Here is a 72089-nt window from a genome sequence, read left to right as displayed (position 1 = left end):
CATCATCTTCTCTCTAAACATATCCTCTCTTTGCATTTCATCTTTTTTTCTCTCAACTTTCTTCATCATCTTTTTCGATTGAACTTTCTTACTAGCGGTGGCGGTTTGCGTTTTTGTGGGGTGATGGTGGTCGGACCTGAAACGCTAACGGCTATAGTTGCATTTTTCGGCGATGGATTCTTTGACAGTGTTCATTCGCGGTGGCTGGCAATGATTATTCTGAAACAGAATATGTTTCAAAATAAAATTCTTCCAATTTGCTCTGTTAATATGTTTGGTATTTGATGAATTTAGAGACTTTCCATCAAGTATTTTTCAGGAGGAGTAAAACCCATGCCAACAATGGCCTTTTCTTCTTAGCAGAAGATAGTTCATTCAAGTATTTTTCATGTTTTTTATCTGTATGTTTTGAATTAAAATTTGAAAAGTTTTCAATTTTCATGTGTATATTTTGTTGCAGAAAACAATTGGGGATATTTCTAAAACATCTAAATCGTCTTCATCAGACATGGAGATTGAGATACACGAGCTTCTATACAGTTTGATGACTTCCAACAACCGTGAGTCTTCATCGCAAAAGCTTGAAGCAACTATCAACCACAACACCTTTATTGATGCAGGTGGGTTTGAATTTTTGGAGATGTTCTATTTATTATTTATTTATGCGTGTTTAGACTTTTGGGGTTATTGGTATGATCAATGAGACTGTTGATTCTATCAAATCTCTTCAGATCTGTCACTCAGGGTGTTTGTCTTGGTTTATTCTCTTTCTCTATTCTTCAAATTTTACTAATATATTGTGAAATCCATGAGAAGCTATGGGTATGATCGGTGAGACTGTGGATTATATCAAATATATTCAGGTCCTCACTCGGGGTGTTAGTTTTGGTGCATTCTCCTTCTCTATAAAAATTGTGTTTTTTTACTTATTTAACTTTAATTTGGGAGCTACATTTATGTGGGTTGATTATAAAAACGTATAATTTTGATGTTTCAGATGTAAAATCTTCATTTTAGGGTTAATTTTTTATGAAAAATAAGCCATGATTTTGTTTAAGATTTTAGTTTTTTGAAATCCTCACAACCAAGGTGTGACCAAGACATCTTTTTGAAACTCTTGCAAAAGATGTGCAAGGTTTGGTAGTGTTAAAGAGATTTACTCAACTTTTCAAACTTTCGATGTGTATCTTTACCTTTGTGACGTGTATTCATTGAGTCTTTATACCATCATTTCTATGACATAAGTGTTTATATGTGAGCAAAAATTATATATCAGGGCCTAGTTAAATCAATACATAAACACGGGTGATTATGAGGTGGATGGAAGTGAGAGTGAGAGAGGAGGTTTAATGGGGCATCCTATGTGTGAATTTTGCAAAACCCCATTTTATGGAGCCAATAAACTTTACACACACATGTCCACGGACATTATACTTGCCATATATGGCAAAGGTAACAATTGAGCTAATCAATCATATGAATGTGCTCAACAGAGTGTTTTTTTATTTATTTTGGGCTGAACTGTTGGAAGTGTAATCTTATTATAACGAGGATATGAAGTTACTCATCAAAATATTGAATAATAACGAGAATAAATTTATTATTGATTTAAATATTTTTGTAAATAATGCAAAAAAAAAAAATTGTATGCGAAAAAATATATCGTTAGATTCGAATATTTTTAAATATGGAAAAATTATAGACATCAAATTACTATCTCTTTTAAAATTAATAAACTTTTTTAGTTAAACAATTTTATCTTTCTTTCATTTTATTTTTACTACATTTTGAAAATAGTTGCATGTACTATACTAGTATCCGTGCGTAGGCCCGTGTGACAAATGCGTTGTTGATCCAAATGTTTTTATAAATATTATAAAAACAATAATAATATTTATATATGGGGAAAAATACATAGTTGATTCAAATATTTTTATATACGGGAACAACTTTTCTATTGATTCAAATATTTATATAAATAATGTCAAAACAAAAATAATATTCATATACGGGAAAAAATATATTCTTGATTAAAATATTTTTATATACGGAAAAAACATATTATTGTCATAAACGAAGACCACTTTACTACTGATCCAAATATTGAATAATAGAAATTTATGGATCATTTTTTTCAAATATGTGATAAAGATTAAGGGAGATTATTAAAAAAGATTGAGTATATATTTTAAAATTGTATTTTATCTTATAAAATAATTATTTGATTTGTAAAAAACTAAAACGAATGATTTATCTAATACAAGTTTCAATAGTTTTTTTAATCAAATTATTCATAATATTGTTGTTTACATTTCATCTTTTACATGTATTACTATTTCAACTTAAGTTACTATTATTCTGAAGTTTTTTCATCTTTCAACTTCCTATTTTTATGATCGTCTGGAAATAAATGCGCATCCAAAATTATATTCCACCCAAAAACGTACCCCGAGACTACTCATGAGTTTTTTACTAGTTTGTTATAAAATTAAATTTGTTATATATAAGTTAAATGAATAATAATATTCTATTAGAGAAAAACTCAGCATAGAAGACTAAAGAAACAAAAGTAAAAAGATAATAAAGACAATCAATTTTTATTGACATAGTTCTGTTGATAATGCATATCTCTACGACAATAGAACAATTATATATATGTTTTATTTATGTAATAAATTTGTGTTACAAGCAAAATATATATATATATATATATATATATATATATATATATATATATATATATATATATATATAATACTAGGACTTAACTTATAATAATACCTCTGAACTGTAACGTAAGAGCTAACGCCTCTGCATCCTAAGTCCCACAACAAACAATTGGGCTTAAGATACATTTAAAGTTTGCACATATTGTGTTCCTCTTTATCTTAATATAAGTTATACTCAACAATCTCTACCTTGGAGAATATCAAACCCCTATGAAGACTTCCTACATGATGAACACATTCTAGCATCTAGGAGATAAACCTCCTACTTAACACTGAGAAACATGTAACAAATCCAAGTAATGTTTGAATGTGTCATTAATGACTAGCTTGGTCAACATATCAATTATATTCTCCGAATTATGGACATTTCCCAGTAATATATATTTAGATGTAAGTAACTCTCTAATATTGTAAAAACTCACATAAATATGCATGATCCTGACATGATACACTTGGTTGTTTGCCAAAGAAATGACACTCTAACCATCACAATTCAACCAAAGTTCACCTTGCTTAACACTCAACTCTATTAACAATCCAGTAAGTCATAAGGCTTCATTGGCAGTTTCACCTGCTGTCATACACACTACTTTAGTTATCGACATGCCAATTATGGTTTGACTCATTGATTTCCAACAAATAGGCCATTCTGCTAAAGTAAAAACATACCCTGTTGTAGACCTTATATCATCCATATCATCAACATAGTATGGATAAACATATTCTATAATTGAAAGATCACCTTGTTCATTGCTAAAAATGATACCATGATCTGTTCTACCCTTTAAATTCTTGAAAATTCACTTGACAACTTCCCAATGACGCTTTCCCGGTTTGGATATAAACTTAAAACTTAGCTTACAACTTGTGCTAAATACATTCTGATGCAAACCAAAACATACATTAAACAACCAACATCACTAGCATAAGTAACATTTGACTTACTCTCAAACTCTGCATCTGTCTCGGGACACTATCCAATGAGAGCTTAAAGTGATTCGAGAATGGAGTACTCACAACTTTTGAATTACTCATGTCAAACTTGTCCAGCACCTTTTAACATAACTTTGTGAGAGAGCCATAATTTTCTAGCACTCATATCCCTATGAATTTCCATACCAAAAATCTTCTTAGAAGCACATAATTATTTCATGTAAGAATCCTTTCCCAACATGATTTTCAGTTCATTTACGTCATATAAACGATTAACACAATCAACATATCATTAACAAGAAAATAAAATAGTCATCATCAAGGCTCCTAACATAAAAACAAAAATCATACTCATAACTTTTATAGCTAATCTTAATCATGTATGAATAAATGTGTTTGTACCATTTGTTGATAGACTAATTTAACCCATACAAAGACCTCTTGAATTTACAAACTAGTCTTCCATGTTCAGCGTCACAAAACCCCTCTGATTGCTCCATGTAAATTTTCTCAACTAGATTAGTGTAAATAAATGATATATTCATATCCATCTACTTTAAATGTGTGCTTCGATTGGCTACCAAGGCTAATCTCTTTCTATTATGATTACCCCTTTGATACATGAAGAGCCTTGAGAAACCACTTACATATGATGGCCTTTTCCCCTTAGAAAGATGAACAAGCTCCCATATCTATTTTTTTTCAAGGATTCCATCTCCTCCATTATTGCACCATTCATTTATGTTTCTCTTGGCTAGCTATAGCCTCTCAAAAGATGGAACGGTCTCCAAAACTAGTAAGAAGTGCATAGGCTGTCAAGTCTTCATGCCCATATCTTTTCGGTTTCTTGGTTGAGCATTGCTCTCTATCACATACTAGAATAGAATCTTTTACTCCACCTGAAATTTCACGTCTATGGTCAATTTCAGTATTAGAATCTGGTCCCTCTTGTGGTTCAAGCACTACTTGCATATTAATTAATGTTTGCGCATCAACATCCACCTGAATCACATATTTGCAAGAAGTTTCTCTATTTGATGTAATAAGTGCCAAATTTATTGATTTTACAAAATTGAAACATCTTGAAAAACTATTCAAGGCCCTAATTTTACCAGAAAATCAAAGACAATAATAGAGAAATAAAGAGGGAATATTGAAGGCGAAAACATTTTCCGAGAAATCAATGTAGATGTTATTCCAATTCTTTCTTTTAGATACTTATTGTACAACTACTATGAGTAAGAGTAGCTAATTTCTCTTTTGTTGGGGTTAGATATAGTCGCTAAAATATTCAGGTGTCGTTCTTGATCATGGTGTTTTATGTAATTCAAATTATGCTTTAATATTGATGATCATCTTCATGTTTAGTTCTTATTTTAGAGAAGCTAAATAGAATATGTTTTCATTTTAAGTTCAGATTGTGCCTAAGAGGGGGTGAATTAGGTACTTTAAAAAAAATTGGTTTTAGCGATGAAGGTAATTATTTTTCTGGCTTATGGTGATGTAATGAAAGTAAAGAGTGCAGAAAAATAAGGAACGCAAGGATGTATCCTGGTTTCACTCACAATCCGATGGTAACTTGAAATGAGGTAACTGATTACTCTGAAGCGTTGCCTAAAAATTTCAAAAAATATGCACAGGTAACCGATTACTTTGTATGAGGTAACTGGTTACTTTATCCAAAATAAGCCAAAAACATGCAAACAGAGACACTGCAAGTTTCAAGTAACCGATTACTTGGCTTCATGTAACCGCGCGGTTACTCAGAAGCAAAATGTGAAAAATGCTTGTGCAAATTACTTGAAACCATTGGCACTAAGAGTTTTTTATGGTAATGCATATGTATGAAAATATAGGTGTTTTTTTAGCACTAAATTATACCAAGGTTTAAATTTTAACTTGTACCAATTTGAGTTTGAAGATCAATCAATCAAAACTAATCTTCATCAAAGTTCCAATCTTGATCCATAACCATTTGTTCCTTTTGCTCAAAATTTCTTGATACAAATGCATATTAGTTGTCTTCTTCAAAACATATACTTAGAGAGTCTTGACTTCACATTCATGGTTTTGAATAAATATTGAGAAATAATTTTCTTCACTAGATCAAAGATTTTCATCTTCTAGATACTAAAATCTAGACATAGATTTATGTTTAGCATCCACAAATACTAATGAATCTTAATGGTATCTTATTCGTTAGTAGGCTGACTGATTGTCTACTATTCAATACAATTGATATTACATTGTTGATTTAGACATAAACAATGAACAATGATCAAAGAATAATAAATGGTAATGTTAATTACTTATCAGAGATACATATTATTGATCACGATAATACATGAAAATAAGATGATAAAATTTAACCACATCAAGCCTTCTCATATGTTAAAACACCAAATTCATTTACCATTATTTTATCATTAAATCTTACACAAATAAATTTCTACACAAACTTTTCTTAAAATCGTAGAAACCATTGAAAACTTTTGAAATCACATCAGTTCCTATGGAGTCGATAATCTTAAATAATTACTTTTGTTTGTTGCACTAACAAGATGCTGTCAAATTTGTTGCTACTGACTGCTTCATTACTAACTGATCATCAAAATTAAACATATTTGTTGATTATAATCTTGTTTTTAATTAGATTCCATTACTTTAATCAATTCACACCTTGCGTGTAACGAAAAAGACACGCTACTTCTACTTTGTATCAAGTTTGGATCGATCTTCACATGATACATGCATAAAAGTTGGATACCCGAAAATTCTTAAATTGTCAAGATCGATAGGATTACATGTTCATAATTTATCGCCAGCCTTCCCATGTAAAGAAGCTCGTGGAAACCTATTGATAAGATAAAACACCATGTTAATTACCTATGCCCAAAAACCTTTTGATAGTTTGACATTTAATAAGAGACATATTCATTTTCTCTGCTATGCCTTTTTTTTTGGTGTCTTACAAATTGAGAAATTCCTTTGAATATCGTGTTCTTCATATAACCTATTGAAATTTGAATCAGTGTACTATGTTCCATTATCTGACTATAAATACTTGATTTTTTTTGCTTGTTTGATTCTCTATCTTTGCCTTCTATAACTTGAATTTCGTAAAGACTTCAAATTTATGCTTCAAGAATTAAACCCAAACCTTGCAAGAAAAACCATAAATGAAAGTCACAAAAATACTTGGGACCACCCATGGAAACTTCTTTTGTAGGCCTCAACACATCAGAATGCTCATAGTTTAAAATTCTCTATGTTTTGTGCTTTTTGATCTTAAACTGAACACGATATTATTTCCCAAGTATGCAATATATGTACAAATCCATCTTTCAACTATAAACACCCTTTTATAGATTTCTCTTAAGAAGTTCTATCATCCCACGCTCATTGAGATTACATGACGCATATCCCAAAGTTTGGCTGCATCATTATAAGACTCAACTTATGCAACATCACCTACAATAATGTCCCCCCAATAGTATGTAGATGTTATCGGCAGTTCTCCTTGCTCTCATCACAAGAAAAACACCCTTTCTGACCTTCATAATGTCCTTTTCTTCATCAGACTTGTAGGAGAAACCATATTTCTGTAGACTACCTAGGGAAATCAAGTTCTTCCTCAATTTTGGATTATATCTAACATCATTCAATGTTCGCACGCCATCATCGTCCATGAAAATTTTAATTTATCCCATTCTAATGATAGTATTTACTTTATCATCACTTAGATTAACAAATCCAAAACTACATGACTTGAATGTAGTGAATCAATTGTGATGCAACGTCATATGGTAAGAATAACTAGTGTCAAGAAATCACGCATTTATGCAATTGTTGGATGAAACACACAATATATTTGATTTACCACCAGAATCATCGGTTTGAATCACATTTGCAGCAGAACTGGATGAGTTATGCTTTCTATTTGAACAATCCATCTTCCAATGCCTAGTATGGTTCCAACTACAACACTTTGCTATTTTTTATTCTTGAATTTAAACGTATTCTTTTCAGAACCTATTTTACCCTTGTTTTGCCCATAATATTGATCCATCATTACATAGTGACTGTCACCTCGAGTTTTTTTCTCTATACTTTGTCTCCTTTAATAATGAGATAAAAGTGTAGTAGTAATCACATCAAGGCCGAAAAGGCGAAAATTTGTGCAAACAGAATTCCAAAGCTGCATCAAGGCTCCAATCACACTGCTAAACAACATTCAAAAGCCCTCAATCCTAACACTTTGTAAGTTTTGAAATTTTTAGATCTATTATTCAAATGCATGTTATTTAGGGTTTTAATTGCATAAATGATATATGGTTAGGTTGTTAGTAGTATTTAGGTTGTTTAGAAGCATTTTGATTTGGTTTGAAGTTTGGTTTAGAGGTCTGCCATGGAAGTTGCAGAAAACTCCATCGCAGGGGTGTTTCGGAAGTTCATTTCCGAAAACACCTCCATCCCAGTTTTCGGAAATGAACTTCCGAAATGTATCAGAAGTTCAAATTTTTTTGTTTTTTATTTTGTCTCACATATTAATCGATTTCAATTGTTTACAGGAACATGTCAGACAATCAACCAGCACGCAGGACTGCGTCTTCTAGAGAGGGTAGGGAGTGTCCGTTTTAATTTGCAAGTACTTTATTTTTAACGCCTTTGTTTATTGTGCCTGTTTCTTTGAAGTTTGTGTCCCTTTCTTCTTTTATAAAAGGAGGTCTCATGGACCTTTCTTTCTTCATTTTTACGCAGGAATGGGTGGCGCTAAGGGAAGAAAGGGTTCTTCAAAGAAGGAGGTGAAGGAGGTGAAGGAGGTGAAGGAGGTGAAGGAGAAGAAGAAGGTTTTGACTGGTTCTGCTTCTCGTCCCCTGGGGGTCCATGGCTCGGACGTGCAGACTCAGTCTTCAGGCGTGATCAACGCTGATGGTTCTGATACTGAGTGGGATGAGGATTGGTATAATTATCTTCATTCGGAGGAGTTCGCTCGTCGGGAAGAATAACGTGTTTTTATTTTGTTTGATGTGTATTTTGTAACGCTCGTGGGGCAGAATAACGTGTTTTTTGTTTTGTTTGACGTGTTTTGTTTTGTTTTGTTCTGATTTTGGATTGTATCGCACAGTGTTTTTGTATTGGATTTATCATCTTAGTTTTTGGATTGTTCTGATTTCAATATGTAGATTCTTGGATTTCATCGCCGCGAACACTATCCATCTTCTGGATTATAAACATAGAACCTTGACTTTCCCAGCGCACCCCTTTGTTTGATTTTTTTTTGTAATGACGTCCCCTGATCAGGTAAGAAATGTGGACACATGTGCCTACGTAAGCCTTCTAAGACGGTTACCTTCTAAGAAATGTGGTAACACTTTCCTACTTAAAAGCCTACGTAACAAAAATTGGGAAGCTCCACATGCAAGCCCTATTTAAAAGAATAAAAAACCTTTTGAAATTTCGAAGTTCCCTTTTCCTTCTCCCCACCACTCTCAGACGGTTAACTTCTAAAACACTTTCCTATTTAAAAGCTTCTCACCCATTTTTCTTTCAAAATATCCCAAATCATTTTCGATCCTAAGTCTTCTTCTTTGCTTTAACGTTTTCTATCTCTTGTTACTGCTTTCATCACAATGTCTCGCCGCGATGGAGGAAATCATCCCGAAAATCGCCGGAGTCAACCATCTCCTGCACATTCTCAACAATCATCCATCAATGCTACAGGATCAGGCCGTGGTGGTGGTGGCCGTGGCTCTCGCGGTGGACGTACCTCCAATCCTTCTTCCTCCGGACATCCACCTCCTCCGTCATATGCTCCGGCCCCGGTTACCTCTCCTCCGTCTGTTGTTGCAGCTCCGGTTGTTCGTCCATCTGTTTCAGCGCCGTTTGTTCCATCTGTCGCAGCGCCGGTTTCTTCCTTGAGTTCGGCTCTGATCTCCATCGAGAGCCTGACTGCCGAAGTTAAACAGAAGGCTACTCTAGAGTCGGCTCCGTCGTCTCAGAAGGAAAATTGGGAAGGAAAATTGGGAAGGAAAATTCAAGTTCGTGCTAATCATTTTCAGTTGCGAGTGGCTGATAAGGATCTACACCACTATGATGTAAGTATAGTTTGCTCATAAGTTTTTTGTTGTTGTTTATTATGTTGGTAAGTTACAATGTGGTATGGATTTCTAGAGGATCAGGACTTTCTAACCTGTTGCAGCGTCTCCTCCATCGTCTTCATCCGATTAAATAAAGCGAATCGTTCTTGTTTGTTATTTTTCTTCTGTCCAGACCTTTTTTCGGAAGTGAATTTCCGAATTCCTCCAAGGGGGGTGAGTTCGGAGATGAACTTCCGAAACACCACATTTTCTGAAAATGTAACTTTATTTCGGAGATGCATCTCCGAAATCAATATTTTATATTAAAAAAAACACGTTTTCGGAAGTTCATTTCCGAAAACACCTTTTTTTCAAAAAAAAGTACCTTTTCGAAAATGAACTTCCGAAACAAGGGGTAGTGTTGTAAATTCACCAGGGGTGAGCAAGAAGGTTAGGAGGTGGGTGAAGAAATTCTCTCTTATTAAAAACACTTTATGCGAATATACACAAAGATGTCGTATGGCAATCTCATAGGTGATTTTGAAGACATTAGACTTAAGAATATTAAGAATATGTTATTTTGTAGTATTGGAAAAATTTCAAATCCTACATTCATTGTAGTATTACATATAAAGTTTGATAAAATTTTATATAAAATGATACTCATCATCATATAGGTTTCATAAAGAGAAATTAAACCAAATTATAATTTTAATATAGCATCAGACCCTATTGATCAAGTTACAAACACCCTATTGATCAAGTTACAAACACGCTACTATTTATATTTATGCATTGTTCAATATTCTTTGATGTGAAAAAATATATTCGAAAATTCCAAATCTCATGCTTGAAAAATATTTAGAAAATTTCTTCACCCACCTCCTAACCTTCTTGCCCACCCCTGGTGAATTTACCACAATACCCCTTGTTTCGGAAGTTCATTTCCGAAACTGTACTTTTTTTCTTAAAAAAGGTGTTTTCGGAAATGTATCTCCGAAAACGTGTTTTTTTTAATATAAAATATTGATTTCGGAGATGCATCCCCGAAATAAAGTTACTTTTCAGAAAATGTGGTGTTTCGGAAGTTCATCTCCGAACGCACCCCCCTTGGAGAATTCGGAAATGAACCTCCGAAAATATGTCTGGACAGAATAAAATGAAAAACAACAACAATTCGCTTTATTTAATCGGGTGAAGATTACAACGATAATATTACATAAAATTAAAGTTACATATTGTTGAACACGGGTAGGTGGGGATGAGAGAGTGGTGGGGAGAAAAAAAGGCTTCCAAATTTCAAAAGGTTTTTTTATTCTTTTAATAAAAATACGTACTACTGTAAGTAACAAATGACGGAGGAGGTGTAACCGGGGCCGGAACATATGACGGAGGAGGTGGATGTCCGGAGAAAGAAGAACCGGAGGTACGTCCACCGCGAGACAAAGGAGCCAATCAATGTAAGCTATAGTTTATCATTATCATCAGGGGACGTCATTACAAAAAATTGGGAAAAAAATCTTATTATTTTTAATCTTGATTTTTTAGAAATGACGTCCCCAGATGATAATGATAAACTATAGCTTACATTGATTGGCTCCTTTGTCTCGCGGTGGACGTACCTCCGGTTCTTCTTCCTCCGAACATCCACCTCCTCCGTCATATGTTCCGACCCCGGTTACCACTTCCAAAAACTAACATGATAAATCCAATACAAAAACACTGTGCGATACAATCCGAAATCAGAACAAAACAAAACAAAACACGTCAAACAAAACAAAAACATGTTATTCTGCCCGACGAGCGTTACAAAATACACATCAAACAAAATAAAAACACGTTATTCTTCCCGACGAGCGAACTCCTACGAATGAAGATAATTATACCAATCCTCATCCCACTCAGTATCAGAACCATCAGCGTTGATCACGCCTGAAGGCTGAGCCTGCACGTCCGAGCCATGGACCCCCAGGGGACGAGAAGCAGAACCAGTCAAAAGCTTCTTCTTCTCCTTCACCTCCTTCACCTCCTTCACCTCCTTCACCTCTTTCACCTCCTTCTTTGAAGAACCCTTTCTTCCCTTAGCGCCCTCTTTAGAAGACGCAGTCCTGCGTGCTGGTTGGTTGCCTGACATGTTCCTGTAAACAATTGAAAACGATTAATATGCATAGACAAAATAAAAAACATACAAATTTGAACTTCTGATACATTTCGGAAGTTCATTTCCGAAAACTAGGATGGAGGTGTTTTCGGAAATGAACTTCCGAAACACCCCTGCGATGGAGTTTTCTGCAACTTCCATGACAGGCCCCAAAACCAAACTTCAAACCAAATCAAAATGCTTCTAAACAACCTAAATACTACTAACAACCTAACCATATATCATTTATGCAATTAAAACCCTAAATAACATGCATTTCAATAATAGATCTAAAAATTTCAAAACTTACAAAGTGTTAGGATTGAGGGCTTTTGAATGTTGTTTAGCAGTGTGATTGGAGCCTTGATGCAGCTTTGGAATTCTGTTTGCACAAATTTTCGCCTTTGCCACTTTTTTATTTGATTTAGGGTAAATGATTGGGGGAGGGGGAGTGTTTTGATAAATCTGCAGAAATCGCAGTATTTCGGAAATGAACTTCCGAAATAAGTCAATTTTTTCAAAAAAAAGACGCTTTCGGAAATGAACTTCCGAAGCAGGGGTATTTTGGAATTTTCGCTGGGGGTGACCCCATAGGGAGGTGGCCAAAGAAATTTTCAATATTTATATAAAATGATACATTTCACAATAGAAATAGGTTTGTTGAGATGAGTTAAACCAATTGTTAAAACTAATATGTACATTTTATTTAAAGTTTGCTTATGTCAATAATTTTAATGTTGGATTAGTTTATAAAGAAGTTAGTCCTCGCTTTAATTGGACTTCGGTTATGTTGAGATTCTCTCACAAATTAATCGGTTCTTAAATATTAAGTTTAAAAAATTTATAGATTGATGACTATTCAACCATGCATGCATTCCAAATTTTGAACTTGAATTACGCCTATTAATAAATTTAATCATTTCAATATTTTATTAAAGATACAACTACTCAGTCAGAGTTAGTGTTCGTTTGGCCCAACTTTTTTAAGTCTTAAAAGTTACTTTAAAGTTAAAGTTAAAAATAAGAGCTTTTAAAATAAAGTTAAAGTTGTTTGGTTATAATTATTTTCTAAGTTTGACATTTTGGTGTCATTTGATCCTGACCTCATATATATATATATATATATATATATATATATATATATATATATATATATATATATATATATATATATATATATAAAAATAATTTAGTGTATAGTATAAGAAATTAATAATATTATTATTGAAAATTATTATACAATAAAAAAAATATAATATACAAAATGAATAAAAGTTAAAAAATATTAGTATCTACAAAAATGATAATGTAAACAGAAAATGAAGAAAAATTTATAATTTTAAATGTTATGAACCATAGGAAATATTGAAAAAGTTAGAGTTTATTGTACTAGTGTTATTTTTTTAAAGAAAAGTGTCTTCAATGAGATTCGAACCGCGACCACATATTTTAAGCTCCTAAAAAGTTGGTTTCAACTCCTTTTTTACAAGCTCCTTTTATTCAATTATTTGTCTTTAAAAAAAAGCTACTTTTTTCATAAGAGCTTTATAAAAAATGTGTTTGGCCCTCTTAGAGCTGTCAAATAAGCCCTATATTTGAAAGCCCCACTTATTTAGCCCCATTAAGACCCTAATATATTAAGCCCCTATTGTTGATGATTTATTTTAGGCCCTAAAATTTTAGGCCCTCTACATAATGCATTTATTTTTGGCCCCATTGAAAGGGCTCTATTTTATTCCAAAACTTGCACAATATTCAATTTGCATCAATATTCTATTGTGTGTTCTGTTCAGTAAAGAGTTGTAATTTGTTGAAATAAAGGACTTTTATTTTGAAACATAATTCTTTGATTCTTAAATCACATTTATAGTGGTAGCCATATCTTTTTATGTCTTTGAAACCAGATCAGTAATACTTCTTGCTTCAACTTCCCAAGTATACTTATATTAAGATCTAAAAGTTTAAGAATTATAATTACTGTTAAAAAATAGTTAAATGTTCAATAAGTTAAAAATTTAAGAATTATAATTGTTTATTTGTTCAACAGAAAGTACTTTTATTTTAAAACCAAACTAATGAAAGAGACTAAAGAGAAGTATATTTGTTAAAATCTGTATCATTTGAATTCATTTTCTATCTTTATAGTTGATTTGCCATTAAAAAGGCTAACTGATATTACTTCACATAATAAAATTATTTTATCGTAATTTGTTATATTAGTGAAGTTTTTTATTGATAAGATATATATAAGTTGATAATAAATAAGTGTTTAGTAAATGCGGTTAATGATAATCTATAAAATTTGAGCTTCATTTTTTTTATTTTTTGAAAAAACTCTTTTTAAATCTTTTTTAAAAAGTTGTTTTATTTTGAAAAATTTTAACAGTTTTTTTTTAAATTTTTTTTTTTCCTTTTCATAATTATGTTTTTTTTTTATTTTATTTGGGCCTTATGGCCCCCTTTTGAATTTTAGGGCCTTCTAAGTTTAGGCCCTATGCATTTGAGGGCTTACTATTGTTAAACTTTTTTAGGCCCTCTTATTATTGGGGCTGGGGCCCAAATTAATTGGCCCCTTAAATTGACAGCTCTAGTCAGAGTACACATCACAGTAACTGTTTGGTTCTTTATTCTCAAACGTCTTCACTGGGCAAACTCAATTTTCTGTTTTACGATGTTTGGTTAAATTGAAAGCACAACCATCACAAGTAGTAAAGTCCAATTCACTTCAACACAAAAGTTGCAATTAAACGTGCTATTTGATGGCAACCAGTTTCACGCATACACCGCAAGCGCGAGGCTTTTAAGCAACCCATACATGATCTCAAGTCTCAACCTTGAATGTGTGTCATAAGAACCTATAGTCTAATACTAGGAAAGAGACGTTGTGAGGATAGAAGAGTCCTTTCTTGAGCCAATGGTTACTTTTCAATTGATAGTTTCAAGTGTAGATGTTGGATAGTACAACATGTTACTTTCTTAGTCCGTAGCTTGGAACTTTATCATGATAGCGTGGAAGACAACTTCTGAATAGTATGAACGTCTTGGTAATGGTGGATTTGTTCAAGCATACCATTATCCTAAAATCTTCTTGAGAAAGTTTCTTGATCTTATCTTCAAATGATGTATTTCTGATCTGAAGTAATAAGCTTGAAAGAGATCAACTTGTTATCTTTGTTCTACTGATGATTTATCTAATGAGTAGTTCGAAAACTACTTTGTCATGATAGCATGAAAACATTAGAGCCATTTAGGAACAAAACTTTGTCTTTCAGAAATAATAGCAACAACTTTTCTGACGTACGACGCACGACTTCCTAGACCAAATCTGTATCTAAAGTAAGATAGCTGATTTGAGGAGTGAGAAAGAATTCATATAACATTACGTGCAATAGTGTCACAGTCTTTCAGAAATAGAATAATGTTTTCAGATATTTAAAGCAACAATTTTCTAAACATAAGTCTTAATATCTGAGCAGAGAGTCGGGACGACTAATTTGCATTTCTGATCTTGAACTTTATCAGATGATCTTGAATAATCGTCATAGTTGAAAGCAACAACTTGTATCTAATGTAGACTTGTTTTCTAATCTTGAGATACTTTAAACTTTTGAAGCAACAGCTTACTGAGAACTACACAAGAGATCCTATTTCTGATTAACATTCAGCATTCTTCAGAACTACTGATGCTTCTTTAGTAGTGGAAGAGAATAGTCTTTCTAACGACAACATATCGGATGATTCTTTAGACAACAGTCCTGAATCACAAAGAACTTCTGATCTGGATATTGAAGAAAACATTAGAAAAAAAATTGTTTACATACAAAATATCTATGTTGTTATCATCAAAACTTAGAGATAAAATGCAGAACCAAATCTTGTTCTAACACCTAAGACTTCTTTTTTCCTTTAAACTTGTGAGATGGTTGTTGATAGAATAGATGTAAGAAATAGAACACGCACAGAGCATAATCCAATATATGAATTTGTCAGGAAAATTCAGCTCATGCATAATAGCCTTTAGAGTAGGCCACTCCACCATATTGTAAGCTTTTTAAATGTCCATTTGAATGGTGCATCTTGGAGAAATATGCTTACAACCATGACCTCTAAGTAACTCATGTGCCATTAGAATGTTGTCTTGAATTACTCTGCCTGGAATGAATGCAGATTGGTTGTTGTCAATCACTTCACCAATAACTTTGCTAAGTCTTATCAGAATTTTTGAAATAACCTTGTAAATCGTGGTGCAACACGCGGTCGGCCTCATATCCTTCATAGAAATTGCTTCATAACTTTTAGTAATCAAAGTTACTAATGAACAATTCAAGCAGAATAAAGATAATTGTTCTCAAAGAAATCAAATATGGGTGCCACGAAGTCCTTTTTAATGATATTCCAAGTCGTCTTGAAACATTTAGAGTTGAATCCATTTATGCCTGGGGCTTTCGTTTCACCAATTCTCTTGAGCACCTGCCACACTTCCTCTTTAGTTATGGGTTTGATAAACCCTTGTTTACTAATCTCCTGCAGCTGGATACCTCTTCCAAGAACTTCAAAATCCATGTACTTGAGCATATTTGAAGCAATTCCAACTAGTGCTAAGCACATCCTTTTGTATTGGGCAGGAATTAAAAGTTGGCCTAGTTTTGTGCGAAGACCCACTAATAGCAAGATGTAATTACGAAATTGAAGACTTTGCCTTGGAGCATGGGTCCCCTCTTTGTAACGGCTGACGCGCGTCTAAAATGTGTCTAATGTTATCAAATGGTCGTTTCTTAGAAACTGCATCAAGTGATTGGGTCAAGCATTTTTTGTATCATTATTCGTTTTAAGGAAACATCAATCCACTTGATTTTAAAACTCCCCGGATATCTAGGCGCATTATTTGATAAAGATTTCCCTTGATCATAACTGACTCTTTTGTTGCATTTTTTCCTTTGCACCACCAGCCAATCATCATGACTGCATTTTTTCTCCAAAATCTTTTGCTATAATTTTGGCGCTATTATCGCCCACTTCCTGATGTAGTTCCATTAGCCTTTGCTCATCGACAACATTTTTCTGAAGACCTCTTGTTTGCGCCACCGTAGGAACGAACGACTGCATTAGATTATCAGGTGTATTCTGACAATCACGTGTGTGATGTCCATAATAGACACATCTAGAGTAAATAATGTGAAGACCTTCATAGCGAACCTTGTATAAATGGCCAGTAACATTGACCTTTCCGATAACCGGCAAGGTCATATCGATTCCATGTAAATTCTCGCAAACCTTCCCGTATCTACATTCAGGGTGTAAAAATCTACCTTAACAGGAGTACCGATAAAAGATGTCAGACCAAGAAGGACATTTTCATCACAATACAATAAGTTAAGCCCTGGAAAATCAATCTAAACCAAAGTCTTCTCCACCTTTGAAAGAGGATATGCAATGTATAGAGTCCATCGAGCCACTGCCAAATAATGGTCAAACAATATCCATGGGCCTTCTAACACAATTTTCTCCTTATCTACGAGTAGTTCAAACTTTACCATAAAGAAACCATTGTCAACGTCTATGATCTCGAAACCTCTGATAAGTTTTCATTTCTTCAACATATCTGTCATCAAAAGATAGTTCGCATTCTTTCCAAGAAGTTGTATGACTAGCGCTTCCTTCCAAGAATTGCATAGTTCTTAAAAAACTTCTCATCCATCGTGACATTTGGCAGCAATCAATTTTCTCTTTCTAGATAGACTTTTATAGTCCATTTTCAATTAGGTCCATTCTCTCCTTCACATAGTGACTCCTTGTCTTTCAGTGAGAATATCCCAAAATGGCGGTCTAGGAGACTTAGATGCACCTCTATCTGGTGGCTTGACCAGCGGCGATGGTGTGGAAGCAGTGAAAACATAAGTTCCATGCAAAAACTTCTCCACTATTTAAGTTATTGTTGTTATATTACTAGTAGATACGTTCTAGTACTAATATATTATTCCCTCTGTTTCTATTTATAAGAAAAACAATTAATTTTTAGATACATTAAATAATTAATGTATTTAGACAATTTATTGGTCAGATACATTGTCTTTTCAATGAACCTAAAAAGTAAGGTTTTTCATATAAATAAGACCCGGAATACTAAATTATTGTTTTTATTATTACTAATATTATTATAGAATATTATTAGTTTTAATTAAATATTATTATTAATAATTAAAATAATTTGGATTTAATTTAGTGATTGTGGCAATGACTCATCATCCCTATCATAAAAATTACATTAAACCAAAATTAATTTTGCGTGGTGAAATAGCAAAATTGGCCCCAATTTATTATGTATGAAAAAAAAGCAAAAGGGGCTATTCAATAATTTTGGTACTATGAGGTTATATAAAATTACTGTAGTAACAGCCCTAAAACGAAAGTGCACACGTTCGGACCCGTGCGGAAATAAAAACCGCTACAGTAAATTAAACCCGCAAAAACCCTAAAATACAAAATCTAACCCTTAACAATGGCGGTAATAACACGGAAACAACTACGCAGGATGACTGAAGCCACGGCGGAGTCAATAAACACGATTCTCCCAGAGGAACTAATAATCGAAATCCTTACCAGAATTGATTTAACTGATCCTCTGCAACTAAGATGCGTTTGCAAATGGTGGAAATCGATGGTCGTTGATCCTGAATTCGTGGAGAGTTACCTGCACAGATCGTTCAGTGATATCATTGATCTAACTTCGACGGCTATGGAGCACGTGGAATCGTTTGGATCGCATGATTTTTATGCGCCGAACGATGTTCAAGATGATGATGATGATGATGATGATGGTGGTGAGGAGGACGAGGATGACGAAGAAGCGGCGGAGTTGTTGGTGAGCAAGGCGGCGCAGTTGGATCATCTATTGGTGATGCTTCAGACTATGAAAAGTAATTTGAACACTATGAAAGTTGACATTATAGGTTTGAAGAAAAGAATGAAGAGTTTCGAAAGTTTTCTGAAAGTTTATCTGAAGTCAGCACCATCTTCATCTTCTAGCGTCTGATTTTGGTTTCCTTCCTTCCTGTTTTTTTTCTAAAATGTTGCAACTGATGACTAGTTTGATTATCTTATATGGTTGCTTCATTTTGCTTTAAGCTACTTTTTTTAATGCTGAGGTTTGTGTTCAGATATTGTTCTTGTTTGGATGATATTGTAAAGGAATGGATTAGTCATTAGTGAGTTGAAGCTAACAATTGCATCTTTCACCTTACACCTTTATAGAGATAAATGAATTTTATCTTTAATAAATTTTTAATTTAAAAATATTTAATAATATAAATTAAATTTTAAAGAATTTATGTGAATTGGGTATATTTGAAAAGGGCCGTTTAGGTTTGCATAATGGATATAATAAAGAAGAATTAATTTTTTTACCATTCATTGGGTTTAAGAAGTGAGTTTGTAAACCCCACTGCTTTGTTTCTCCTGCTTCATGTCATTGATGGTGTTATCGTTCTCGATAAACCTATCAACTATCTTTTTGCTATTAGTACTTACAATAACAAACTCTGAATTAATCTCAATCGTCAAATCAATCACATGGTTAATCGCTTGAGCGCATCAGCTACTTTAACATCTTTGTGTTTGGAAAGTTGCTCCCATTTTCCAGATACCTTCGCTGTTGGGGCTATCATCCGTGTTTATATTCATTTCAGTGTTTCTCCAAGTGTTAGTCGGATTTGTTTTGTCCACGAGAGTGATGTCCTTAGAGGTATTTCTTTGATTTTTGTCTCTTTTTTTTTCCATTGCATGTCACTATCTTTATGATTATTTTGCTGAGATTGATAATGAGGATCCATTTTATGCTTGATGTTAGGACCCATATATGATTGCTTCTTTTTGTATTTAGATATTGTTCTTCCTCCATGATTGTAAAAGAATGGATTAGTTAGTTGAAACTTGAATGTCAACCATTGTTTCTTTGGCCTCATAACTTTGTAGAGACAAATGAATTTATCATTAATATAATGTTAATTTTTAAGAATATGATAATGGTAAATTTAATTTTATAGATTAAATTTTAAAAATTTATCTATACACTTCAAAAATCATTTTTCATTAGGTTCAAGATAAAGTGGTGTGGTCACGTTTCTAATGTCGCGACACCACCTTCCCGAAATCATTTTTGGGTTGTTTCAAGGAACCTCATCGCCTATGGAAGCTCTTCTTCTAGTTTAAAGATTGATTCATTAGATTTTGTTGTTGTTGTTATTCTCACATTGCGCTTTGTTGGCGGTTGTTTCTTGATTTTCATATTCGTTTCTTTCCACATCGGTTGAGATTTGTAGTTTTTAAGGCGTTTGAATCTCCACCACCCCATCAGTGGTTCCATGGTGGTTAAGCGTTTGGATTTTGGCCAATTTCTCCCACCCAGTCAATGGTTTTTGTGGTGATTAAAGACCTTTTCACGGATGTGTTAAAGACCTCTTCACCTCCTACCCAATTTCTCCTTCCCTAAATCACAGGGGTTGCTATTATGCATTATGCGAATTTGTTAGTGTTTGTGATCGATTTGTTCAACCTTCCTTAAAAGATGGGATTGTTTAGAATGCTTCCGAATTTTTACACATTGTTCTTACCATATGGTTTCAAGCCCTGCGATGGATTTGCAAGGTTGTGCCTATGTGTGTATCTATTTGCTACATGATATTTTGCATTACCTGTTTAGGACTAGTATTTAATTGTTGAGTCAGGTTTATGTCCCTCATTTCTTTTATACTTTTTTATTTATTATATTTTCCCTAGCTAAAATTAATCTTCAATATAGTTTTTTAGTTCCCTCCTTTTACAAAGGTTCACTACTACAAAAAAGACATTTGACAACGATTGGGAAAGATATATAATCACACAGGACCACTCGTTGTTATGTAGCGTGTGGTAGTATATGCGACACTTTCAATCACGGGCCAGTGACTGTCGTAGTAAACATGAAAGCACACACTCTTTAACAACAGTTATTCCTAATAATTGTGATATTATATGTGAATAAATGTCAATCGTATCATACCAGAATCAACACTACACCACTTTTGAGTTGTTGTCAAAACTTGTATTATAAGTACACAATAAATTTGAACAACTTGAGGTATGTAATCTTTCCAACTTCCAAAGAGAATAGAAAGCGTATAAAATTAAAGAAACAATAATGAGCATATTTGATTTTTAAACTTCCAAGAGAAGAGGATGGAGAATCAGAAGGAACAATATAAAAGCGGAAGAACCAAAACACAAAAACAACTTCATTCAAAGGAATAAACATGTGTTATCACGCTCAAGCTACCAACAATACTGAGAATCCAAATGATGTTGTAGAGGATGTTATGGTGTACCGCATGGAAGGTGACACCCCTTCCCAAGGAGGTTCCATCGCTCTTGGGAACGCGTTTACATTTGAAATTTTAATCTATCCTATGAAGGAAAGGGAAAAAATATAAATAAACCCTAATGATGTGTAGGTGCAGAGCACCTGAGAGATCGAGGATCGGAAGCCTTTTATTTATGTTTGTGCTATGAGTTGTATTTCTCGTTTTTTATTGAGAAAGTTTCTCCGTTGTGTAAGGAAAAGAGTGAGGATTGTTAAAAAGGGTGAGGGACCTAAACAAGTTTTTTTGTTTAGTGTGCTCGCAAAGATTCTCGCAAATCTCATGCCTACATATCCCTAGAGGTAGTCAGAGCATCTGTAGTTCGGGGAACTACAGGCAATTATGCTTTGAGTGCTCGTCGAGGATAGACCTCGTACCTACATATTCTCCAAGGAAAATTGAGAAATCAGAGCAATCGTAGTTATGTCCGTGTACTGGTGATGTTTTATTTGTGTCTTGTTCAAAGCCTAAGATTTAAGCTAAAATTTATTTTTGGTAAAAGGAAGAGACAAATTGTCATCTTAGCGGGGGAGATATCTCACCTATTTCACCACAAATATTTTGAGAGAAAAAGAGTGTTCTTTGCATAATAAGAGAGGGACATTAACCTGAGTTTACAAGTGATAAGTGTCAAAATGTACTTATTTTGTATATATGTTTTGTGGCACTTATCGAGACTTTTGTTGATATTCGTTGAATAATTCTCCGTTTTACGTATAAATATGTATACTTTGTGAATAGTTGTATTTTCATATACTTTTATACCTTTTGATAGTTTTTGTGTCTTTTTGTAGGTATTCTTGTGTATTTGGAGCATGAGCAATAAAGTGTCGAAGACACGGCTTCAAACGCGGGATTTTGAGCAACGGGACCAACTCATCAATGAGTAAGGCTCAAAATCGAAGAATAAAAAATCATCAATTTGGTTGATATTTTATCATTGTTAGATAGGAAATTAAATAAGCTTTCAAACTCTTCGAACCGAACGCAAATCAGAGTTACGGTTCTCAAGTTATGGCCAAAACACTAAAGCTGATTTTTTTCAAGACAGCACAGAGCGCGCGTAGCGCGCTCTTGATGGCACGTAGCGCGCTGTTCGAGTTTCAAAGGGTTTAAATAGGTGAAAAACATATTATTTAGGTTATGTTTTGGGTATTTTTGAACCCCAACTCATCATACGTCATTTTTTGGTAGATTTAGCTTGAAAACACCATTGGAGCTTGCATACGGATGATGCGAAGTCGAACTTCTCATCAATCGGAGCTGACAACCCGTGAGATGTTTGGTTCTTATTCATTCTTCTTTGTGTATTTCTCTTTTGTTGGGTTTTGGTTGTAAGTTTACTCTAAACACATGGATGTTTGTTACTCTTTCTATTAGTTGTATAAAGTTTGCTTTTCAAATCTTAATAGGTGTTTCCTTGATCTTTTTGCTTAAATGCTTTGGATTTGTGTTGTTGTAGAAATAGACATCATGAATCTTGATTAGGGGGATATCTCTTAGCTTTAGATTCTAGAGATAGGATTGGAGTTAACATCCACATACTATTTAAGTTTAATGCCTCTGTTTTGTTCGACCGGTTGAGACATCGTCGAAAGAGTAATATAGTTGAACTCTCGTCGGTGTTGCAGAAATGGACATTGATGTGAAGGATATGTGGTGATTCTAATGAGTATTGTAGATTGAGTGCGTCGGAGTGATAAATCTAAGTTTGTGAGGAGTAGTTGAGATTCAAACCAGATAAGTTATTCTCTATCAAGAATGTATTCTTTTTATGTTCATATGTTATATTTTTCATGTTTACTTAAAACTCATTTAATACAAACTCATAACAAAGCATCCGTCGAACGGCAATTCAGTAGCACTAATCTCTGTGGACACAATAATTTCCCGGATAAACATTTCCAAAACTTTTGTTTCTTGCCGCTTTACCGCTTCAACAAAATGGCGCCATTGACGAGGATTGTTGTTTTTATTGAATTCGCATTGCGATAGTTTCTTTGTTTTTGAGTTTTGTCAATATCGTATATTTGTGAATTCCCTAACACTTGTATACTTTTGTATAGTGGATTGTATAGATACATGTTTTAATTTTGTTTGGTGGACTTATTAAACAAGTTGAACTCGGATAGTTCTTTAATTTCAAATCTTCAATTTTCCACTTGTTTGGTTAATTTCACCAAACTTTTATGAAAATCGTGTTTTTTCTTATCGTTACGTGTTTGTTAATACATGTTGTTTACGTATTGTTGTATATTATTGTTTCGTAACATTTGTTCAAGTGCGTGGTTAGGAAATTTTCTTTAGGTTGCGTTGAGGCGAGAGCGTTGGCGTGTCGTGGAGGAAGTTACTACCCGAGCACAATAATGGCGTCGAGCTAACAACGTAAAACAAGCGCTTGTTGGGAGGCACCCCAATGGTTGTAAATTCTGTTTAATTTTTTTGTAAATGAGTTGTGTAGGTGAGAAGTGGAGAGTGGCTGGGACTGCATTGTTGTTGTACTGGTTTTTGCCTAACTGATATAGCGCGCTTCGCGCGCTAACTCGCGCGCCGCGCGCCCTGTAACTTTTGGCCAGTGAACTCTTTTTAATGGTTCACTCGGCTCGTTTTTTTCCCACTTACACCATGGCTTTATAGTATAGTATTTTATAGTTTTATTTTTTAATTCTTTTGTTGTTGCTTAGACTCAAATTTTGGCCCGATTACTTGGAGTCGCATTTGGTAATTCTCCAATTGTGGTAGATTCGACATGCCGGTTGTGCAATAATAATTTTACAAATTTGTATGTAGCAAGGTACTCGTTTATTGCTTTCTATAGCATAACATGTTTATGAGACTTTTCATTTGTACAAATTTCATATTACTCATTCTTTTTGCATAACTTGCTCATGACTTAAATCACAATTAGTTTTCCCTTTTTACCATAAATGTGAGGTGGATTTCCATTGTGTATATATGTGAAAGACCGACATTTCTTGTTTTAACTGGATATTATTATGTTTAATCTTTCGTTTGTATTGGTTTTGTGAATGCACGAAAGTGATCAAGGCACTTGTTTGATTTTAAGCACAGCTATCATAGCCAAATATCAATTCATCCTATGAGAGTGTGGGCATTAGTAACCTCCTTTGAGCCTTTTTGTCAATATCCATTTTGTTTTTGCTTAATGCTTGTCTATGAGTGTTTGGTTTTCAATTGTGTATGGATGTTGATTCTTTGTTTTCTTGAATCCTCCACTATGATTTATAGTGTGAATTTTTACCTTGCCTTAGAAAGTAGGGAGTATTCTTATTATGATGATAGTTGTATTCAAGTTGGGGAGAGGATGTTTGCCCATTTATATTGTGGTTGGTATGAGGTTGTGAAAAGAAAAAGAAAAATAAAGAAAAAAATGTGAAAAAGAAAGAAAAGAAAAATAAATAAAAAAGAGAAATTTTTTGAAATAGAAAATAACAAAAAAAGTATGAATAAGAGTGTGCTAATTAGTATTGTGATTGGTGTGAAACTTATGATTAAGGAAGAAAGTTTTGATTTGAATTTTATTGTTTGAAACTTTGTGGAAGTAATTACTCCCTTAGGTTTAGGCAAGTTTTTGTTTCGATTAGCTTTAGGGCTTATCACTTGTTTGTTAACCGAGCTACATTACAACCTTGAAAGCCCTTGTGATTCGTGCTGTTGCATTTTCAATACTATTTTTGGATGAACGCATAATTTTTCTATTGTTTGCAAGATTGTTGGGTGTGTGTTAAAGTCCTTACCTTTCGGCATTTTTCATCTAGCGATGAGTTTTTGCTAAGCGTGATTTGTTTAGAATGTTTTGTATGATTTTTGTACTTAGGATTCGTTTCATTTTCATTTGTCATTGTAGGATTGTGGTAAGTTTTACTTTGTTTGTGCGTTTTTGGTTTGAACCCTGCAATTGTTTCGTTTTCTAAACTTTGTTGATTCTTGATTCTTTGGATTTTTACCTTTGATTCTTTAAGTTTGTTTGGCCTTGTTTGAGGACAAACAAGTTCAAGTTGGGGAAATTTTGATAAGTGCCAAAATGTACTTATTTTGTATATATATGTTTTGTGGTACTCATCGAAACTTTTGTTGATATTCGTTGAATAACTTCCCGTTTTGTGTATAAATACGTATAATTTGTGAATAATTGTATTTTCATATACTTTTATACCTTTTGATAGTTTTTGTGTCTTTTTGTAGGTATTCTTGTTTTTTTGGAGCATGAGCAATAAAGTATCGAAGACCCGACTTCAAACGCGCGATTTTGAGCAGCAGAACCAACTCATAAATGAATAAGGCTCAAAATCAAAGAATAAAAATCATCAATTTGGTTGATATTTTATCATTGTTAGATAGTAAATTTAATAAGCTTTCAAACTCTTTGAACCGAGCGCAAATCGGAGTTACGGTTCTCAAGTTATGGCCAAAACACTAAAGCTGATTTTTTCAAGAGGTGAAAAACAGATTTTTTTTAGGTTATGTTTTGGGTATTTTTGAACCCCAACTCATCATAGGTCATTTTTTGGTAGATTTAGCTTGAAAACACCATTGGAGCTTGCATACGGATGATTTGAAGTCGAATTTCTCATCAATCGGAGCTGACAACCCGTGAAATGTTTGGTTCTTATTCTTTCTTCTTTGTGTATTTCTCTTTTGTTGGGTTTTTTTGGTAATTTTACTCTAAACCCATGGATGTTTGTTGCTTTTTCTACTAGTTGTATAAAGTTTGCATTACAAATCTTAATCGGTGTTTCCTTGATCTTTTTGCTTAAATGCTTTGGATTTGTGTTGTTGTAGAAATAGACATCACAAATCTTGATTAGGGGGATATCTGTTAGCTTTTGATTCTAGACATAGGATTGGGGTTAACATTCACATAATATCTGAGTTTAATGTCTCTGTGTTGTTCGATCGGTTGAGACATCGTCGAAAGAGCAATATAGTTGAACTCTCGTCGGTGTTGTAGAAATGGACATTGATGTGAGGGATATGTGGTGATTCTGATGAGTGTTGTAGATTGAGTGCGGTGGAGTGATAAATCTAAGTTTGTGAGGAGTAGTTTAGATTCAAACCAGATAAGTTATTCTCTATCAAGAATGTATTCTTTTTATGTTCATATGTTATATTTTTCCTGTTTACTTAAAACTCATTTAATCCAAACTCATAACTAAGGATCCGTCGAACGAAAATTCAGTAGCACTAATCTCTGTGGACACGATAATTTTCTGGATAAATACTTTCAAAACTTTTGTTGCTTGCCGCTTTACCGCTTCAGCAACAAGTGTGTCGCTTACATCACTTAAATGAAAGAAGTATTTTTTTCAACCATAATAAGATAGGGATTCCAGCTTGGATTTTGAATCAACAAGTGTTCCACTTACATTACTTAAATGAGAAATGTTTGATAATGTTTGATTTGAATATGGTGTAATAGAAGAGACATCTCTTCCATAGAGATGACTCATGTCTCATCTATGAGAAGGTTGGGGAACTTCCAAGAAGCATGTGGGTCCTTGCATTATGAGTCCAAGAGAAGGTTAATTGAGAGTCATCGGGGTTCCTTGTTTTAGTACAAGAGAAAGATATGTGGGATTCCCTAATTTGGCTATAAGCAAAATGGTAAGAGGTTTCACCGGGAATAATCCTCTTCAGGTGGGTGTGCCCTGTTGATTGATCTAAGGGTTTTAAGAGGTTTCACCGAGAATAATTCCTCTTTTAGGGATGTAGTACTATGATTATCTAAGGTCTAAGAGAGGCTTCACCGGAAAATAATCTTCATCTTGGTCATAGTCCTATAATATATATATATATATATATATAAAGCTTATTTGTGGGGATTTTCTCAGGAGAAAGATCTAAGCAGTATAAAAAAAATACATTTTATATCTGATAAGTGCATAACAAATATAATAAATATAAAGTAAACTCATGTGAATAAATATTCAATCAGGGATGAGTAAAAAAAGATGGGACTTATACCAAGTGGAAGCCCAAGATTATTCAGATTTGAAATTGTGAATTTGAAAGTTAAATATTTCTGCAAGTGAAGAAAAAAAGGGTATTGGACTTACACTCTAATAGAGGCCTATAATGTATTTATAAAAACAAGGGATTGAGACTTACAACTCAAGGAGATGCCCATTAATTATTTGTATTGAGATTGAAAAGATTGAAGATGATTTTGATGGATGATTTGAAGAAAAGAGAAAGGGGATGAGACTTACACTCTAATAGAGGCTCAAGTAATGTTTTTTTATGTACAAAAGGGGTGTTGGATCTTACACTGTAATAGAGACCCATTAATTATTTTTATTTAAAGAGTTTGGTTTAGAGAAAAACCCTAACTGTCTAGTTAGTCGATGGTATTAAAAATCAATTTAATTAAGGTATAAAAACAAATAAGTTAGGATAAACATGTTATGTACATTTAATCAAGACTTAAGACACGATGTTTTATTTACGTGAATTTTTAAAATGATTAGGTTAAGAAAAGAAAAAAGAAGAAAGTCATTTTAAAAGTATTAAATACTTAAAAAGTACTACTTTTACCTTAATAAAAATGCATCAAATAAATATTATTTTTGTGATTTTTTGTATACTCATAAAATATATGTGATAAATGAGGAGTGTGCAAAAAATTAATTCAAAATGGTTAATTTTGCTAGGTTAAGTAATTATGTGATGTTTGGAAAATAAGTGAAGAAGATTAGTGTTAAAAAATTAGTTTTTGCCTCCAAAGGGCTTGAACCCACACTCTTCAATTTACTACTCAAAACTCTTACCATCTGGACCATGCGCTGACTTTGTTTAAAACATGACTCCAATTGATAAACTATGAAAACAAGTGTGGAATGTGTTTACAAAATAAAATAAAACCAAAAGGTCTGAGGGGTTCGAACCCCAGACCTTGGGCATGGCGAGAGAGGTTTGGACGCGTGCTTCAGCCACTACGGCAACAATGAATTCATTTTTTAAAATGCAAACCATTAATTATATTATAAAACATAGGGCTAGACAAAAAGTTTCAAACCGGCCCAATCCGACCTATCCATGAGTTCTGATACAACACGGATCGGGTTAATCGGATTTTCGGGTTATCAATTTGACCATGGATGGTTTTAGATGGGTTAAACTGGTCGGATTCAGATGGGTAATTTGGGCCCAGCGGAATCCATAACCGACCGGCCCACTATGATGATTATTAATTTGTGAGATTTTTTTAACGTTAAGGGACTGGACTGGGCTGCCTCCATCTACTAATTTCTCACGGTCCAAAACCAAAAAAACAAAACAAAACACGCACTAATTAAAGAGTACTCCTAGTTATATTCAAAATCATTTGGATTTTATTTCCATCTCTTCCTATGTTAGGGTTACATTTCTATCGCCGTCGGTGTCTATTCTTCATCCTTTTTCAATCCTCGAGCACCACCACACAAACCACCATGCCAGAACTCACTCACCACCATGCCGCCACCGTTTCACTCTCTCATCGTTGCTCCTCTTCATCTTCTTCTACTGCTTATACAAAAGTTGTTTAACCAGCATATACTGTTTTTGAGTTTCTAATGTCTTTTATTAAAAAAATGAAACCTTTGTGCTTTTGTTCTTTAAGAAAGAAACTGGGTGAAACTGTTAATTGATTTTCAAATGGATTAATAACTGGTAAACCGAAAAAACCGAGTTATGAAACCGAATCCAAAAAAAACCGAATCCGAAAAAACCGAATCTTGAACCAGACGGAAATGGACTTGTATTTTTCAACCGATGGTTAAGCCGGTTTTTGGTTTTGGGCCCGAAAACCGAACCGGTCCGACCGTTGTCCACCCCTAATAAAACATTTTGCAGAATTTGAAAAATGGCGCCACAGCCATGTTCTTCAACCTCAAGCTTTCATCAATTTTTGAAAATCATATCACTTTCGTTTCTCAATTAAATGCAACGATGTAAACATCAAAATTGCTGGAAATTTAACAAGGAATTGGATGGTACCATTGAATTTTATTTATTTTCAGTGTGGAATAAGAATTTTTCGTATGAACCTCAAGAACCCTAGAATGGATTCTTCAACGTGAAATCCTGGATATGCATGATATGATGCAATTGATTGAGGGTAAACACTCTATATATGTGCATAAACATGATGGTAACTCATTTGAACATTTAAGATGCATAATATAGAACTGCAACAAGAAGCAAACAATCAAATTCTTTTCGAGAGAAAGGAACGATGGGTCGTATCTTGTGATTATTAGTGGAACATACCCATGACAAAAGAAAGAAGGGGCGCCATCAAATCCTAGAATCTTGAGAGAATTGTCTTGCCCCTTGACCCGCATAAAATTGTCTGTCCACACTATCTCAAAGGCCTAATGTCTAGCTCCTCACACACCATCTCAAAGGCCTTAATATAGCTCTACATCTATGGGTTGGTGGTAAAGAAGTCACCACCACCTTCATAAGCGTTAAAAAATAACTATTTACCCATAGCCCTACATCTAGCATAAAAACCACATCTTCAATATACCTTCGCAAAGTTCATTATGAAAAATAAAGAAAAGAAGGAAACCATACCTGAGAGAAGGTTGCTGTAGCAACCTGCCTAAAAATTTAACTTAGAGAGTCGCCACCTATTCTACCAAGGCGAATAGGAAACCTTACGTAGTTGAGAGATCTGGGTAAGATACTATATTCAGGTCGAGGGAAGGTGTTAGGCACCCTCAACCCTTTCCTAAAGGCTAACATTTCAAAGATGAAGGTTTGTGGCAAAATATAAAGAAAAGTGACAAACAGAATAGGGTTAATAATTTTAATCATTGACATGATTAGGGTTTGAAGGAAGGGGACTCGCCTTGTTGCCAAGTGCCTACGTATCTCCTTATGGAGAATCAGAGTCAACGTAGTTCGGGGAGGGTTGTACGCCCCTTAGAGTTTGATTTGAATGGTTTGAAGTTGTAAAGTGCGAGAACGCCTTTTCCTTTTGTTGCGTGTCTTGCGGATTTGATATCCATTGCCCCAGTATTTTCATGGAGAAAGATGCTTATGAAGGAAGTGCCCCAGGGAATAGCCTTGTCATATGCTTCGATGTTTAGATTGAAGGGTGTGCCCCTGATCGCCAGGTCACGGAAGGTTATCCATAGTGTTCTATCCTTTGAATTTCCCATGTCTGACATGCCCCTGTTTGAGATTGCTTTGAGATGTGCCTCAAGTCGATTGAACCTTAGGAAGACTGCCCCTAGTTAATAGGATGTTCGATTGTATGCCCCTGTGCTCCTTGAAATTTTTGCCCCTGTTTAGGAGAACCCCCTAGATGTGGTTTCCCCGACTCCAGGGTCTTTATTAGAAATGATCACCTTTGATTAACCCATTTCGAGATTTCCTCGATGCTAATGTGTATACTCGTAGATGGTGTTGTACTTTTTGAGAAGTAGCTCCAATGGAATGCGTATGCCAGTTTTGAAATCGAAGTCCGTTATGAATTAGGACTGGATGGTTTTGAAAAGAATGCTTGAAGAAGCATAGTGATTAGAAGTAGTTTTAACAAACATAGGAGTCAGTATAACAAATTCCTGCTTAATATGCTTTCGTAGTTAACCTTGCCTCAATTAGGACTTTTAAATGTTGTAACTTGGCCTGGTTCATGTTTTAAGAAACAATGGATATAAGGCTCAAAATTTTATTTATCCCACCCCTTTCTCCTTGATGTTCTCCAGATCCTAAAAATTCGCCTAATCCAATGGATGTGCTTTGTTTGCAAGAGAATCGTTTCAGTTTCGATGTTGAGCAGAAGCCTTAGTAGAGATCCAAACTTTGATGACATATGTTGTAAAGATCCAAGCATTGATGTGAAGCTTTGATGGTTTAGCAGTCACAAGATTATCCTTTGTATTTCGCCTTTGTTTTTATCCCTTATTTTTGCATGAGCTAATTCTTTTGAATTTGACCCATCGGGATGCCCCAATTTTGCCTAAGTCTTTTTGTTTCCTTTTATGGAATTTTCATTTTGACTTAGCGGGCGTTTTTTTATTCTTGAAAGCTCCTTTTGAGATTGATTCTTGGATATTGCATGTTGTGACTGCTATGTTGATTTTGATCTGTAAGCTTCGCCTTTGATACTTCCTCGATCTTGAATGATGTAATGAGGAAGAAGGTGTTGTAAATGTTACCTCCATTGCTTCCTCAATCTTTGATGAATGCGAGGAAGAAAATATGCTTGAACCTTTTCTTTGCTTGATCCTTTGCTTGGATTGACTGGTTCTCTTGACAACCAAAATACACCATTGAATTAATTGAAATCTACCCTGCCCCTGGTTGAAATCAAGGTTTATTTAAAAAGTAGAAGAAAACTCCAACTCCTGGCTCGAGGGGGTGACGAGGGATTAACATCCTTATATCTCCACTGTTTGGGAATGGAAACAATGCCTGTACATCCTCGGCTCGGTCTTACCTTGAAAGCATATATTTAGCTGGACTTAGTTTTTGTATTCGTCATTCTCCCTCAAGTTTGTTAGTAACCCTAAAAATAGGAGTGTGTGACTGGCAAGTCGTAGTAGTGGGTGAATGAAGTGAATGAATTGATTCCAAAACCTATTGATCCTAGGGATAATCTCCTTTATAGATCCACTGACCTTGTTTCACTCCTTAGATTCTCAAACTTGTAGAAGTGAGGGCAACCTCGAACTTTCTTCGGACATGTCATACTGTCGGGAATAAATTATAAGCGGTGGGTTTTCGTCGTATCGGAACTTCATGAGTTTCCTTTGACTGAACCTCTTTTGCTTCTTCTGAGGATAGTATCACCTATGACCCTTTTTTCCTTTGGTGTGGGGCTGACATATGTCGCATTTCCTCCATTATAGTCATGCATCTTTGCTCAGGGTATTGCCCCAGTTGGACTGACCCTTGCTCTAGGTTATCGTAGAGCGTCCTTGAAAGTTTGATATGTTCTAAGATGAACCCCTTTATGACTAGATACATCTTGAGTGTATCTATGAGGGAACTCTTTGTTGAACTAATCCTTGCTTGGTGAAAACCTTTATTGTATTTATAATCCTGTTAAGCTAAGGCATGAACACGTGGCTGGCACGGCGGAAGACATCCTCTTTTTTAGCAAGACCAAGATCTTTAATTCTCTTTTCTCCATAGTTTTTGATCCTTTTCTTTCTTCGGGAGTTTCGGGAAATCGGTTAGCACGGCATGGGTGAATGCAGACGAAGATGAGAATGTAAATGTATGAGTGCATGAAAATGCGAATGCACGCGTACGCGAGAGACTCCTTTATTATAACTCCATGCATGCAATGCAAACGTGGGACGCATGATCCTAGGGATAGCCTTTAGAGGCGACATTGGACCCTCTTGGAATCTTTACAGGGTAAATGTTATGACACGCTAAGGGAAATCCCTTGGATTCGAGAGTATGCAGAAGATAGAGGCTAGTGACTGTTCAAGACAGTCACTCAATCTCATGGCCATCGAGAGGCCAATCAACATGTACCAATGAATTTGTCCCTCGTGGGAAGGTTCTCTATGCGGAACACAACCTATCTAAGGACGATATGGACGAAGAGCAATCCCTACAGGCTAGGGATGTGAGGTGTAAATGGAGATCCAAAACTCTACAAGTCAGAGGGTACGCGGGAATAAGCATGGAGTGACCGTTCAGGACAGTCACTAGATTTCATAGCCATCGAGAGGCCAATCGAACGCATGCTCGTGAAGTTGTCCTTCGGGGAAGGACGCGTCATTGTGGAAACACGTGGATGTTACAGAAAATCCCTGTATGCTAGGGAGTACGTAGTAGCAAGCACGGGGTGACCGTTCACGACAATCACCGAATCGCATGGCCATCGAGAGGCCAATTGACGTGCGTTAATGGAAATGTCCTTCGTGGGAAGGACGCGTAGTTGTAAGAATACCAGGATATAAAAATAAAATCCCTACAGGTTAAGGAGTGCGTAGATGCGGGCGCGGAGTGACTGTTCACGACAGTCACTTAGTCTCATGGCTATCGAGAAGCCAATCGACGTGCGTAAGCGAAGATGTCCTTCGTGGGAAGGACACGTATTTGCAAGAATACGAGGATATAAAAATAAAATCCCTACAGGCTAAGGGATGCATAGATGGTGATGTCCTTCGTGGGAAAGACATGATCTTTAGAAATTAGAGTCCCTACAGGCTAGGGACCACGTGGGGATACCTGCAAAATCGAAACACATGGATATTCGAAGTATATAAATTGCAAACATATGAAGAGAACAGCAGCACAAAAGTCCTAGGTTCATAGGTTCGACGTAGCGGCTCTAGGGAGCCTACCCTTTTTTTTGGGAGTGTTCTAGAAGGTCTCATGGGGTCGTTCGTAGCCTCCGAGACTTTTTCGTCTCTTCGGATTTTGGAACAACTCATTTTATCCATGAGGTTCGAATTTTTGGGGTAGGTTCCCGGAGAGATCAGCTAAGTATCCAGTCCAGCCCTCCACAAAGTCAAGCTTCGTTTCGGACCTTTCCAAATACCTAACCCACTCCGAGTGGAGTTATCAGTGAGACTCGTAAGGCGATTCATGTCCCCTTTTGGTCTCAAAGTTAACTCCCACACTTAAGGTTTAACAACAATATAATATACCCAACAGATGCAATAGAAATAGGATATTCACTTAAATAAATATTTAATTACATTGCAGTAATGAAATCGCAGAGGAAAATAAATAAATAAAATTTAAATATTTATACTAACCTCGAAATCCGGCCGCTTATAGTTTAGACAATATATTAAAGCAGCGAATATTTAAAAATATATATTCACAAATAAATGAATAACAAAAAAATTAAAAAAATAGATATTTACAAAAATAAATAAACCCTAATTTTTGGCGTATTATCCAATCCCTAAAAATTTCGCCAAAAACCTAAACCGTTTGCCACAAACCTAAACCTAAACCCTCTCAAGCCTTAGGAGCATAGTAATTCACCGTTAAGTGTGTCCCCAGCAGAGTCGCCAGCTGTAGCAACCTGCCTAAAAATTTATAACTTAGAGAGTCGCCACCTATTCTGAAGGGCGAATAGGAAACCCTACGCAGTATAGAGATCAGGGTAAGATACTATATTCAGGTCGAGGGAAGGTGTTAGGCACCCTCAACCCTTTCCTAAAGGCTAACGTTCAAAGATAAAGGTTTGTAAGGTTTATAAAGAAAGACGACAAACAGTTAATAGGGTTAAGGCAAATAATTGAACAAGATTAGAATATGGAGGAAAGGGACTCGCCTTGTTGCCAAGTGCCTACGTACCTCCTTATGGAGGATCAGAGTCTACGTAGTTCGGGCACAGGATTGTACGCCTTAGAATTGAATTTGATTTGTGTGAAGTTGTTTTGAAATTGTTTTGAAAGGGGCATTTTTAAGTTGCCCAGGATAAAAATCCTGTAGTATTGTGGTTTAGTGTATTTTAGATGTTTCGGGCGTACAACCCTGATTTGATATGGTACTATTAACCGCAATGATCAATAGGTTTGATCACCATAGTTAAAAGATTAGGAGGTTTGCACCATTACCAATTCAAATCGATTGATTCGATTATCACTAATAATGGATTAATGTGTTTTATTATTTTTGTGAATTGTATTTTGTATTGTTACCTCTCATAACCGGTTAATACGGTTATAAATAATAACAAATTAAAAGGTATGCTAATCATCATAACCAATAAGATGGTTAAAACCATTTAGCAAAATAATGTGTATTTTAATTTATAGGATTTGATTAATTAAATTAATCGATTATTAACCATCACGACCAATAGATTTAGTCGGAACGAATAATAAATTAAATCCTAAAACCTTAGCCTCGTATTCAATGGGATTGGGCGAACCTTAATGGACGAATCAACCTTTCTAGGGTCTCTCTTATATTTATAGTTAAGGTTGATTAAAATGATTAAATAAATTAAATCGACAAAAATCGAAATAATCGGGAAAAATCCTAGATCCTAATTTAATCTACCCTAATCTTAATTTAAAATGGAATGATTAAATTAAACAAAATCAATTTATATTAAGTTTAATATAATTATATATATAAAAAAATAATAAATAAATAAACAATAAAGGAACCTGGGCCGGATCCTGTATGGTGCGTCCTTAGGGGTTCATCGTAGATCTGCATATTGTGGATCCTTGGATGAGGCTCTGGGGAGATCCGATGGTGCTTGGATGGGGGTGTACGATGGACACCTTCAGGCAGCGCGCGTGGGATCACCTGAGAAATTCTCATAAAATTAAAGTGATGGCGCAGGGATTCGAACCCACGCCCTTCTTGTTATCCAGCGACTTGTCTAACCACTTGTGCCAGTTACATCTTTTGTTAATCAAACGATTTCATGAATTGATATAAAAAACCAAACGAATTCAAAATAAAAAGAAAGAGAAGCGCACGGTCACTGTGCGTCTTCTTCATTTAATTTTTCCAGAAGAACAGCAACATTTTCTTGGTGATGCTACATGCCTGTACATCCTCCAAATCCCCAATACATAATAGAAATCTAAAAGGAAGCCGTGAATCAATTCGGGACCGTTTTCTGAGCATGGACCTAATATTAATTTCTCCTAATTTTCCATGGTTTGCAAAACCCCAATTCGAAGTTTTGTCAACCTAACAATGGTGAACGAAGATACATGCGCTAAAGCTTCAAAAAAACAGCCCAGTAACAACATAAACATTCATACGAACAATAATCTAGTGTCAAATCATATTTATGATGCTTAAATTATAGCGATTGAAACAACAAAAAAAAAACTTGCAAACCGAGTTGATGAAGAACGCGATTTCAAGTGCTCTAAGCGTTGGAGATGATTAGAATAGCTTCGAGGTAACCCAAGGAACGTGTTTGGATCGTTGGCAGCTCCGGAATTGGTCCCAATCCTTGAATCCGAAAATCAATCTTTCTCCCTTTTGAAGTTTTGCGTTAGCTTTCTTTTCAGCCGAATTCTCTCTCTTTGGAGGCAACCAAAACCTGTTTTTCCTCCTCCCCCCCTTTTTGTCTGCAATCCTTGTGTGTTTATATATGATTGAATTAGGTTAACCCAATTAATTCTTGATTGAATCAGATTGAGATTTTGTTGCAATTTTGGTTTTGAAGATTTGAAGAGATATTGGAAAGCCTGCAAACGTGAACAAATCCAATTTTTCCAATTTGATTTATTTTTTTCATTTTAATAACCTAATAATAATAATGACTAACAATAATAGTAAAATAAAATACTAATAATTAAATAGTAATGATAATTCTATCAAAATTAATCATAATATTAACCAATAAATATTAACCTAAATGATAATACTAACTCTAATCCTAAAAAATCAACAATAATTAGTTAGTAAAAATAAAAATAAAAAAAAAATATTAATACTAACTAATAATAAAATTAATAATAATAATAAAAAACAAAGTGTTAGTGAAACACAAATGATATCTCAAAAACGATAGAACCCTTTTTTGTAATAATTGGGCCCATTGTTTGGATCCCAAAAATACTTGCTGTTCAAACCCCTATTTTAATTCAACCGATTTATAAGAGAATTTTATAAGAGGTCGAGTTTAATGATAGATATATTAAACCCTATGGCTCTTAATTTTAACACCCTCAATAAATTAACAGAAGCGAACTTGATCGGGCAAATTTTGGGGTATGACAGTTGCGAGCAAGGATATGACATGGAAAAATAACTTGGACAGACTTGTAGAGAAAGGGTAAAATGGAGCAAATGCTAAGAGAGAAGCCTTTTATAAAGTAAGGCATAAAATACTCTCCGAATCCCCACAAGGTTTTAGAAAAACTCGGCATGTTTCTGATATGTGCCACTAATGTTTAAAGTCTCAAAAAATAGTTCATCATTGATTAAATTAAATTCAGGTAAACACAAGTACATGTGGATTAATTGACATCCTTGGATGACATCTTTTAGCTAACATGGGACATCTAGAAGATGAATCATCTATTGAGGGCCATGATAAATAGACACCTTTAGATGAGGGACTCGCCCAATGAGCATGGTCATCCTCGTCTAGAGAAATTAGTGTCATAGCGAGGGGTACACTCCAAGATTTTAAAAAAAAACGCCTTTAGAAAAGCCCTCGTGTTTGAGGGACTATGTAATGTTATATTTATGGATTCCCTAAGTCAGGGCACCCTCGCCCAAGATTCGCGCCGCCTAAACAATGACCCAACGACTCACCCAAAGGAAATCATGATGTGTGAGCCAAGAAAGAAGGAGTCTCTGCTAACTCCTGAATTATAGGTGGTCAATAACTTTCTCAAAGAAGAAGGGACAAGTTGACGCCACTAAGGGTGACTCAAACCCTAGGTCCTAGAGACTTTTATAAATACATATCCTCTCATGGAAAAAAGAACGGTTCCCAAGTGATACATATTCTCAACACCCTAAAGAGCACAACACTCACTATAGCCTTGATACACGACCTCTAATAATCATACGCTTGCCACCAAGCATCACCAATCAATAGCAGAACCTCTTGTCTCACGTGTGCAGGTGTCATACCCCAAAATTTGCCTTCCATATTCCATTCACAATGAATTCAAAGCTCAAGATTCAAATCCAAAGCTTTGCTCCCTCAATGGTCCAGGTAACCCACAGTCAACTGGTTTGACCTAAAAAGTCAACCATAATCAAAGCACAGTCAAAAACTCTCAATTTTGGGTCAACATAAAGTGAATAAGAGTATAACCATCATTTGATCAAAGGTTGATCATGATCCATTAATAGAAACTCGGAAATGAACAAATTCAAAAGTTCAAATTAGGGTTTTATAGGAAAAGTCAACTCAACTTTGAATGGTCATAACTTCCACATGGAGTATCAGAAATTTCTCACTCAAAGCCTATTTTGAAGGAAATTGGATTCCCTACAACTTTGTCTCTCACAAGCCAGGGCTAGAAATGCTTCATTTGAGAGGTATGATGCAAAAGATTACAGGTCATTTTCAAGCATCCTTCAAAAGCAGTTTTTTGGCAAAGAGGATATGATCAAGATAAAAGCTCCAAATGGAAAATATGTTCCAAAGTGGCTTATAGAGGACATCTTGAGGTTTCCAAAAAATCTTAGAACTCATTCATAGCTTAAAAATTGAGTGAGATATGCTTGATCAAAGTTGGGTTATTTTTGAAGGCAAAATGTGAAATAAAGGAGGTTCAAATTGGAATTTCTTGCAAATGGGCCTCACTTTTAAAGTTCTAACCTTGGTCCAAAAGTTATCCAAGCTTCTAAAAGTCACTCTCCACGAATTTTAGAGTTTCATTTGATTTTATATGATTTTTATTCATTTAAATGATAATTAAAAGTCAAATAAATCAAAAGAAAATCCAAGATATGATTTAAAGGTTTATTCCAATCAAATCTAATTAGCAATCACACCATATTTCCTATACAAATTCGTGCATGATTTAATTGGAAAAGTTTGGAACAAATTTGATCAAAAATAGAAAGTTTCAATTAAAGAATAAAGTCAATTTTCTCAAACTTGCAAGATTGGATTCAAAGAGGTTTTGGACTGTTTTTATTGACCTAATTCGTTGCCTATAAGTATTTAAAGGAGGCCACATGAATAAGGGTTGGAGAATTGGATCGGAGCAGAGCACTCAAGAACTCAAAAAATTCACAAGAAAAGTGAATTCGGATTTTGGGAATTAGAGATTTTCAAAGGTTTCTAAGGATTGCTACACGTTCATTGGTGTTTGCTGAAGCTATTGGGATACTCACACGACATCAACACCCCCAGAACACTCTCCAATTTGCCAAGGTATGTGCTTCTGAAAATTGGATCGATTAGCTCGTGTGTTGCATTCTCATGGACTTATAATGGCATATTATGATTGTGTTTAATGTTGTGAACGTGTGTGCATAAATAATTGGATTTCTGGGCATTGTATGTTGATTGGCCATTGAAGGTCGAGCAAGATCTTTAGGGTTTGAATTAGGGGTTTTTGATAGGAGTAAAATTAGGGGGATTTAAGGGTGCGGTCTGATTCGCATGGTGCATACAAAGGGTTTGGATAGGTCGCGCCATGTTTATTAAAGAGCAGGCCCTATTTGCTATTTTTGTGTTTTGGGTTTGCTACGGAAGATTCGTAGCTAATTCGTAGCTATAGTTGCAGGGATTTACAGGTCTGGGTGGGGAAGAAGGTGGCGTGGCAACGAGCCACTGGTCCATTCAGATTTCGCGCGCTTAATTTCATTTTAGTTTCTTGTTTCATATATTATGCTATGGACGCGTATGATTAACGCATATGCATGCGTGGTGTGTTGGTTGTGTGATGCGCTGGTGAGGGGGAGGTCATGGATTCGAGCCTCCCCTTCGCCTATTTATTTTTCTGGATTTTCTAACAAGATCCTGTGTGCCTGTTCCCTTAGGGTGTATCATGCGCCCTACAAATCCAGCCATAGGATCATCACTAACCTTAGATCTGACGCCCCAGCCTTGATCCCTCATATCATACACCCTAATAGCTACCCCACAGGATTACCACCCTAATAAAACTTAAATAAATTTTTAATTATTTGTTTATTTTAATTAAAATGTCTTTTTTAATCTATATTAATTATTAAATAATTATTTTTTTTAAATAAAATAAAAATTTAATAGTTATATTAAAAATTCCAATTTGTTGTTCGTGCCGATTAAATCGATTAATCGCTATGGTCAACAATAATTTTAATTAAAATGTTATTTAATTAAAATGCAAATTAAATCATATTCGGTTAAATGGTTGCAACTATTTTATTAGTTGTGATGATTAACCTTTCTTTCTTTTTTTTTCTAACTGCAAATTCGCTATTCTTTTTAATCGAATCAATCGATTATGCGGGGTAACGATACAAACTAATTATTAAAAATTATAAAAAATATCCTAATTCGTTATTAGTAATAATCAGATCAGTTGATTAAAATTGGTAACAATACAATTTCAAATCTGTTAACTATGGCGATCGAATCTATTGATCGTTGCGGTTAATAGTGCAAAATTAAATCAGGGTTGTACGCCCAAACCTTTCAAAACCTCAATATCAAACTGCGGATTTTCATCCTCATTCAAAACTACGATAGGCTATTCAAAAGCCTCCAAAACCATATCAAATCAAATTGCAAACTCAAAGGGCGTACAACCCGTCCCCCGAACTACGTTGACTCTGATTCTCCATAAGGAGATACGTAGGCACTTGGATAACCAAGGCGAGTCCCCTTCCCTCTAAATCTCATTTTTTTTCCCGATTCATTTCCCTTAATTATTTAACCCTCGAAAGCATAAACCTTACCTTAATACTCTTAGCCATCAAACTGTTGACCTTAGATTCAAAGCCATAGGAAAGGGTTGAAGGTGCCTAACACCTTCCCTCGACCTGAATATAGTATCTTATCCTGATCTCTTAACTGCGTAGGTTTCCTATTCGCCTTGGTAGAATAGGTGGCGACTCTCTAAGTTATAAATTTTTAGGCAGGTTGCCACAGTTGGCGACTCTGCTGGGGACAACTTAATGGTGAATTACTATATTCCTATAGGTTTTGGCAGGGTTTAGGTTTGTGGCGAACTATTTAGGTTTTTGGCGAATTTTTTTTAGGGTTTGGCAAACTTGCCATTTTTAGGGTTTGGGGGAGGTTCATCTTTATAATAAATATTTTATTTATTTGTTTTGTTTTTTGTCATTGGTTTTTTTATTGAATGTTTCATTTAAAATGTTTGATTATATATTATATGCATTGCTGGTTTTTTTTATGTTGTGTTAAACCCTAAGTGTGGGAGTTAACTTTGAGATCAGGGGGGAATCGAATCGCCTACGAGTCTCATTGATAACTCCACTCGGAGTGGGTTGAGTATTCGGAAATGTCCAAAACGAGGCTTGACTTTGTTGAGGGCAGGACTGGATACTTGGCTGATCTCTCCGAGAACCTACCCCAAAAATTCGAACCTCATGGATAAAATGAGTTGTTCTAAAATCCGAAGAGACAAAAAGTCTCGGAGGCTACGAACGACCCCATGAGACCTTCTAGAACCCCCCTATAAAAAGGTTGGCTCCCAAGAGCCGCTACGTCGAACCTATGAACTTATGAACCTAGGGCCTATGTGATTATGTGCTATATGTATATATATGTTTTGATCATTATTTTTTATTATTTCCTTTCCCATTCATCATACATCATGTGCATTCTTGCATCATATCTTATTCAAAAAAAAGAAAGAAAAAAGGATATCATGCATATCATGCATGGCATACATATCATTTTCATGGCATTAAGAGAAGATTTCTCTTCTATCTCCAGAGCAAGGGACCATTGGGAAGGATAACCTAACGTCCCGACCATATAATCAAACAAGATTTCAGCAAAAGAAATCAATGGATCAGCTAGAACAGAATCAAGCCGCTCTTCGTGAGGAGGTGGATCAACTAAAGGTTAGTATGGAAGAAGTTAAAGGAGGTATGACTCAGATGCTAGGATTCATGAAGGCCCTCCTGGATAAACAAGAAAAAGCAAAAGAGGTTCAGTCTAGGGATGCCCTGGTTCAGGATGAGATCCCCAATGACGAAAACTCGCCGCTAGGATTTGTTTCAGGCTTTGGCCCGGCTAAGGACAGACCTCAGGCCCACTCTGTTAGGAGAGCTATCCAATTCCAAGAGAAAGGAGAAACCTCCCAAGAAGGATTTGTCCCCACTCCACAAACGAAAGGGACAACCCGCACAGTTCGCATTCCTGCTAGCAATGTCCCTAGGGATGATGATTACCTGGATCTACAATACGGAGTACAAGAGGTGGACAACACAGACCAAGCACCTCAGACGCAACAGTCTAATCCCAACTCTAGGGAAGACTCCAAGGACAGTGAACAAATCAAGGCGCTAGAAGAGAGACTAAAAGTGGTAGAAGGATACGATGTCTTCGACGTGGATACCTTCAAAATGAGCTTAGTCTCAAACTTGACTATCCCGCACAAATTCAAGATTCCCGATTTCGAGAAATACAAAGGGCTCACGTGTCCGAGGAATCACTTGCGCATGTATGTGCGAAAAATGGCTGCTTATGCTCACGACCAAAAGCTGATGATATACTTCTTCCAAGAGAGTTTAAGCGGAGCATCTATTGACTGGTATATGCAACTGGAGAAATCCTATATCAGAAGCTGGAATGATCTGGCTAACACATTCTTGAAGCAGTACAAGTACAACTTGGACATGGCACCCAATCGGATGCAATTACAAAACATGTCACAGAAGAAGGATGAATCATTCAAGGAGTATGCCTAAAGGTGGAGGGAAATGGCTTCTCGAGTCCAACCTCCCCTAATGGAAAAAGAATTGGTGGACATATTTATGAGCACTTTGCAAGGACCATACTATGACAAGATGGTCGGAAGCATATCTTCAGGGTTCTCGGACTTGGTAGTCATTGGTGAGAGAATTGAAGATGGAATCAAAAATGGGAAGATACAAGGGGCACCCTCAGGTTCCTATCACACAAAGAAGTCATATGACGGAAAAAAGGAATCCAACACTGTAGGGGCAATCATGGGTAATCAGACCCCAGTATCACAACAAAGGGATCAGCAAAAGCGACAGGGTGGCCAACGCACCTGGAGGTCCAAGCCAAAACGATCATTCACCCCGTTGTACATGCCACTGTCTCAAGTTTTGCAACGTCTACTCAGTCAGAACCTGGTAACTCTGCTGCCTCCATACTCAGCTCCAGCTAACCCCGCTCCTGGGTACAAGCATCATGCTAGGTGCGCTTATCACTCAGATAGTCCTGGTCATGATACAGAGGATTGTGGGCCGTTGAAGCACAAGATCCAAGATTTGATTGAAGAAGGGCTCATTGAGTTCGAAGATCCTCGCTGTTGCACCCCAAAATTTGTCCTCTTTATTGGAGCCATAAGTTAATAATGACGTTTATTTCGTCATTCTAAAATTGAAGAAAAATAATAAAGAGTTTTCATGGGTTTAAGAAGAAAGGCGTGAAAAATGGTTTAAACAGTGGAAATACGAGAAAATTCGCAAGTCATATTTGGAAGGTGATATAAGCTAAGTTTACGCGTAGTCTCGACTGTTTCGACGATATCTACAACTTTCGTGTTCGGCTCGGAAGCTAATTCCTTGAGGAAGGTCGTCAGATTTGCAAATTACTTGAGGTTTCACAGTGAAAAACAGTGCTGAATGTAGGGTTTCGGACCTCGGAAAATTCATATCTCCTAATCCGCTCGTCGGATTCACTTGAAAATTTAATTGGAGCTCCGTACCATCATCACCAAGATTTCGTATGTTCGGACCAAAGGCCAATTATGCATGTAAAACTCCCGGCATTTTAAAGATCATCGCGTTGTTTCGGTAAAAAGTGTGTTTTCGAGTATGTCGCGCCGAGTTCGAAAATTCATAACTCCTTCGATTTTTATCGTATGAAGTCCATTCCGGCGGAATTTTCTCTGAAATTTCGTTAGCTTCGATTCTTCGTCACACATGCATGTTCAGATTCTGAGCCGAAGATAGGGTTTTATCGAGTTCTTTGAGCGGTACTCACAAAATTCTGCACAGTCGCACCAGATGAATCGGCGTTTCTCACCATTCAAACGCGCGTATTTTCTTCATCGCTTATCGGATTGAGGTGATTCTTGCGGCAATGAGTCAAGAACTTGTTCATCTTCTCAATGGCATCGGTTTAGTTCCAAAATTTAGAGCCGAACCGAGTTTCCTTAAAAACGAGCCAAAATAAGACGCACCGAGGACAATTTGGACATTTCGCGTTGACAATATATAAACATTTTGCTCTTCACAAATCAGGGGGAGGACTCTCATAATTTCAATTCACCAAAAAGATCAAAAACACTTTCACTCAATTCTCTCTCAATTCTCTTGAATCAAAACCACAAATTACATAAAACTTTCATCAAGATTCATCAATTTTCACCAAGATCAAGAACATGGATTGAAGAATCAAGATCGGAAGTTCGAATTTCTTCTCCTCTCCCCACATAGAGTTACGCGCCACTCCCTCTCTCTCTCTTTCCGGATTTCGTTCGAGTTCGTGTCGCGTTCGTGTCGTGTTCACGTTCGTTCGTGTTCGCGCTTCGGTTTGATCTTCATTCAGTAAGCTTTCGGATCTTGAATTAAGTGCTTAATTGTTGATTATTATGTGAATTCGAATCCCGATCCGCCTCTTGTTCTTGATTAGTGGATGATTGATGATGATTGATTGTTGAATTTGCTCATCTTTTGCTCGAATTAGTCGTGTTCATGTGAATCGCGTTTGAATTGATGTTTGATTGCATATAATTGATATCCGTTAATGATGAATTGTGGTATTCGTGTATGGATCTATGATTCGGTGTTGGTTTTGTGTGCATAATTGTTAATATCCATGTATGTTACTTGTGTCGCACTCAAAGTGTTTGTATAAATGCATGTGGTGCACTTTTGCTTGATGTTTGCTTGGCTCGACGTGTCGCACTTTCCATAATTAGGATCATTTGACTTGTAGACTCGTGCTTAATTTATAATTTGATGTTTGCTTGTGATAATTGCCTATTGAATGATTTTGGATTGAGTGTGAATGGCTCCGAGATCTTAAAAATGCATAAAATTCTGTTTTGCTACGCCAGGAACCGGGTTGTCCCAGGCGGGAACCGGTTCCCACTCAATCCAAAGTTTTGGCCTCTGAGTTTTAGTACCAGGAACCGGGTTGTCCCTAGGTGGGAACCGGTTCTTGCGTTGTTTTTGCCCTCTGTTTGTGTGCCAGGAACCGGGTCGTCCCAGCCAGGAACCGGTTCCCAGTTGTTTGAAATGTTGTTGGTTCTGTGTTTTTGTACTAGGAACCGGGTTGTCCCTAGGTGGGAACCGGTTCCCAGTTTTCTGTCTCTGGTTTTTAGTACCAGGAACCGGGTTGTCCTATACAGGAACCGGTTCCTGTGTTCAAACTTTGTGTTTTCTTTTATAACTTCAATCTTGCATAACTTTTTACTCGTAGCTCTGATTTGCACGTTCTTTATATCGACAGAAAGCTTATGAGACGTACTATCTAGCTAGATACTTGATTTTCATTAATTTGTAGATCCTTCATGTTTGATTTCTCTTTGATGTTTCATTATCCATTTCATGTTTATGTTACTTGCCCGTTTCTTTTGGTTTATAACAATAACGCAATTCCGATTGCGATGTTTGTTATCTCTAACTTGTGTGCTAGTGTGCAAGGTTTATGGATAGTCACCGATCGAAGGTTATTACTCGAGTGTTCCGCTTCACTTGCGGACATAATCCTATTCATCTGTATCGTGTTCTCATCCGGGAGGCACGATCCTTTTACTTTATACTTGCTTGTTTGGTTTGCTTGTTCCTCTCGCAGGTGTATTGTGATTGTGCTCGACGTGCGTGTCGATCTTTGTGTTCTTTCATGGCTAATCGGTGTGCTGACCATTTGCTTTTGCTTTGCTAGCTTGCTCGCGGGATTCTTATTTTCTTCGCTTTGCTTCGCCTCAGTTTACGGATCATCATCCGTTTGGTATTGAACCCGTTTAATTTTATTTCTATTGCACTTTATCGCTTTCTCGCATCATCCTTTAACATGAGAAGTAGGACCTAGACATGCATCTGGCCAAGTCCTCGAAAGAGGCTCTGTTTTTGTTGGTGTGTTTATATTTGTGCTCTGCGGCAGGGAGTCACGGTGTAATAAGTCCTATATGGCACTCTGTTAAGTCCTCATGGAAGGCACGCGGAAAGGGTTAGCAATCAACCCCCGCCTAGTTTCATCGAGTCCGTTTGGTATGCGCACGCTTCGCGTTGCTCGCTTCTGAACTTGAAAAAGATCTTGTTATCGAGTATGTCAGGAAAAGGGTTCATGTAGCCGGACCCCCGCCTTTCTTATAGCTCGCGTCGCTCGACGTTGATGCTCGGTGTACGCACGCACCATTTTCCTTTACGATCCGTGACGGGTTGGTTGCTGAGAGGGGTCCGCCCTCTTGTCTATGGCCCGATCATTTTCGCGAGGTCTAATGCTTGGTTGACTTGGGTTGAGCTGCTCCCCTTGGCTATGGCGGGACCGCTTTTCTACCACTCGGTCAGTACCATTGATTTGTTTGCTTTACGAGCGGATGCTCGTTTGTGTGATATTATTGCATGCTTCCCCCTTTTCTCGTAGGTTGCTAGTTTAGTTTAGACTTGTACCCTTTGTATGATAACATTAGGTAGCAAGCTTTCCCCCTTAGCTTAGGTTTTCCTCATGCATTCTTTAAAACACAAACCACACTCTTTGATTTTCTTTTCTTAAGAGCTTGTTATTTTCACTCCATTCCCAAGCATAAGTCTCCAAAGGTCGAGCAGTGGAGTATGAATGTAACTCGTTCACCTAAAAAACACAAAACAAACAAAATTTAGTTAGCCGAGCTACGGTACCTCTGATTCTGCAAAACGGATACGTAGGCAGCGGGGTAGGGCCCGTGCAAGTATAACTCTTTCTTTTCCCTACATTCTACATTCATTTTAGTCCAGATTAGCGTAGATTTGTTACACACCCATAGTTTTAGACACAGGCGTGGATACCATCGAGTACGATGGGCGCGAGGGGTGCCAGCACCTTCCCCTCGCGTAACCGACTCCCTTACCCTTTTTTTTCTCTGGTCGTGAGACCGTTGTTTTGTTTTGTGGTTTGCTGGCATTCCCTTCCTTTTCAGGATAAATATGTTAGTGGCGACTCTGTTAATTTTCGCGGTAGCGACAGCTGGCAACTCTGCTGGGGACGTCTCGACCTGTTGCTGGTCCGGACTCAGCGAGTCGATCCTAGCGCTTGTGTGTTTATCTTTGGGTGCTTTACTGCTTTGCATATTTACCTATTTGCATTGCATTCTATGTGCGCTTTTACTTTTCTGCATCATATTCTGGACTGTCTGGATTTCTATCTGTGGGTGGGTGTTTCAAGAGGTAAAAGGCCCAATACCCAGGCTATGAGTGATACTATAGGAACTAGGACTAGAGTGGCCGTGACGGACAGATGGCGTATGCCTGATTGATCTGATCACGTATCCACGGGCAGAGCATGGTGGAATGAGGCAATATCGTATGATAACGCCTACATTCGATCCTCTGTTGGCTTTTTGACCTACCTTGGCCTAGATTTACCCGTGAGTGGGGCGGGAATCAATCATTGCTTAACAGGTACATTGATGGTGACTTTGGTTCGTGTTCGAGGGTTATCGCTGTTCTTGTTCATGGGTTACCGCTGTTCTCGTTCGAGTGTACTATTGGTTCCTGTTCGTGGGGTACTATGGTTCTTGTTCGATTGGTAGTCTGTGTTCTATTCCAGTGTGTTGTTGACTACGGGCTTTGGTTCTGTGGATTGACATTCTGTGTTCCGTGTGGTATACCATTTGGGGGCCGAACCTTTGGCTCTGTACTATGTGTGTTACCGGCAGTCCAGAATGCCTGGTGGGCGGCAACAAGCCCCACCACTTTGCATCATAGCATATTTATTTCCAAAAGAAACGCAAAAAAAAATGTATATAATAATAAGCATTTGCATGTCATATTTTCAGGGATATTCAGGAGTTCACCCAAGTTGAAGATGGATATTCCCACTGATACCGTCAAAGAACGCACGAGGCATACCAAAGCTTATAAGATTCCGGATATTGATGTTTCGGGGTTGATTGGTTTGAGTTCTCGGTTGGAAGGGGAGGTTCTCCGTGACTTCAATCATGATTATGGCAATTTGCTCTCCATCCTCAAAACATCTTTCGATCCAATGGCTTTGATCACCTTGTTTCAGTTCTATGATCCACAGTTGAGGTGTTTTACGTTTCAGGACTATCAATTGGTCCCAACACTCGAGGAGTTCTCTTACATACTCAACATCCGAATCACTGATGATGTACCTTTCATTCGAGTTCCCGAGGTTGTGAGATTTGAAAAAATAGCTGAAGCTCTTCACATGGGTATAAAGGAGGTGGAAAGAAATTGGAAGTCATCGGGCGGTGTTTCTGGTTTCTATCTTTGCTTCTTGATCAGTAGGGCTGAGGATGCGGCTAAGAAGGAGCAGTGGGTTGATTTTAGTCGTTGGCTTGCTATCATGATTTATGGTATTGTCTTATTCCCTTCAAGAGAGAACTTTGTGAGTTTGGCAGCGATTTGTGTCTTTATGAACAAAAACCCCGTGCCAACGTTGCTTGCAGATGCTTATTTTTCGATCCACTCGAGAAGTAAGAAGGGAGGATATGTCGTTGGTTCTTGTCTTCCGTTGTTGTATCAGTGGTTCATGTTGCATTTGCCGGTGAGAGGACCTTTTATGCTCAAGAAGAGTTCTCTTAAGTGGTCAGATAGGATTGTTAACCTCACATCTTATTACATCATGTGGAACTATTGTGTGGGGAAATTTTGGAACATCATAACTAGTTGCGGTCAATATCCCAACGTTCCTCTCATGGGAACCAGAGGTTGCATTAGTTACAATCCCACCCTCGCCTATCGTCAATTGGGATATGCAATGGAAAGGGCTCAGAATGATGTAGAAGCGTTTGAATCAGTGTACTTTGCTGATGGTAAAGATCCTCTGGAGCTAGAAAAGATAGCGTATGCTTGGACCAAAGTTCACAAGAGAGATCAGAATACTTTGAGCAAGAAGGTTCCTATTGCTATGTGTCCTTACCGAAAGTGGGTTGAAGCGAGAGTGAAAGATTTGTTGTTGCCATTTGCGAGGTCATGTCCATTGTATGAGCAACCTCCCGTGGTTTTATCTGATACCGTTGCGGCTGAACTCTATATCCAAACTGAAGCGGACAACATCAAACTAAGAGCAAAGGACAATGAGGTTGGCTTGGAGAGGTATTTTCAAGATCGCGAAAAGGCGGAATTAGCTCGTAAGCTCAAGCATGCGCAAGGTGAAGGTTCAAGCATGACACGTGCCCAAAGGCGATCGCATGACTTGATGGAAGAAAGCTTGTACCAAAAACAGCAGGAATGTGCGAAGTTGCGAAGGTCCGAAAACAATAGCAAGAGAAGGATGCAGGATTCAGAACAACAGTTGATGGAAGAAAAAGCCAAGTCAGCTCGACTTGAAGAAGAGCTCGCAAGCCTCCGATCCCAGCGGAGAGGAGATGGAGGAGCTCATTCTGTTGTCAGACGATCATAGTGCTGCTGTGGATTGGATTTGTTTGGTCTAGGGGTTTGATTTGATGTATATTCTTGATGTTTGTCGCCCATGTCCAGGATTGTTGGATGGGGTCGCATTTTGATATTATGGATTTCTTTTGTATGCTTTATGAGCACATTGTGATACGGTTATGTATTTTGTCTGTATGAACTCAAATTCTCAGTTATGTTGGAATGAAATATGCTCAGTTTGCTGAATTATTCTCGCGCGTGGATTGCTGTTCGAATATATTCTGTATCAGGGTTTCTATGTCCTATCTGAAAGTGGGATGAACTCTTGGATACCTGAAAATTGACAAACATTTCATGCATATCATTCATATATCATACATGTCATATATTTGCAGGTTTTGCAGGTCTTATATCTTATGTCTCACTGTTTTGTTATCAGAAGGAGTTCTAAGACGGCTAATCACCCGTATCCGACTAGGAGCAATCAGAGAAGGCAGATGGAACAGACTCAGGAACAAATGGCAGAGATGAGAGCTCAACTGACAGAGCAGATGAATGCGCAGATGGCGCAGTTTATGGAAGCATTGACTAATGTGACCAAGGGGCAGGATGACTTGCGAGTTCTCGTCGAGAATTCCAGAAGGAATGAGAATGGAGGACATCCAGGGCTGTTTGACGATGTGTCTGGTAGGATTGACGATCACCATGATCTGCATGAGTTTGATCACGTGGGAGGGCACTATAATCCTTTCAATCAGCATCACGGGTTTCCACCTCCACCTCCGTCTCGTCTGTTGGGAAGGAGAGATAATCAGAACCGTGGTAACTTGGATTTTAATGTTGAGAACTTTGATCAGGTATCAAGGCATAGTGCTGAGGGTGTACATGATGAAGTTGAGAGGTATCGTCTGATTGAAGAACGTCTCAGAGCTGTTGAAGGCAAAGGGGTGTTAGGCATGAATATCAATGACTTGGGGTTGGTTCCTGGTGTGAGGATCCCACCAAAATTCAAGGTTCCATCTTTTGACAAATACAATGGGGCGACTTGTCCCATGACTCATGTTAAAGCATACTATCGCAAGATGTCAGTTTATTCAGAGGATGAAGGTTTCCTAATGCATTTCTTCCAAGATAGTCTTGCTGGGGCTTCCTTGGAGTGGAATGTTCAACTTGAACGCACCCATATCCATTCTTGGAGAGATCTTGTGGAGGCTTTCATTAAGCACTATCAGTACAATGTTGATATGGCACCTGTCATACCCCAAATTTGTCCTACCCCCTTACTTCTAACTGGCTTAAGCCTTGCGTTCATGTACATACATCATTTAGGTCATAAATCATACTCATGCATGCATATCATTGGTACCAATCAAAGGCTAGCAAGAGAAGACTCCATTGCAAAGAAGTTTGATCAGAGAATGAGGAAATGGAGGTAGAATCATGTGGCTCTATGTTCATTAAAGTCCTCCTGGATTGGGGTGTCTCTCTGTTTCAAATCAGGGCATTGATTGAAGAAGTGCAAGCTTGCAAACCGTCTGGGTCTTTAAACCAAGGTTTCTTTGACCAAAGTCAACTAGTTGACTTTCTGGTCAACATTTAATCAGGAATGGCTTTTATGTGTGGAAAAATTCTCATGCTGACCTTGTGGAGGTGTTTTGTGTGGCTGGGATTAATTGGAGGAGATTTAATCAGGAATTTCATCAATAGTCGAAAAATCGGGACGGTTGACTTTTGGGTCAAAATTAGGTCAATCATTCAAATGTTGACTTTTGGTGGAAAACCGGTCAAGGAAAGTCAAAGAATGAATAAAATCGGAAGTTTGACAAAAAGTTGCCAAAAATAGAAAGAATAACAAAAAAGGAAAGTTTCATACTTAGAATTTTTTTCTTGAGGATTTAAATCTTGATGAACAGCCCACTTCAATCCTGATTTACACGTGCCAAAAGGCCTCATTTGAGAAAATTCCCAACATAAAAATTGTTCACATCATGGCATACTACAACTTTGTAGTTGAAAGTTTTTGCACCTGAAGCATGGCTGGAGAGTTATTAATGTTCAAAGTTGGAGGTTTTCATTTAATACAAGTCACAAAGCTGGGCAGATTGCTGGGTACGCGTGGAGCAATTCATCGAACATGTGGTGTGCCGTATTAGAATCTAATTTTAGAGTAGTACAAGGATCTTTGAAATACATAATTGGTATGCTTATATTCTCCTCCATGTTCTCTCTTCAATAAGCCAAGAACCAAGTTATTTGGACACATATTGAACCAATTATGAGTCTGCAAGGTTGTGCCCCCGCGAAGTTCATGTCACGCGTTCAGCAAAGCAAGAATTCCAGGTCACGCGAAGCATTCACACAAACAGGTGGTGGGCCATATTCGCGCCCAGTTTTAGAAGAGTAAAAGTATCCAATTGATTCAAACGTGGTGCGTATTTATTCCTTCCCAGGTCCTCTTTCAAAAGGCATAAAGACCAAAGATTTTGGGCATTTGTGGAACAAGATATCAACCTCCAAACCTATGCACATGGAAACTGGCTTTGGCCAGAGGATAGGCATGTCACGCGCGCAGCATGCGCAAAGATGCAGCACTTATGTTATTCCCATACAAGGCCATGCACAATCCAATACTACTCATCCTCACCATACACTCCCATGAACCCTCCATATATAAGCTGACATCACTTCACAAACCCTGACTACGCTTCATTCTCACTTTTTTCAGTTTCATATTCTTCACTCTCTTCCCTACTCCCTCGTTTCTCTCTCATCCCTTTCCTCACCTTCAACCACCCTAACCAACTCTAACAAACTCCGATCAGCACCATAACCACCACCACTTCCCCTCCGTCATACCTCCATCTCCACCACAACACCACCTTCACCTTCATCATCAACCAAGCCTCTGGAGCTGCGAATCATCACCGTGGCCTGACCTTTATCGTCGACTTCTCCTCGTCATCTTCTCAAATCCGAGCTACCGGTTCATCCGCAACGGTGCAGATATAATCAAGATCCAACCTCCGTTCCAACGCCTCTACAATCTTTGAGTTCACTTCTCGTGGATTCTGAGCAAGTTCGAGGCTCGTCACCGTTATCACATCCAAGATCTAAGCGTAAGGAGCAAACGTTTTGGAGATTCCGTTCAAGACCTGATTCAAGTAAGCCTTCATCTCCCTAGCGTTAAAAAAAATACATGCTATCATAAGCATCATCTTCAAACTACTTGCTCATATTTGAATGATTCAGGTTTAAGATCTCTTTAGATGCGTGCTGTTATTGGTTGTTTCGTTACGTTTAGCGGTAGATTCATGTTCAATGCATAGAAACGAGGTGATTGACTGTGTTCATGCGTACTTGTTGAGTTTGGTTATGATAGTTTGTTAGAAACGTTTTCGGTTTGTGTGTTGGAGGAATTATCAGGGAAAAGTAATGGCGGATTCGAGCTCGGTGATGAAATCCGAGTCGTGCGGTATCGGTTTTGTGTGTTTCTGGGCACGTTGAGATGGTGCCACCGTGGGGGTTGTCGGAGAAGACGACCGGAGTTCGTCTCCGGCGTCTGTGTGAGGGTCAAGGATTTATCCCGTTTTGGCTTATGTGGCGCTCTATTACTGGACCTCTTTCCACGAGTTTTGGGGCTTTTGTCTTTTTTCATATCATTTGCTGTGTGACGTGGTGCGTGGTGATTGGTTCAAGTTCTATTTTGGCATTTAGTCACTTAAGAGGAGGGTGACCAATTGATGTTATTTTTATTATATCTTTGTCACGTTTTAAGTGAATAGCATGACTATATAATCCACATGCTGAGATAATAAACAAATGAAATAAAAATGGAACTGGGTGGTTTTGCTAGTCGGGCCACGCCCTCTTGGGCCTTCTTCTCTATTCCACGCTACACCCCTATTTCGCTGCTACACCACACTCCATGACTTTGGGCCATGGCACGCCCTGCTATCTCCACCCCTTCTATTTTGGGCCCAGTTCTGTTTGTACATAATTTTAGTTTAATTGCTAATTGATTTTACACCCCCCTGCTGTCTAGATTGTAGATTTTATTGTAACTTTTGTTTCTTTTACTTTTAGCTTCATAAATCCTTTCTAACTCAAGTAAGAATGCATAAAATTTGTTTTTAGATATTGTAGATTGATTAAATAATTGTCATAAGTTTTTGTTGATTTTTCCTAATTGTTTTGATCTTTTTAATAAATCTTTTCTTTTACAATATTTGAATATTCTTTGTATCGACACTTCTTTGTAAATAACTCACTAATAGACTTAGGGGCTATTTTTTAGTCTCGTTTTTTGTATAGAATTAATGGATGTATGTGTGCTTGTGAATATCATTTGTTTGCTATAGTTCTCAATTTTATTTGCCGCATATTGATTTTCTTTTACCTATTCCATGTATAGTTTTTTGTTGTTAATGAGTATATAATTCTTTTATTATTTTTAATTCCCTTGTGTAGACAACTTAGACTAGAATTTAGAAATAGTTCCCTTCTTTCATTCTTTTTCTTTTTTGACTTTTAAAATACTTAATAAATATCGATGAAGATCATACCGTTACTATATTTCATAGTAGGAAAGAAATGATTGGGGTGTAGGCCCCGATGTATGTTCTTTCCTACTTAACGGAGAAGAAATGGTTGAAGTGTGAAGCTTCGACGTATTTCTTAACCGTTGTTTAGAGAAACGATCGTGGTGTAGGCCTCGATGTGCATTCTCTAAATATTCACAAAAAACTCTTTTTGTATCTCCTTTACTTAGCGGAGAAGAAATGATTGAGGTGTGAAACCTCGATGTATTTCTTAACCGTTATTTAGAGAAACGATTGTGGCGTAGGCCTCGATGTGCGTTCTCTAAATATGCAAAACAAAACTCTTTTTGGTATGATCTAAATCACAAATTAAATCCCCTTAAAAAACACCAACCAAAAACACTTCAAAAAATCTAATAAATGTCAGACTTAAAACAAAAGTAAGGAAGTGATGCGAGACCTTGTAGTGGGTTCTCGTCATCATGGAATTACCCTAAAAGACACAAACCAATCATTTCTTTTTCTTTTGCCTAAGGGCACCGTTATCTCCGCTCCATTGCATCCTAGGCTGTCCCCTTGTGCAAGAGCGTGAGCGTTAACGCCGCCCAACTAAAAAACACAAAAACAAACAGAAAATCTTTAGCCGAGCTACGGTAACTCTGATTCCTGAAAAGGATACGTAGGCAGCGGGGTAGGGCCCGTGCGAGTACAATTCTTTATTTTCCCTACATTTTTGCATTCATTTCGCATTTAGACATAGACATAGTTATACACCCTTTAGATAGAAACAAACATAGGTGGATACCATCGAGTACGATGGGCGTGAGGGGTGCTAATACCTTCCCCTCGCGTAACCGACTCCCGTACCTTGATTCTCTGGTCGCAAGACCCTGTTCCTTCCTTTGCCAGGTTGTCTGATATTCCTTTCCCTTATGGGATAAATATATTGGTGGCGACTCTGTTCATTTTTCGCGAGCGTGCGACAGCTGGCGACTCTGCTGGGGATGTTGCTAGACCTGTTGCTGGTCCATCCTTAGTGAGTCGATCCTAGCCTGCGTTTGTTTGTTTATTTACTGGGTGTTTATTTGTTTTTATGTCTATACCTTGTATATATGTTTGCATGTTTACTTTTCTGCCTGCATATCATGTTTATTTCTGTTTGCACGTCATGCATATGGATTATATTCTGTGTTCCTTGGGGGTCTTCTGTTCTGTTTTGCAGGTTGGGTGGGATTGTTCTATGAGGTAAAAGGCCCAATACCCAGGCCATGAGTGATACCTTAGGAACTAGGAATAGAGTGGCCATGACGGACAGAAGACGTATGTCTGATTGATCCGATCATGTATCCACGGGCAGAGCTTGGTTGAAAGAGGCAATATCGTATGATTACGCCTACTTTCAATCCTCTGTTGGCTTTTTTGACCTACCTTGACCTAGACTACACCCGTGAGTGGGGAGGGATATACATGACAGGTACCGTTGGTGACCGTTCTGTTCTGCTGATGACTTGTGTTCTCATGGTTTCATTGTGCCTATGCCGGACCTTTGATCCTGCAACGTCCGATCTTATCCAGAGGCAACATACACTTCTCCTATGTGGGGAAACCTCCATTGCATCATTTACATCATGGCATATTTACCTTCCAAAAAAAAAAGAAAAGAAAAGAAAGAAGAGATGTAGTAAAAAAAAAAGAAAAAAGAAAAGAAGAAAAATAGTATTATTTCTCATATGCATGCCATTTTTTCAGGGTATCCGAGGTTATTACTTTTCATCCAGGATGGCTAGCAACGTGACCGCTACCAGAGAAGCTACAAGGCGTACTCACACTTACAGTTTCCATCGCGAAGGTTTGGTTCAGTTGGGGCAATTGGGTGGATTGATCACTGGTCATAATAAAACTGTGTTCACTAAGAATTATGGAAACATCTTGACTCTTTTGGACTCACACGTCGACGAATGGGGTTTGTCTACTCTTCTCCAGTTCTACGATCCTGACTTGCGTTGTTTCACCTTCTCAGGCTATCAGTTGGCTCCCACTCTCGAGGAGTACTCTCACTTTCTCAATATCAAGATTCAACACAAGGTTCCTTTCGTGTGTGTCCCAGAGAAACCTGATTTGAACAACATTGCCAACGCTCTTTATTTGAGCATAGAAGACGTCCTTGGGAATTGGAAGAAGAATGGTAACACCCATGGTTTCTATATGAGTTTCTTGGTCGAGAGGGCCCAAGAATTGGCTAACAAAAAGATGTGGGAGGCCTTCAACGCCCTTCTGGCCGTTTTGATTTATGGGATCGTGATGTTCCCTAACATTCACAAGTTCGTTGATCTGGCTGCTATATGTCTTTTTGTGGAGAAGAATCCGGTCCCTACTTTGCTAGCCGATACGTACTATTCTGTTCACTCTCGATATGGGAAAGGAGGAGCCATAAGAAATTGTTTGCCGTTGTTATACACCTGGTTTAAGTCCCACCTACCTACAAGTGGTCCTTTCGTTACTTCTACTCAGAAATGGCATCAAAGGATCATGGGGCTTACTGGAAATGACATTGTCTGGTGTCCTACTGGGATGGACGTAGAGAAAGTTATAACTAGCTGTGGTACTTTTGACAATGTTCCCCTCATAGGAACAAAAGGTGTTATCAATTATAATCCTAAGCTAGCGCTGCGTCAATTGGGTTTTGCACTTGAAAACAAGCCTTCGGACAAAGAGATATTTGAATCTGTTTGCTTTGAGAAGGGAACCGATCTAAAAGGTTTAGAAAAAGTGGTGAGTGCCTGGAATGACATCCATACGAGTGATCAGATTTCTCTAGGTGAAAAGAATGCCGTTGCCAAACAAGCCTACACGGATTGGGTTGAAAATAGAGTTAAAGATCGCCTGTTGCCTTTCCCGAAGGTTAATCCATTGTACGAGCAGCCACCTAAGATTCCAATTGCCACTGTACCTGCTGAGAATCGTGTCCAGGTAGATATGGAATGCACCCAATTGCACGAAAAGAAGTCAGATGCGCAACCGAAACATTGTCTTGTGGACCAGAAAAAGGTTGAGTTGACACACGAAGCCAAAATGCTGAAGGGAGGATCTTCCAGAGTTCAAAAGAGGGCTAGAACCGAAAAAGGTGAAAGAGATACTACTGTTATTGTCGAAGATCACCAGAAGATCCTAAAAAGGGCCATGAAAGAGGCAGAGGAGAAACTCAAGCGAGAGTACCGAGAAGACTTGAAAGCTTATAAGCTCAAGATAGAAAGGGATGCTAGAGTTGAAGTAAAGAATCTGAAAAAGAAACTGGAAGAAGAGACCACTAAAAGAATGGCAATTGAGACTCAACTGAAAGGAAGTCACCTCCGTAATACTCGACTAACAGAAGAAAATGTCAAGCTCAGAGATCGAATGATGGAGGACATATTTGAGAAGGATTATCTCCCAGAATGCAAAGGATGTGACGAACTCAGGGAGTGTTGCAAGAAGCTAGATGGGCATTTGTTTCGCAAAGATGAGGTGATTCAAAGCCTTCTTAAAGGAAGAGATCGAGAAGCAACCAAGAAACTGTTTGATGAAACTAAGAAGTGGAGCGACGAGCACTTCAGACAAGGAGGACCTCTGTTTTATATTCAGATGGATTGATGTTTGAGTCTGTATGTTTCGACCACCACCAGACTTGTTGGATGGGGTCTTTTATTTCCCTTGCTGAACTATCTTGTCAATGTATGGCTTGCCCAAGTTTAAATTTCTTGTTATGAATAAAAAGAACTAGTTTCTCTTGACACTTATCTTTTGTCATATTGTTAGCTATTCTGGATCAATATTAAACCTTGGATACTCTGAAAATGGCACATCACGTCATACGCACACATGCACTCATACATTCACATTATCGCATTACATTTTTCAGGTTATTGTACAAGAAACTAATTGGGGTCCCTTTCAGCAACAGATTTCTTTTCCGACGACGAAGCTGACTTTCTTACATCCTTACCGCACCAGGAGTAACGAGAGAATCATGGAACAATTTGAGCAGAATCAAGCTGCCCTCCGTAGGGATATGGATGTTATGGGGGAAAGAATGGCCCAACTTATGGAGACTCTCCATGCCGTCGTTCAAGGACAGGATGAACTCAGAAAGAGCGTCGCTAGTTTGGTCAAAGATACTCCTACCAATTCTGCTGACGGAGGGGTGAAAACTAAAGAGACTCCTATTAATGAGACACTGAAAGTAGTGGACGACCACCATGAGGTTATTGATCTTGAACATGATCTTACTGCTGAGTTGACTGAGACTGCTAAGATGTACCAAGCTCTTGAAGAACGTCTTAAGGCTGTTGAGGTTGCTAAAACTTCGAGTTTCGACACTGCTGCTATGTGCTTGGTACCTGGGATTGTTATTCCCCCGAAGTTCAAAGTGCCAGATTTTGATAAATACAAGGGAGTCACCTGTCCAGAGACTCACATTCGTTCCTACTGCCGTAAGATGGCTGCTCATGCTGAGAACGAGCCTCTGCTGATGCATTTCTTTCAGGATAGTCTCACTGGAGCCCCGTTGGAATGGTACATGAAACTTGAGAGGTCTAATGTCAGTACTTGGGGACAACTTGTCGACGCCTTCTTGAAGCAATACCACTACAATACTGCTATGGCTCCCAGCCGTGCCCAGCTACAAAATATGTCACAGAAATCTGAAGAGTCTTTTAAAGAATACGCCCAGAGGTGGCGTGAACTTGCGTCCCGTGTCCAACCTCCTCTTTTGGACCGCGAGTTGATTGATCTGTTTATGGGGACTCTGAAAGGGCCGTATCTTCAGCACATGGTTAGTAATACTTCTCCTTCCTTTTCGGATGTGGTCATCATTGGTGAGAGGGTTGAGAACTGTGTCAAAGCTGGTACCATTCAAGGTGTTACTAATCCTAGAAACTCAAGTGGTAATGGTAAGAAGCCGTATTCTGGGTTTGTGAAGAAGAAGGAAGGTGAGACTAGCACTGCCTCTGTTGACCAAGGTCGAGCTCCTGCATATTCTGCTGTTCCACCTCCTTATTATCCGATGCCTTATGCTGTTCCAAGTCCGTATGTCCCTCAAGCATATGCTGCTGCTCTTCCACAACCATGGATGGCACCCCAACAGCCTTTCGTACCACAACAACAAGCTGCTGTTTCTCAGAATCGCCAACAGAATCCTAGGCCTCAAGGTCAAAGAGGTCCACAGAGGCAAAGATACCCTGACAGGCGTATAGATCCGGTTCCAATGTCGTATGCTCAGCTTCTTCCCCAATTACTTGCTGGTCAATTAGTGCAACTCCGCGAAATGGGTCCTCCACCTGACCCTCTTCCTCCTGGGTATGATGCGAATGCTCATTGTGAATTTCATTCTGGGGCTCCCGGCCACACAATTGAGAAATGCAGGGCATTCAAGTGGAAAGTCCAGGATCTTCTCGATGACAAGCTCATCTCGTTCACTCCTACTGGTCCTAATGTGCAGAATAATCCTATGCCTCCTCATGCCGGTGCGACCAATGCTATTGAGTTATGTGATGATCAGATCCTAGTGAGTGATGTTAATGAGGTAAGGATGCCGCTAGCAGTTGTCAGAGAGTATCTTGAGCAACAAAAGGTTTTGTGTGAACTACATGACTACTGTTTGCAATGTTCTTCTAACCCTGAGGAATGCGTTAGGTTGAGAGAAGAAATCCAGAAACTAATGGATGAAGGTGTTCTTAGAGTGGAAAGGGTCGTTCCTGTCGAAGATGTGGCTACTCTAGGGATACCTTACTATCCTGCTGAGGTGTCAAAAAATCAGAGTACTCCCTTGGTCATTCGTGCTCCGAGTACTCCCTTGGTCATTCAGGCTCCGAGGACTCCGTTGGTCATTCAGGTTCCAAATGCTCCTTCGACCCCTCCATCCTCGTCTCTTGTTCCTTCTCCTGTGAATGATTCCAAGGCTGTCCCTTGGAGCTATAATGCCGTGTATATTCGAGGGAAGAAATATGATTGCCCTCCAGTGGGTAATTCGAGCATCACCAATATTACTGGCACTAGTGGCATTACCCGTAGTGGTCGGATCTTTGCTGCCCCTCCTCCACTTCCTAAAGAGACCAATAAAGAGGCTAGTACACAAGCAAAAGGAAAGCAAGTTGCTGTTGATCCTCCTGTAACACGTAATGCCCAAGATGCCGAGCAACTCTTGAAGATCATTAAGAAAAGTGATTACAAAGTGATTGACCAACTTGATCAGACCCAAGCCAAGATCTCCATCTTGTCTCTCTTGGTGCATTCTGAAGCTCATCGTGATGCTCTGATGAAAGTTCTGGCTTCCGCTCACGTTACTCAAGACATTACCGTGCCTCAGTTTGAAGGGGTTGTGACCAACATTGCTGCTGGTAATTGTTTGGGTTTTTCTGATGATGAGCTTCCACCTGAGGGTAGAGCACACAACAAAGCGTTGCATATCTCCGTCAAGTGTCTGGATGCTGTGTTGTCTCGAGTTCTGATTGATACCGGTTCTTCTCTTAATGTGATGCCCAAGACTACTTTGTTTAAGCTGAGTATGGATGGGATTATGATGAGACCATGCACTATGAGTGTCAGAGCGTTTGATGGCTCCAGAAGGTCCGTAGAAGGGGAAATTGATCTGCCTGTTTTGATTGGCCCTCACATGTTCTATATTGCCTTCTATGTCATGGATATAAGTCCTTCATACACTTGCCTCTTGGGTCGTCCTTGGATTCATGCTGCTGGAGCTGTGACATCTACCCTCCATCAGTGTTTGAAATTTGTTGTGAATGACAAGATTGTTGTGATCACTGGTGAAGAGGATTTGATTGTCAATAATCTGGCATCATACCGTTATGTTGAAGTGGAGGGAGAGATACAAGAGACACCTTTTCAAGCCTTAGAGATTGTGTCAGTTGACAAACTCCCTGTGGTCGAGAATAAGAAGGAACTCGGAGCGCCCCTCTCGTCTTTAAATGATGCTAAGGCTTTCTTAGAAGCTGGTACTCCCCATAGTGCCTGGGGCAAGCTGATTGATGTTCATGAGAAGCGAGACAAGTATGGTCTTGGGTATCAACCATCTTCCTCTACTCAGCTCAGCATAATTCCTGGAAAGAAGGTGACTCCCCCCATTTCTCAAGTGTTCGTCAGTGCAAGCACCAGTTCTGGAAGTCAGGTTCTCGTCGTGGATGATGATGATGAAGAAGATCTCTCCAAATTCGTTTGCCATGCTGCGCCTGGACAGGAGCTCAACAATTGGACTATCTTGGACGTCCCCAGAGTCACTTTTATGGAGATGTAATTTTCTTGTTTCGATAAGTCATATGCTTCGCCCTAAGCATTTTGACCGCTTGTATAAAGAAGGGCCCCCATGTTGTTCCAATTTGTTTAATATTGAATGAAAATCATATCTTCGCATGCAATTACTGTTCCATTCCTTTCATTTTTGTTTTTTACTTTAAAAACTTTTTCAAAAATGGCAAAGCTTTTCTTTTCCCTTTTCTTTTTATGTGTTGCATTCTAAGGCATAAATCATCCATCGTGCAGATCTGGCTCGAATTCCATCAAAAATGATAATGTTACAGTTCCACGTCTTAATATCCTTGAGAGTCCAATTGACCAAGCTGATGAGGATAGTGGGGAAGATTGTGAAGTCCCCGAGGAATTGGCAAGACTTTTGAGACAAGAAGAGAAATCTATTCAGCCACATCAGGAAGCCATAGAAATCATCAACCTCGGTACAGAAGAAGCAAAGAGAGAAGTCAAGATAGGCGCCGCTTTGGAAAGTGATGTAAAAAGAAGGTTGATTGAGTTGCTTCGAGAGTATGTTGATATCTTCGCCTGGTCGTATGAAGACATGCCTGGTTTAGACACGGATATAGTTATGCACAGGCTACCTCTCAAACCAGAATGTCCGCCGGTAAAACAAAAACCACGGAGAACTCGACCTGATATGGCTTTGAAAATCAAGGAAGAAGTTGAAAAACAGTTGAAGGCTGGTTTCTTATCTGTGTGTGAATATCCTCCTTGGATTGCAAACATAGTACCCGTTCCTAAGAAGGACGGAAAGGTACGCATGTGTGTCGACTACCGAGATTTGAATAGGGCAAGTCCGAAGGATGATTTCCCTCTGCCTCATATTGATGTGCTAGTCGACAACACTGCTCAGTATTCGGTATTCTCCTTCATGGACGGTTTTTCTGGCTATAATCAAATAAAAATGGCTCCCGAAGATATGACCAAGACTACTTTTACCACTCCGTGGGGTACGTATTGTTATAAAGTGATGCCTTTTGGTCTTAAGAATGCCGGTGCAACATATCAGCGAGCTATGGTGACCCTTTTCCATGATATGATCCATAAAGAGATTGAGGTGTACGTCGATGATATGATTGCAAAATCCCAAACTGAGGAGGAACACTTGGTATATCTTGAGAAACTGTTTGCTCGTTTGCGTAAATTCAAGTTGAGGCTTAATCCAAACAAGTGCACTTTCGGAGTGCGATCTGGAAAATTACTTGGATTCATTGTGAGCCAACGAGGGATTGAGGTCGACCCTGACAAAGTAAGAGCAATACAGAATATGCCAGCACCAAAGAATGAAAAAGAGGTCCGAGGGTTCCTTGGGAGATTGAATTACATAGCCAGGTTCATTTCTCATCTCACTGACACCTGTGAACCCATCTTCAAACTGCTGCGCAAGAATCAAGATATCCGTTGGGATGATCATTGTCAAGAAGCTTTTGAGAAAATTAAACAGTATCTCCAAGAACCACCAATTCTCATGCCTCCGGTTCCTGGAAGACCGCTTCTTATGTACTTAACTGTGCTTGAAGGATCTATGGGGTGTGTGCTGGTCCAACATGACGAGTCTGGTCGAAAAGAGTGCGCCATTTATTACCTGAGCAAAAAGTTTACCGATTGTGAATCCCGCTACTCACTACTCGAGAAAACTTGCTGTGCTTTGGTATGGGCTGCTCGCCGACTGAGGCAGTATATGTTGACTCATACCACTCTATTGATCTCCAAAATGGACCCGATAAAGTACATCTTTGAAAAACCAGCTCTTACAGGAAGACTAGCCCGATGGCAAGTGCTTTTATCAGAATACGACATCCAGTATGTCACACAGAAGGCCATCAAAGGAAGTGTCCTTGCAGATCATCTTGCTCATCAGCCATTAGAAGAGTATCAGTCAATGAAGTTTGACTTTCCTGATGAAGATATCATGAAACTAGATGATAATGAAGGACCAGAACCAGGAGAGCGATGGACTCTCACGTTCGATGGTGCATCAAATGCTTTGGGCCATGGTATTGGGGCAGTTTTGACTTCTCCCCGTCAAACCCACATCCCTTTCACAGCTAGAATATGCTTTGATTGCACAAACAATGTCGCAGAATACGAAGCTTGCATAATGGGTCTCGAAGCGGCCATTGATATGAGGATCAAGATCCTTGAGGTTTATGGGGATTCTGCCCTGGTTATACATCAAGTAAGAGGTGATTGGGAAACACGACACCCCAATTTAGTTCCTTATAGGCACTATATCTTGGAGTTGTTGCCCGCTTTCGAGGAAATCACTTTCAATCACATCCCCCGAGAGGAAAATCAATTGGCAGATGCTTTGGCTACTTTGGCGGCTATGTTCAGAGTTAGCTCCCCTAAAGAAGTACCAGACATAACGATCCTCCGTTACAAGGAACCTGCCCATGTATTCCCTGCTCATTGTCTCACTACTGAGGATGTGTATGATGAAAAGCCATGGTATTACGACATCAAGAGGTATGTTGAGAAGCAAGAGTATCCCGAAGATGCTACGATTGGTGATAAGCGAACGCTTCGAAGGTTAGCATCCAAGTTCTTCTTATCAGGAGACGTCCTGTACAAAAGAAACTATGATTCAATTTTGCTCAGATGCGTGGATAGACACGAAGCAGAACTGATCATGCGGGAAATTCATGAAGGATCTTTCGGAACTCATTCTAGTGGACATTCTATGGCCAAAAAGATCTTGCGAGCAGGATATTACTGGATGACGATTGAAAGTGATTGTTATGTGTACGTGAAGAAATGTCACAAATGTCAAGTGTATGCTGACAGAATTCATGTTCCCCCGACTCCTCTGAATGTCCTGACATCACCTTGGCCCTTTGCTATGTGGGGCATAGATATGATTGGACGGATAGAGCCGCAAGCTTCAAATGGACACAGATTTATTCTTGTTGCTATCGACTACTTCACCAAATGGGTTGAAGCTGCTTCTTACAAGAACGTGACCAAGCAAGTCGTTACTCGCTTCATCAAGAAAGAGATCATATGCCGATATGGGATTCCAAGCAAGATCATCACTGATAATGGGTCCAATCTTAATAACAGAATGATGGCAGAGTTGTGTGAAGAGTTCAAGATTGAACATCACAATTCATCACCCTATCGGCCAAAGATGAATGGCGCCGTCGAAGCTGCTAACAAGAATATAAAGAAGATTGTCCAGAAGATGGTTAGAACGTATAAAGATTGGCATGAGATGTTGCCATTTGCTTTGCATGGCTATAGAACTTCTGTTCGTACTTCAACTGGGGCAACTCCCTTCTCTCTTGTCTACGGCATGGAGGCTGTATTACCTGTCGAAGTGGAAATTCCTTCGTTGAGAGTCCTGATGGACGCCAAACTCGATGAAACAGAATGGGTTCAAACGAGGCTTGATCATCTCAATCTAATTGAGGAGAAACGCTTATCTGCTATCTGCCATGGCCAGTTGTATCAAAAGAGGATCAAGAAAGCGTATGACAAGAAGATTCGGCCTCGAGAATTCCACACAGGTGACCTAGTCGTAAGGAAGATCTTGCCAATTCACACTGATCCAAGGGGCAAATGGACTCCCACTTATGAGGGACCATACATTGTGAAGAAAGCATTTTCAGGTGGTGCTTTAATTCTGACAAAGATGGATGGGGAAGACGTTCCGCTTCCAGTCAATTCAGACTCAGTCAAAAAATACTACGCATAAAAGACCCGCTAGGTCGACGTACCTAGGCAAAAATAAGGGCATCCCGGCAAACCAAAAAGGTTTGGGCAAAAATTAGGGATAAAACAAAAGAGAATAACCCGCTAAGTTGAAAACCCGAAAGGGCGACTTAGGCAAAAATGGGTATCCCGCTGGATGGAAAACCCGAAAGGGCGATCCAGGCAAAAGTTAGGGATTAAAAGCGAGAGGCTGCAGTCTGAATATCCTTCACAAAGACCACTATATGCCTTTGGCAAAACGGACAGATCAATCCAACCGCTACCCTTCTGAAGCAAAGCATTGAGAGGATCAAGGATATGGGAACTGTAGCAATATCAGTTTTAGTGGAAATCCGAGCATTTCTCTTTGCCATTTCGCTCTTTGCGTTTGTATTTTCTTTTTCGCAACTACCTCATTTAGGAGTTGCTTCCTTGTACAGAAGCCTGTTCACAGGCATTCCATCAATGAAATAATCTTTTGATGCAAAAGCTTTCTTTCTTTCTTTTCATTTTACGCATGCGAGGTGTGATTTAATTCGTTATTAAACATTGCATTGAGAACATGGGGGGCAATAATCACAAAATCAAAACGAAACATGATGTTACGTAAACATAAAAGTGCTCGAAGGGGCACCATTTGCATCCAAACGTTGTTTTCTGTGCAGGTTGCAGGTTCTAGCCATCACCTTGACTCATGACGTGTCACAAAGGTCATCATCATCCCGCATGAAAGTCCCAGAATATAATTCATCAGTACTGGTAGGCATGGAGCACATGAAAAGGTCCATATCCCCCTTCCATATGGCAGACGAAGAATGGTCTCTCAAAACTCGTGATTCCCCAAGCAGCTTAGGATGTAAGGAAAGTCGAGCAAAATCACTTCACCCCCAGCAGGGCTATGTTCCAACCCTCAACGCAGTTACCAATAATCTTTGGTACTATAGGGTTCCAATATCAATTCACGATGATGGTTCAAGATCACAGGGCAATGGACCCCAATGATCCTACTCTCCGGTTCCCTCACTAATGCCTTTATTTGGCACTCTTTGCATATAGAATCCATTGCATATAGCATTTGCATCCTCAGAAGCGTAGCATATCCATCAAAATGGAACATTACGCCATAGAGAAAGTCAAACATGCATACAAAGCATAAGCCAGATCATACAAATCACCCCTCTATCAGGACAATGATACATCCTTCCATAAAACGCCCTCACAAATTCCAATTGATATCTGCTACTACGTCGCAAACCTCTTCCACCCACAGTGCCGATACTTGGTTTTCACCAATCCCCAATCCCCAGTAAGCCCATCTACCAAGCTTCTCAAACGCTCGTCTGTATCTCCTTTGATGCTCGTCTGTATCTCTCTTTGTACTCGTCTGTATCCCTTTTGACGCTCGTATGTGTCATTCTTTCGATGCTCGTCTGTATCTCTCTTTGTACTCGTCTGTATCCCTTTTGACGCTCGTATGTGTCATTCTTTCGATGCTCGTCTGTATCTCTCTTTTGTACTCGTCTGTATCTCCTTTGATGCTCGTCTGTATCTCCTTCGATGCTCGTCTGTATCTCTTTTGATGCTCGTCTGTGTCTCTTTTGTACTCGTCTGTATCTCCTTTGATGCTCGTCTGTATCTCCTTCGATGCTCGTCTGTATCTCTTTTGATGCTCGTCTGTATCTCTTTTGATGCTCGTATGTGTCATTCTTTTGTACTCGTCTGTACCTTCTTTTGATGCTCGTATGTGTCATCCTTTCAATACTCGTCTGTACCTCCTTTTGATGCTCGTCTGTATCTCCCTCAAAACAATTGCCTATGTCACCTTATCTTTCTGTCAAACCTGCTTCTCTCCCAATCATTTCCATGTAAATACCACCTTTTCCGAGAACCTTGTATCGGCACCATTACCACATCACCGGATACCACCATTCGAACCCATTACCCGTGGTAAATATTTCCATCAGAAAAACAAAAATTCTCTTTCCCCAGCAGATATCAAAACAAAAGCAAAAATAAGATAACACTTACACCATACTTTCAGGACAAATTTCAGGTCTTGGTATTTAATCTCCTTCTACTCCGAATGTTCGAAAGGCTGGCGCCAATCTCACCTTCGAGTATAAGACGATTAAATAGGGGCAGCTGTCATACCCCAAATTTGTCCTACCCCCTTACTTCTAACTGGCTTAAGCCTTGCGTTCATGTACATACATCATTTAGGTCATAAATCATACTCATGCATGCATATCATTGGTACCAATCAAAGGCTAGCAAGAGAAGACTCCATTGCAAAGAAGTTTGATCAGAGAATGAGGAAATGGAGGTAGAATCATGTGGCTCTATGTTCATTAAAGTCCTCCTGGATTGGGGTGTCTCTCTGTTTCAAATCAGGGCATTGATTGAAGAAGTGCAAGCTTGCAAACCGTCTGGGTCTTTAAACCAAGGTTTCTTTGACCAAAGTCAACTAGTTGACTTTCTGGTCAACATTTAATCAGGAATGGCTTTTATGTGTGGAAAAATTCTCATGCTGACCTTGTGGAGGTGTTTTGTGTGGCTGGGATTAATTGGAGGAGATTTAATCAGGAATTTCATCAATAGTCGAAAAATCGGGACGGTTGACTTTTGGGTCAAAATTAGGTCAATCATTCAAATGTTGACTTTTGGTGGAAAACCGGTCAAGGAAAGTCAAAGAATGAATAAAATCGGAAGTTTGACAAAAAGTTGCCAAAAATAGAAAGAATAACAAAAAAGGAAAGTTTCATACTTAGAATTTTTTTCTTGAGGATTTAAATCTTGATGAACAGCCCACTTCAGTCCTGATTTACACGTGCCAAAAGGCCTCATTTGAGAAAATTCCCAACATAAAAATTGTTCACATCATGGCATACTACAACTTTGTAGTTGAAAGTTTTTGCACCTGAAGCATGGCTGGAGAGTTATTAATGTTCAAAGTTGGAGGTTTTCATTTAATACAAGTCACAAAGCTGGGCAGATTGCTGGGTACGCGTGGAGCAATTCATCGAACATGTGGTGTGCCGTATTAGAATCTAATTTTAGAGTAGTACAAGGATCTTTGAAATACATAATTGGTATGCTTATATTCTCCTCCATGTTCTCTCTTCAATAAGCCAAGAACCAAGTTATTTGGACACATATTGAACCAATTATGAGTCTGCAAGGTTGTGCCCCCGCGAAGTTCATGTCACGCGTTCAGCAAAGCAAGAATTCCAGGTCACGCGAAGCATTCACACAAACAGGTGGTGGGCCATATTCGCGCCCAGTTTTAGAAGAGTAAAAGTATCCAATTGATTCAAACGTGGTGCGTATTTATTCCTTCCCAGGTCCTCTTTCAAAAGGCATAAAGACCAAAGATTTTGGGCATTTGTGGAACAAGATATCAACCTCCAAACCTATGCACATGGAAACTGGCTTTGGCCAGAGGATAGGCATGTCACGCGCGCAGCATGCGCAAAGATGCAGCACTTATGTTATTCCCATACAAGGCCATGCACAATCCAATACTACTCATCCTCACCATACACTCCCATGAACCCTCCATATATAAGCTGACATCACTTCACAAACCCTGACTACGCTTCATTCTCACTTTTTTCAGTTTCATATTCTTCACTCTCTTCCCTACTCCCTCGTTTCTCTCTCATCCCTTTCCTCACCTTCAACCACCCTAACCAACTCTAACAAACTCCGATCAGCACCATAACCACCACCACTTCCCCTCCGTCATACCTCCATCTCCACCACAACACCACCTTCACCTTCATCATCAACCAAGCCTCTGGAGCTGCGAATCATCACCGTGGCCTGACCTTTATCGTCGACTTCTCCTCGTCATCTTCTCAAATCCGAGCTACCGGTTCATCCGCAACGGTGCAGATATAATCAAGATCCAACCTCCGTTCCAACGCCTCTACAATCTTTGAGTTCACTTCTCGTGGATTCTGAGCAAGTTCGAGGCTCGTCACCGTTATCACATCCAAGATCTAAGCGTAAGGAGCAAACGTTTTGGAGATTCCGTTCAAGACCTGATTCAAGTAAGCCTTCATCTCCCTAGCGTTAAAAAAAATACATGCTATCATAAGCATCATCTTCAAACTACTTGCTCATATTTGAATGATTCAGGTTTAAGATCTCTTTAGATGCGTGCTGTTATTGGTTGTTTCGTTACGTTTAGCGGTAGATTCATGTTCAATGCATAGAAACGAGGTGATTGACTGTGTTCATGCGTACTTGTTGAGTTTGGTTATGATAGTTTGTTAGAAACGTTTTCGGTTTGTGTGTTGGAGGAATTATCAGGGAAAAGTAATGGCGGATTCGAGCTCGGTGATGAAATCCGAGTCGTGCGGTATCGGTTTTGTGTGTTTCTGGGCACGTTGAGATGGTGCCACCGTGGGGGTTGTCGGAGAAGACGACCGGAGTTCGTCTCCGGCGTCTGTGTGAGGGTCAAGGATTTATCCCGTTTTGGCTTATGTGGCGCTCTATTACTGGACCTCTTTCCACGAGTTTTGGGGCTTTTGTCTTTTTTCATATCATTTGCTGTGTGACGTGGTGCGTGGTGATTGGTTCAAGTTCTATTTTGGCATTTAGTCACTTAAGAGGAGGGTGACCAATTGATGTTATTTTTATTATATCTTTGTCACGTTTTAAGTGAATAGCATGACTATATAATCCACATGCTGAGATAATAAACAAATGAAATAAAAATGGAACTGGGTGGTTTTGCTAGTCGGGCCACGCCCTCTTGGGCCTTCTTCTCTATTCCACGCTACACCCCTATTTCGCTGCTACACCACACTCCATGACTTTGGGCCATGGCACGCCCTGCTATCTCCACCCCTTCTATTTTGGGCCCAGTTCTGTTTGTACATAATTTTAGTTTAATTGCTAATTGATTTTACACCCCCCTGCTGTCTAGATTGTAGATTTTATTGTAACTTTTGTTTCTTTTACTTTTAGCTTCATAAATCCTTTCTAACTCAAGTAAGAATGCATAAAATTTGTTTTTAGATATTGTAGATTGATTAAATAATTGTCATAAGTTTTTGTTGATTTTTCCTAATTGTTTTGATCTTTTTAATAAATCTTTTCTTTTACAATATTTGAATATTCTTTGTATCGACACTTCTTTGTAAATAACTCACTAATAGACTTAGGGGCTATTTTTTAGTCTCGTTTTTTGTATAGAATTAATGGATGTATGTGTGCTTGTGAATATCATTTGTTTGCTATAGTTCTCAATTTTATTTGCCGCATATTGATTTTCTTTTACCTATTCCATGTATAGTTTTTTGTTGTTAATGAGTATATAATTCTTTTATTATTTTTAATTCCCTTGTGTAGACAACTTAGACTAGAATTTAGAAATAGTTCCCTTCTTTCATTCTTTTTCTTTTTTGACTTTTAAAATACTTAATAAATATCGATGAAGATCATACCGTTACTATATTTCATAGTAGGAAAGAAATGATTGGGGTGTAGGCCCCGATGTATGTTCTTTCCTACTTAACGGAGAAGAAATGGTTGAAGTGTGAAGCTTCGACGTATTTCTTAACCGTTGTTTAGAGAAACGATCGTGGTGTAGGCCTCGATGTGCATTCTCTAAATATTCACAAAAAACTCTTTTTGTATCTCCTTTACTTAGCGGAGAAGAAATGATTGAGGTGTGAAACCTCGATGTATTTCTTAACCGTTATTTAGAGAAACGATTGTGGCGTAGGCCTCGATGTGCGTTCTCTAAATATGCAAAACAAAACTCTTTTTGGTATGATCTAAATCACAAATTAAATCCCCTTAAAAAACACCAACCAAAAACACTTCAAAAAATCTAATAAATGTCAGACTTAAAACAAAAGTAAGGAAGTGATGCGAGACCTTGTAGTGGGTTCTCGTCATCATGGAATTACCCTAAAAGACACAAACCAATCATTTCTTTTTCTTTTGCCTAAGGGCACCGTTATCTCCGCTCCATTGCATCCTAGGCTGTCCCCTTGTGCAAGAGCGTGAGCGTTAACGCCGCCCAACTAAAAAACACAAAAACAAACAGAAAATCTTTAGCCGAGCTACGGTAACTCTGATTCCTGAAAAGGATACGTAGGCAGCGGGGTAGGGCCCGTGCGAGTACAATTCTTTATTTTCCCTACATTTTTGCATTCATTTCGCATTTAGACATAGACATAGTTATACACCCTTTAGATAGAAACAAACATAGGTGGATACCATCGAGTACGATGGGCGTGAGGGGTGCTAATACCTTCCCCTCGCGTAACCGACTCCCGTACCTTGATTCTCTGGTCGCAAGACCCTGTTCCTTCCTTTGCCAGGTTGTCTGATATTCCTTTCCCTTATGGGATAAATATATTGGTGGCGACTCTGTTCATTTTTCGCGAGCGTGCGACAGCACCCAACAGGACCCAGTTGCAGAGTTTGGTTCAGGGGTCTAAAGAATCTTTCAAAGAGTACGCTCAAAAATGGCGTGAGTTAGCTGCGAGGGTTCAGCCACCTATGACTGAACGTGAGATGATTGATATGTTCACCAGTACCTTGTCTGGACACTATTATTTGGCTTGTAGTGCTTCAGCTAACTTTTCTGAAATGGTGAGATATGGCGAACGTGTTGAGATGGGTCTAAAGATGGGGAAAATTCAGTTAGGAGCTTCTTCTAATTCTGCTGGTGGTAAGAAACAAGCTGAAGGTTATGCCAGAAAGAAAGAAGGAAATGCGAATGCCATATATGGAAGAAGGGGTTCAGGGAGAAGCAATTCACAGGTTAATGCTGTCATGATCCCAGTACCACAACAACAACAACAACAGGGACAGCGTTCTAGTAATGATCGCTATCCTCCCAGGACTAGGCCTCACAGAAAGATTGATCCGATTCCTATGACATATGCTCAGGTGTTGCAACATTTGTTCAAGATTGAGAAGATTACTTTGAGAGATGCTCCGAATGCTCCGGACACACAATCTCCGAATTACAATGCGAATGCACGATGTGCTTTCCATTCAGGTGCCGCTGGGCATGATACCGAAAGGTGTATTGCGTTGAAGAATAAGGTCCAGGACTTGTTGGATCAAAAGATAATTCAGTTCACTCCTACACCCAATATTGTCAATAATCCGATGCC

Source organism: Vicia villosa, linkage group LG4 (assembly GCF_029867415.1).
Source record: "Vicia villosa cultivar HV-30 ecotype Madison, WI linkage group LG4, Vvil1.0, whole genome shotgun sequence".
Classification (NCBI taxonomy): Eukaryota; Viridiplantae; Streptophyta; class Magnoliopsida; order Fabales; family Fabaceae; genus Vicia; species Vicia villosa.
The sequence above is the reverse complement of the archived record's forward strand: the minus strand, read 5'-3'. Positions refer to the sequence as shown.